This window comes from Pleurodeles waltl, chromosome 2_2, assembly GCF_031143425.1.
Source record: "Pleurodeles waltl isolate 20211129_DDA chromosome 2_2, aPleWal1.hap1.20221129, whole genome shotgun sequence".
Lineage (NCBI taxonomy): Eukaryota > Metazoa > Chordata > Amphibia > Caudata > Salamandridae > Pleurodeles > Pleurodeles waltl.
The window spans coordinates 100,304,610-100,375,497 of record NC_090439.1 but is presented as its reverse complement, the minus strand read 5'-3'; positions in this window follow the sequence as shown (position 1 = coordinate 100,375,497).

The window sequence follows — 70,888 nt, the reverse complement described above, 5'->3', positions numbered from 1 at the left end:
GGATTCTGGGTAACAGAACCTGGTCCTAGCCACACAAGTCACCCCATCTTGGATTCCCCTACGTCTCTAGTTGTCAGAAATGCACAGGTTTGGTAGGTTTCCCTAGGTGCAGGCTGAGCTACAGGCCAAAATCTACAGGTAGGCACTTTGCAAAAAACACCTCTGTTTTCTTTCAAAAATTTGGATGTGTCCACGTTGCGCTTTGGGGCGTTTCCTGTCGCGGGCGCTAGGCCTACCCACACAAGTGAGGTATCATTTTTATCGGGAGACTTGGGGGAACGCTGGCTGGAAGGAAATTTGTGGCTCCTCTCAGATTCCAGAACTTTCTGCCACAGAAATGTGAGGAACATGTGTTTTTTAGCCAAATTTTGAGGTTTGCAAAGGATTCTGGGTAACAGAACCTGGTCCGAGCCACACAAGTCACCCCATCTTGGATTCCCCTAGGTCTCTAGTTTTCAGAAATGCACAGGTTTGGTAGGTTTCCCTAGGTGCCAGCTGAGCTACAGGCCAAAATCTACAGGTAGGCACTTTGCAAAAAACACCTCTGTTTTCTTTCAAAAATTTGGATGTGTTCACGATGCGCTTTGGGGCGTTTCCTGTCGTGGGCGCTAGGCCTACCCACACAAGTGAGGTATAATTTTTATCGGAAAACATGGGGGAACGCTGGGTGGAAGGAAATTGGTGGCGCCTCTCAGATTCAAGAACTTTCTTCCACAGAAATGTGAGGAACATGTGTTTTTTTAGCCAAATTTTGAGGTTTGCAATGGATTCTGTGTAACAGAACCTGGTCCGAGCCACACAAGTCACCACATCTTGGATTTCCCTAGTTCTCTAGTTTTCAGAAATGCACAGGTTTGGTAGGTTTCCATAGGTGCCGGCTGAGCTAGAGGCCAAAATCTACAGGTAGGCACCTTGCAAAAAACACTTCTGTTTTCTTTCAAAAAATTGGATGTGTCCACGTTGCGCTTTGGGGCGTTTGCTGTCGCGGGCGCTAGGCTTACCCACACAAGTGAGGTATCATTTTTATCGGGAGACTTGGGGATACGCTGGGTGGAAGGAAATTTGTGGCTCCTCTCAGATTCCAGAACTTTCTTCCACAGAAATGTGAGGAACATGTGTTTTTTTAGCCAAATTTTGAGGTTTGCAAAGGATTCTGGGTAACAGAACCTGGTCCGAGCCACACAAGTCACCCCATCTTGGATTCCCCTAGGTCTCTAGTTTTCAGAAATGCACAGGTTTGGTAGGTTTCCCTAGGTGCCGGCTGAGCTAGAGGCCAAAATCTGCTGGTAGGCACTTTGCAAAAAACACCTCTGTTTTCTTTAAAATAATTGGATGTGTCCACGTTGCGCTTTGGGGCGTTTCCTGTCGCCGGCGCTAGGCCTACCCACACAAGTGAGGTATCATTTTTATCGGGAGACTTGGGGGAACGCTGGGTGGAAGGAAATTTGTGGATCCTCTCAGATTCCAGAACTTTCTGCCACAGAAATGTGAGGAACATGTGTTTTTTTAGCCAAATTTTGAGGTTTGCAAAGGATTCTGGGTAACAGAACCTGGTCCGAGCCACACAAGTCACCCCATCTTGGATTCCCCTAGGTCTCTAGTTGTCAGAAATGCACAGGTTTGGTAGGTTTCCCTAGGTGCAGGCTGAGCTACAGGCCAAAATCTACAGGTAGGCACTTTGCAAAAAACACCTCTGTTTTCTTTAAAAAATTTGGATGTGTCCACGTTGCGCTTTGGGGCGTTTCCTGTCGCGGGCGCTAGGCCTACCCACACAAGTGAGGTATCATTTTTATCGGGAGACTTGGGGGAACGCTGGCTGGAAGGAAATTTGTGGCTCCTCTCAGATTCCAGAACTTTCTGCCACAGAAATGTGAGGAACATGTGTTTATTTAGCCAAATTTTGAGGTTTGCAAAGGATTCTGGGTAACAGAACCTGGTCCGAGCCACACAAGTCACCCCATCTTGGATTCCCCTAGGTCTCTAGTTGTCAGAAATGCACAGGTTTGGTATGTTTCCCTAGGTGCAGGCTGAGCTACAGGCCAAAATCTACAGGTAGGCACTTTGCAAAAAACACCTCTGTTTTCTTTCAAAAATTTGGATGTGTCCACGTTGCGCTTTGGGGCGTTTCCTGTCGCGGGCGCTAGGCCTACCCACACAAGTGAGGTATCATTTTTATCGGGAGACTTGGGGGAACGCTGGCTGGAAGGAAATTTGTGGCTCCTCTCAGATTCCAGAACTTTCTGCCACAGAAATGTGAGGAACATGTGTTTTTTAGCCAAATTTTGAGGTTTGCAAAGGATTCTGGGTAACAGAACCTGGTCCGAGCCACACAAGTCACCCCATCTTGGATTCCCCTAGGTCTCTAGTTTTCAGAAATGCACAGGTTTGGTAGGTTTCCCTAGGTGCCAGCTGAGCTACAGGCCAAAATCTACAGGTAGGCACTTTGCAAAAAACACGTCTGTTTTCTTTAAAAAATGTGGATGTGTTCACGATGCGCTTTGGGGCGTTTCCTGTCGCGGGCGCTAGGCCTACCCACACAAGTGAGGTATAATTTTTATCGGAAAACATGGGGGAACGCTGGGTGGAAGGAAATTGGTGGCGCCTCTCAGATTCCAGAACTTTCTTCCACAGAAATGTGAGGAACATGTGTTTTTTTAGCCAAATTTTGAGGTTTGCAAAGGATTCTATGTAACAGAACCTGGTCCGAGCCACACAAGTCACCACATCTTGGATTCCCCTAGGTCTCTAGTTTTCAGAAATGCACAGGTTTGGTAGGTTTCCATAGGTGCCGGCTGAGCTAGAGGCCAAAATCTACAGGTAGGCACCTTGCAAAAAACACTTCTGTTTTCTTTCAAAAAATTGGATGTGTCCACGTTGCGCTTTGGGGCGTTTGCTGTCGCGGGCGCTAGGCCTACCCACACAAGTGAGGTATAATTTTTATCGGAAAAATTGGGGGAACGCTGGGTGGAAGGAAATTGGTGGCTCCTCTCAGATTCCAGAACTTTCTTCCACAGAAATGTGAGGAACATGTGTTTTTTTAGCCAAATTTTGAGGTTTGCAAAGGATTCTGGGTAACAGAACCTGGTCCGAGCCACACAAGTCACCCCATCTTGGATTCCCCTAGGTCTCTAGTTTTCAGAAATGCACAGGTTTGGTAGGTTTCCCTAGGTGCCGACTGAGCTAGAGGCCAAAATCTACAGGTAGGCACCTTGCAAAAAACACTTCTGCTTTCTTTAAAAAAATTGGATGTGTCCACGTTGCGCTTTGGGGCGTATGCTGTGGCGGGCGCTAGGCCTACCCACACAAGTGAGGTATCATTTTTATCGGGAGACTTGGGGGAACGCTGGGTGGAAGGAAATTTGTGGCTCCTCTCAAATTCCAGAACTTTCTGCCACAGAAATGTGAGGAACATGTGTTTTTTTAACCAAATTTTGAGGTTTGCAAAGGATTCTGGGTAACAGAACATGGTCCGAGCCACACAAGTCACCCCATCTTGGATTCCCCTAGGTCTCTAGTTTTCAGAAATGCACAGGTTTGGTAGGTTTCCCTAGGTGCTGGCTGAGCTAGAGGCCAAAATCTGTTGGTAGGCACTTTGCAAAAAACACCTCTGTTTTATTTAAAAAAATTGGGTATGTCCACGTTGCACTTTGGGGCGTTTCCTGTCGCCGGCGCTAGGTCTACCCACACAAGTGAGGTATCATTTTTATCGGGAGACTTGGGGAAACGCTGGGTGGAAGGAAATTTGTGGCTCCTCTCAGATTCCAGAACTTTCTGCCACAGAAATGTGAGGAACATGTGTTTTTTTAGCCAAATTTTGAGGTTTGCAAAGGATTCTGGGTAATAGAACCTGGTCCGAGCCACACAAGTCACCCCATCTTGGATTCCCCTAGGTCTCTAGGTTTCAGAAATGCACAGGTTTGGTAGGTTTCCCTAGGTGCCGGCTGAGCTAGAGGCCAAAATCTACAGGTAGGCACCTTGCAAAAAACACCTCTGTTTTCTTTCAAAAAATTGGATGTGTCCACGTTGCGCTTTAGGGCGTTTCCTGTCACGGGCGCTAGGCCTACCCACACAAGTGAGGTATCATTTTTATTGGGAGACTTGGGGGAACGCTGGGTAGAAGGAAATTTGTGGCTCCTCTCAGATTCCAGAACTTTCTGCCCCAGAAATATGAGGAGCATGTGTTTTTTTAGCCAAATTTTGAGGTTTGCAAAGGATTCTGGGTAACAGAACCTGGTCCGAGCCACACAAGTCACCCCATCTTGGATTCCCCTAGGTCTCTATTTTTCAGAAATGCACAGGTTTGGTAGGTTTCCCTAGGTGCCGGCTGAGCTAGAGGCCAAAATCTGCTGGTAGGCACTTTGCAAAAAACACCTGTTTTCTTTCAAAAATTTGGATGTGTCCACGTTGCGCTTTGGGGCGTTTCCTGTCGCGGGCGCTAGGCCTACCCACACAAGTGAGGTGTAATTTTTATCGGAAAAAATGGGGGAACGCTGGGTGGAAGGAAATTGGTGGCTCCTCTCAGATTCCAGAACTTTCTTCCACAGAAATGTGAGGAACATGTGTTTTTTTTAGCCGAATTTTGAGGTTTGCAAAGGATTCTGGGTAACAGAACCTGGTCCGAGCCACACAAGTCACCCCATCTTGGATTCCCCTAGGTCTCTAGTTTTCAGAAATGCACAGGTTTGGTAGGTTTCCCTAGGTGCCGGCTGAGCTAGAGGCCAAAATCTACAGGTAGGCACCTTGCAAAAAACACTTCTGTTTTCTTTCAAAAAATTGGATGTGTCCACGTTGCGCTTTGGGGCGTTTGCTGTCGCGGGCGCTAGGCCTACCCACACAAGTGAGGTATCATTTTTATCGGGAGACTTGGGGGAACGCTGGGTGGTAGGAAATTTGTGGCTCCTCTCAGATTCCAGAACTTTCTTCCACAGAAATTTGAGGAACATGTGTTTTTTTAGCCAAATTTTGAGGTTTGCAAAGGATTCTGGGTAACAGAACCTGGTCCGAGCCACACAAGTCACCCCATCTTAGATTCCCCTAGGTCTCTAGTTTTCAGAAATGCACAGGTTTGGTAGGTTTCCCTAGGTGCCGGCTGAGCTAGAAGCCAAAATCTACAGGTAGGCACCTTGCAAAAAACACTTCTGTTTTCTTTCAAAAAATTGGATGTGTCCACGTTGCGCTTTGGGGCGTTTGCTGTCGCGGGCGCTAGGCCTACCCACACAAGTGAGGTATCATTTTTATCGGGAGACTTGGGGGAACGCTGGGTGGAAGGAAATTTGTGGCTCCTCTCAGATTCCAGAACTTTCTTCCACAGAAATGTGAGGAACATGTGTTTTTTTAGCCAAATTTTGAGGTTTGCAAAGGATTCTGGGTAACAGAACCTGGTCCGAGCCACACAAGTCACCCCATCTTGGATTCCCCTAGGACTCTAGTTTTCAGAAATACACAGGTTTGGTAGGTTTCCCTAGGTGCCGGCTGAGCTAGAGGCCAAAATCTGCAGGTAGGCACTTTGCAAAAAACACCTCTGTTTTCTTTAAAAAAATTGGATGTGTCCACGTTGCGCTTTGGGGCGTTTCCTGTCGCCGGCGCTAGGCCTACCCACACAAGTGAGGTATAATTTTTATCGGGAGACTTGGGGGAACGCTGGGTGGAAGGAAATTTGAGCTCCTCTCAGATTCCAGAACCTTCTGCCACAGAAATGTGAGGAACATGTGTTTTTTTAGCCAAATTTTGAGGTTTGCAAAGGATTCTGGGTAACAGAAACTGGTCCGAGCCACACAAGTCACCCCATCTTGGATTCCCCTAGGTCTCTAGTTTTCAGAAATGCACAGGTTTGGTAGGTTTCCCTAGGTGCCGGCTGAGCTACAGGCCAAAATCTACAGGTAGGCACTTTGCAAAAAACACCTCTGTTTTCTTTCAAAAATTTGGATGTGTCCACGTTGCGCTTTGGGGCGTTTCCTGTCGCGGGCGCTAGGCCTACCCACACAAGTGATGTATAATTGTTATCGGGAGACGTGGGGGAACGCTGGGTGGAAGGAAATTTGTGGCTCCTCTCAGAGTCCAGAACTTTCTTCCACAGAAATGTGAGGAACATGTGTTTTTTTAGCCAAATTGTGAGGTTTGCAAAGGATTCTGGGTAACAGAACCTGGTCCGAGCCACACAAGTCACCCCATCTTGGATTCCCCTATGTCTCTAGTTGTCAGAAATGCACAGGTTTGGTAGGTTTCCCTAGGTGCAGGCTGAGCTACAGGCCAAAATCTACAGGTAGGCACTTTGCAAAAAACACCTCAGTTTTCTTTCAAAACTTTTGATGTGTCCACGTTGCGCTTTGGGGCGTTTCCTGTCGCGGGCGCTAGGGCTACCCACACAAGTGATGTATAATTTTTATCGGGAGACGTGGGGGAACGCTGGGTGGAAGGAAATTTGTGGCTCCTCTCAGATTCCAGAACTTTCTGCCACAGAAATGTGAGGAACATGTGTTTTTTTAGCCAAATTTTGAGGTTTGCAAAGGATTCTGGGTAACAGAACCTGGTCCGAGCCACACAAGTCACCCTATCTTGGATTCCCCTAGGTCTCTAGTTTTCAGAAATGCACAGGTTTGGTAGGTTTCCCTAGGTGCCGGCTGAGCTAGAGGCCAAAATCTGCTGGTAGGCACTTTGCAAAAAACACCTCTGTTTTCTTTAAAAAAATTGGATGTGTCCACGTTGCGCTTTGGGGCGTTTCCTGTCGCCGGCGCTAGGCCTACCCACACAAGTGAGGTATCATTTTTATCGGGAGACTTGGGAGAACGCTGGGTGGAAGGAAATTTGAGCTCCTCTCAGATTCCAGAACCTTCTGCCACAGAAATGTGAGGAACATGTGTTTTTTTAGCCAAATTTTGAGGTTTGCAAAGGATTCTGGGTAACAGAACCTGGTCCGAGCCACACAAGTCACCCCATCTTGGATTCCCCTAGGTCTCTAGTTTTCAGAAATGCACAGGTTTGGTAGGTTTCCCTAGGTGCCGGCTGAGCTAGAGGCCAAAATCTACAGGTAGGCACCTTGCAAAAAACACCTCTGTTTTCTTTAAAAAAATTGGATGTGTCCACGTTGCGCTTTGGGGCGTTTGCTGTCGCGGGAGCTAGGCCTACCCACACAAGTGAGGTATCATTTTTATCGGGAGACTTGGGGGAACGCTGGGCCGAAGGAAATTTGTGGCTCCTCTCAGATTCCAGAACTTTCTGCCACAGAAATGTGAGAAACATGTGTTTTTTTAGCCAAATTTTGAGGTTTGCAAAGGATTCTGGGTAACAGAACCTGGTCCGAGCCACACAAGTCACCCCATCTTGGATTCCCCTAGCTCTCTAGTTTTCAGAAATGCACAGGTTTGGTAGGTTTCCCTAGGTGCCGGCTGAGCTAGAGGCCAAAATCTGCTGGTAGGCACTTTGCAAAAAACACCTCTGTTTTCTTTCAAAAATTTGGATGTGTCCACGTTGCGCTTTGGGGCGTTTGCTGTCGCGGGAGCTAGGCCTACCCACACAAGTGAGGTATCATTTTTATCAGGAGACTTGGGGGAACGCTGGGCCGAAGGAAATTTGTGGCTCCTCTCAGATTCCAGAACTTTCTGCCACAGAAATGTGAGGAACATGTGTTTTTTTAGCCAAATTTTGAGGTTTGCAAAGGATTCTGGGTAACAGAACCTGGTCCGAGCCACACAAGTCACCCCATCTTAGATTCCCCTAGGTCTCTAGTTTTCAGAAATGCACAGGTTTGGTAGGTTTCCCTAGGTGCCGGCTGAGCTAGAGGCCAAAATCTACAGGTAGGCACCTTGCAAAAAACACTTCTGTTTTCTTTCAAAAAATTGGATGTGTCCACGTTGCGCTTTGGGGCGTTTGCTGTCGCGGGCGCTAGGCCTACCCACACAAGTGAGGTATCATTTTTATCGGGAGACTTCGGGGAACGCTGGGTGGAAGGAAATTTGTGGCTCCTCTCAGATTCCAGAACTTTCTTCCACAGAAATGTGAGGAACATGTGTTTTTTTAGCCAAATTTTGAGGTTTGCAAAGGATTCTGGGTAACAGAACCTGGTCCGAGCCACACAAGTCACCCCATCTTGGATTCCCCTAGGTCTCTAGTTTTCAGAAATGCACAGGTTTGGTAGGTTTCCCTAGGTGCCGGCTGAGCTAGAGGCCAAAATCTGCAGGTAGGCACTTTGCAAAAAACACCTCTGTTTTCTTTAAAAAAATTGGATGTGTCCACGTTGCGCTTTGGGGCGTTTCCTGTCGCCGGCGCTTGGCCTACCCACACAAGTGAGGTATCATTTTTATCGGGAGACTTGGGGGAACGCTGGGTGGAATGAAATTTGAGCTCCTCTCAGATTCCAGAACCTTCTGCCACAGAAATGTGAGGAACATGTGTTTTTTTAGCCAAATTTTGAGGTTTGCAAAGGATTCTGGGTAACAGAACCCGGTCCGAGCCACACAAGTCACCCCATCTTGGATTCCCCTAGGTCTCTAGTTTTCAGAAATGCACAGGTTTGGTAGGTTTCCCTAGGTGCCGGCTGAGCTACAGGCCAAAATCTACAGGTAGGCACTTTGCAAAAAACACCTCTGTTTTCTTTCAAAAATGTTGATGTGTCCACGTTGCGCTTTGGGACGTTTCCTGTCGCAGGCGCTAGGCCTACCCACACAAGTGATGTATAATTGTTATCGGAAGACGTGGGGGAACGCTGGGTGGAAGGAAATTTGTGGCTCCTCTCAGAGTCCAGAACTTTCTTCCACAGAAATGTGAGGAACATGTGTTTTTTTAGCCAAATTGTGAGGTTTGCAAAGGATTCTGGGTAACAGAACCTGGTCCGAGCCACACAAGTCACCCCATCTTGGATTCCCCTAGGTCTCTAGTTGTCAGAAATGCACAGGTTTGGTAGGTTTCCCTAGGTGCCGGCTGAGCTACAGGCCAAAATCTACAGGTAGGCACTTTGCAAAAAACACCTCTGTTTTCTTTCAAAAATTTTGATGTGTCCACGTTGCGCTTTGGGGCGTTTCCTGTCGCGGGCGCTAGGCCTTCCCACACAAGTGATGTATAATTTTTATCGGGAGACGTGGGGGAACGCTGGGTGGAAGGAAATTTGTGGCTCCTCTCAGAGTCCAGAACTTTCTTCCACAGAAATGTGAGGAACATGTGCTTTTTTAGCCAAATTGTGAGGTTTGCAAAGGATTCTGTGTAACAGAACATGGTCCGAGCCACACAAGTCACCCCATCTTGGATTCCCCTAGGTCTCTAGTTTTCAGAAATGCACAGGTTTGGTAGGTTTCCCTAGGTGCCGGCTGAGCTAGAGGCCAAAATCTACAGGTAGGCACCTTGCAAAAAACACCTCTGTTTTCTTTAAAAAAATTGGATGTGTCCACGTTGCGCTTTGGGGCGTTTCCTGTCACGGGCGCTAGGCCTACCCACACAAGTGAGGTATCATTTTTATTGGGAGACTTGGGGGAACGCTGGGTGGAAGGAAATTTGTGGCTCCGCCCAGATTCCAGAACTTTCTGCCACAGAAATATGAGGAGCATGTGTTTTTTTAGCAAAATTTTGAGGTTTGCAAAGGATTCTGGGTAACAGAACCTGGTCCGAGCCACACAAGTCACCCCATCTTGGATTCCCCTAGGTCTCTAGTTTTCAGAAATGCACAGGTTTCGTAGGTTTCCCTAGGTGCCGGCTGAGCTAGAGGCCAAAATCTGCTGGTAGGCACTTTGCAAAAAACACCTCTGTTTTCTTTAAAAAAATTGGATGTGTCCACGTTGCGCTTTGGGGCGTTTCCTGTCACGGGCGCTAGGCCTACCCACACAAGTGAGGTATCATTTTTATTGGGAGACTTGGGGGAACGCTGGGTGGAAGGAAATTTGTGGCTCCGCCCAGATTCCAGAACTTTCTGCCACAGAAATATGAGGAGCATGTGTTTTTTTAGCCAAATTTTGAGGTTTGCAAAGGATTCTGGGTAACAGAACCTGGTCCGAGCCACACAAGTCACCCCATCTTGGATTCCCCTAGGTCTCTAGTTTTCAGAAATGCACAGGTTTCGTAGGTTTCCCTAGGTGCCGGCTGAGCTAGAGGCCAAAATCTGCTGGTAGGCACTTTGCAAAAAACACCTCTGTTTTCTTTCAAAAATTTGGATGTGTCCACGTTGCGCTTTGGGGCGTTTGCTGTCGCGGGAGCTAGGCCTACCCACACAAGTGAGGTATCATTTTTATCAGGAGACTTGGGGGAACGCTGGGCCGAAGGAAATTTGTGGCTCCTCTCAGATTCCAGAACTTTCTGCCACAGAAATGTGAGGAACATGTGTTTTTTTAGCCAAATTTTGAGGTTTGCAAAGGATTCTGGGTAACAGAACCTGGTCCGAGCCACACAAGTCACCCCATCTTAGATTCCCCTAGGTCTCTAGTTTTCAGAAATGCACAGGTTTGGTAGGTTTCCCTAGGTGCCGGCTGAGCTAGAGGCCAAAATCTACAGGTAGGCACCTTGCAAAAAACACTTCTGTTTTCTTTCAAAAAATTGGATGTGTCCACGTTGCGCTTTGGGGCGTTTGCTGTCGCGGGCGCTAGGCCTACCCACACAAGTGAGGTATCATTTTTATCGGGAGACTTCGGGGAACGCTGGGTGGAAGGAAATTTGTGGCTCCTCTCAGATTCCAGAACTTTCTTCCACAGAAATGTGAGGAACATGTGTTTTTTTAGCCAAATTTTGAGGTTTGCAAAGGATTCTGGGTAACAGAACCTGGTCCGAGCCACACAAGTCACCCCATCTTGGATTCCCCTAGGTCTCTAGTTTTCAGAAATGCACAGGTTTGGTAGGTTTCCCTAGGTGCCGGCTGAGCTAGAGGCCAAAATCTGCAGGTAGGCACTTTGCAAAAAACACCTCTGTTTTCTTTAAAAAAATTGGATGTGTCCACGTTGCGCTTTGGGGCGTTTCCTGTCGCCGGCGCTTGGCCTACCCACACAAGTGAGGTATCATTTTTATCGGGAGACTTGGGGGAACGCTGGGTGGAAGGAAATTTGAGCTCCTCTCAGATTCCAGAACCTTCTGCCACAGAAATGTGAGGAACATGTGTTTTTTTAGCCAAATTTTGAGGTTTGCAAAGGATTCTGGGTAACAGAACCCGGTCCGAGCCACACAAGTCACCCCATCTTGGATTCCCCTAGGTCTCTAGTTTTCAGAAATGCACAGGTTTGGTAGGTTTCCCTAGGTGCCGGCTGAACTACAGGCCAAAATCTACAGGTAGGCACTTTGCAAAAAACACCTCTGTTTTCTTTCAAAAATGTTGATGTGTCCACGTTGCGCTTTGGGACGTTTCCTGTCGCGGGCGCTAGGCCTACCCACACAAGTGATGTATAATTGTTATCGGGAGACGTGGGGGAACGCTGGGTGGAAGGAAATTTGTGGCTCCTCTCAGAGTCCAGAACTTTCTTCCACAGAAATGTGAGGAACATGTGTTTTTTTAGCCAAATTGTGAGGTTTGCAAAGGATTCTGGGTAACAGAACCTGGTCCGAGCCACACAAGTCACCCCATCTTGGATTCCCCTAGGTCTCTAGTTGTCAGAAATGCACAGGTTTGGTAGGTTTCCCTAGGTGCCGGCTGAGCTACAGGCCAAAATCTACAGGTAGGCACTTTGCAAAAAACACCTCTGTTTTCTTTCAAAAATTTTGATGTGTCCACGTTGCGCTTTGGGGCGTTTCCTGTCGCGGGCGCTAGGCCTTCCCACACAAGTGATGTATAATTTTTATCGGGAGACGTGGGGGAACGCTGGGTGGAAGGAAATTTGTGGCTCCTCTCAGAGTCCAGAACTTTCTTCCACAGAAATGTGAGGAACATGTGCTTTTTTAGCCAAATTGTGAGGTTTGCAAAGGATTCTGTGTAACAGAACCTGGTCCGAGCCACACAAGTCACCCCATCTTGGATTCCCCTAGGTCTCTAGTTTTCAGAAATGCACAGGTTTGGTAGGTTTCCCTAGGTGCCGGCTGAGCTAGAGGCCAAAATCTACAGGTAGGCACCTTGCAAAAAACACCTCTGTTTTCTTTAAAAAAATTGGATGTGTCCACGTTGCGCTTTGGGGCGTTTCCTGTCACGGGCGCTAGGCCTACCCACACAAGTGAGGTATCATTTTTATTGGGAGACTTGGGGGAACGCTGGGTGGAAGGAAATTTGTGGCTCCGCCCAGATTCCAGAACTTTCTGCCACAGAAATATGAGGAGCATGTGTTTTTTTAGCCAAATTTTGAGGTTTGCAAAGGATTCTGGGTAACAGAACCTGGTCCGAGCCACACAAGTCACCCCATCTTGGATTCCCCTAGGTCTCTAGTTTTCAGAAATGCACAGGTTTCGTAGGTTTCCCTAGGTGCCGGCTGAGCTAGAGGCCAAAATCTGCTGGTAGGCACTTTGCAAAAAACACCTCTGTTTTCTTTAAAAAAATTGGATGTGTCCACGTTGCGCTTTGGGGCGTTTCCTGTCGCCGGCGCTAGGCCTACCCACACAAGTGAGGTATCATTTTTATCGGGAGACTTGGGGGAACGGTGGGTGGAAGGAAATTTGTGGCTCCTCTCAGATTCCAGAACTTTCTGCCACAGAAATGTGAGGAACATTTGTTTTTTTAGCCAAATTTTGAGGTTTGCAAAGGATTCTGGGTAACAGAACCTGGTCCGAGCCACACAAGTCACCCCATCTTGGATTCCCCTAGGTCTCTAGTTTTCAGAAATGCACAGGTTTGGTAGGTTTCCCTAGGTGCCGGCTGAGCTAGAGGCCAAAATCTGCTGGTAGGCACTTTGCAAAAAACACCTCTGTTTTCTTTAAAAAAATTGGATGTGTCCACTTTGCGCTTTGGGGCGTTTCCTGTCGCCGGCGCTAGGCCTACCCACACAAGTGAGGTATCATTTTTATCGGGAGACTTGGGGGAACGCTGGGTGGAAGGAAATTTGTGGCTCCTCTCAGATTCCAGAACTTTCTGCCACAGCAATGTGAGGAACATGTGTTTTTTTAGCCAAATTTTGAGGTTTGCAAAGGATTCTGGGTAACAGAACCTGGTCCGAGCCACACAAGTCACCCCATCTTGGATTCCCCTAGGTCTCTAGTTTTCAGAAATGCACAGGTTTGGTAGGTTTCCCTAGGTGCCGGGTGAGCTAGAGGCCAAAATCTGCTGGTAGGCACTTTGCAAAAAACACCTCTGTTTTCTTTAAAAAAATTGGATGTGTCCACGTTGCGCTTTGGGGTGTTTCCTGTCGCCGGCGCTAGGCCTACCCACACAAGTGAGGTATCATTTTTATCGGGAGACTTGGGGAACGCTGGGTGGAAGGAAATTTGTGGCTCCTCTCAGATTCCAGAACTTTCTTCCACAGAAATGTGAGGAACATGTGTTTTTTTAGCCAAATTTTGAGGTTTGCAAAGGATTCTGGGTAACAGAACCTGGTCCGAGCCACACAAGTCACCCCACCTTGGATTCCCCTAGGTCTCTAGTTTTCAGAAATGCACAGGTTTGGTAGGTTTCCCTAGGTGCCGGCTGAGCTAGAGGCCAAAATCTGCTGGTAGGCACTTTGCAAAAAACACCTCTGTTTTCTTTAAAAAAATTGGATGTGTCCACGTTGCGCTTTGGGGCGTTTCCTGTCGCCGGCGCTAGGCCTACCCACACAAGTGAGGTATCATTTTTATCGGGAGACTTGGGGGAACGCTGGGTGGAAGGAAATTTGTGGCTCCTCTCAGATTCCAGAACTTTCTGCCACAGCAATGTGAGGAACATGTGTTTTTTTAGCCAAATTTTGAGGTTTGCAAAGGATTCTGGGTAACAGAACCTGGTCCGAGCCACACAAGTCACCCCATCTTGGATTCCCCTAGGTCTCTAGTTTTCAGAAATGCACAGGTTTGGTAGGTTTCCCTAGGTACCGGCTGAGCTACAGGCCAAAATCTACAGGTAGGCACTTTGCAAAAAACACCTCTGTTTTCTTTCAAAAATTTGGATGTGTCCACGTTGCGCTTTGGGGCGTTTGCTGTCGCGGGAGCTAGGCCTACCCACACAAGTGAGGTATCATTTTTATCGGGAGACTTGGGGGAACGCTGGGCCGAAGGAAATTTGTGGCTCCTCTCAGATTCCAGAACTTTCTGCCACAGAAATGTGAGGAACATGTGTTTTTTTAGCCAAATTTTGAGGTTTGCAAAGGATTCTGGGTAACAGAACCTGGTCCGAGCCACACAAGTCACCCCATCTTAGATTCCCCTAGGTCTCTAGTTTTCAGAAATGCACAGGTTTGGTAGGTTTCCCTAGGTGCCGGCTGAGCTAGAGGCCAAAATCTACAGGTAGGCACCTTGCAAAAAACACTTCTGTTTTCTTTCAAAAAATTGGATGTGTCCACGTTGCGCTTTGGGGCGTTTCCTGTCGCCGGCGCTAGGCCTACCCACACAAGTGAGGTATCATTTTTATCGGAAGACTTGGGGGAACGCTGGGTGGAAGGAAATTTGTGGCTCCTCTCAGATTCCAGAACTTTCTGCCACAGAAATGTGAGGAACATATGTTTTTTTAGCCAAATTTTGAGGTTTGCAAAGGATTCTGGGTAACAGAACCTGGTCCGAGCCACACAAGTCACCCCATCTTGGATTCCCCTAGGTCTCTAGTTTCAGAAATGCACAGGTTTGGTAAGTTTCCCTAGGTGGCGGCTGAGCTAGAGGCCAAAATCAACAGGTAGGCACCTTGCAAAAAACACTTCTGTTTTCTTTCAAAAAATTGAATGTGTCCACGTTGCGCTTTGGGGCGTTTGCTGTCGCGGGCGCTAGGCCTACCCACACAAGTGAGGTATCATTTTTATCAGGAGACTTGGGGGAACGCTGGGTGGAAGGAAATTTGTGGCTCCTCTCAGATTCCAGAACTTTCTTCCACAGAAATGTGAGGAACATGTGTTTTTTAGCCAAATTTTGAGGTTTGCAAAGGATTCTGGGTAACAGAACCTGGTCCGAGCCACACAAGTCACCCCATCTTGGATTCCCCTAGGTCTCTAGTTTTCAGAAATGCACAGGTTTGGTAGGTTTCCCTAGGTGCCGGCTGAGCTACAGGCCAAAATCTACAGGTAGGCACTTTGCAAAAAACATCTCTGTTTTCTTTCAAAAATATGGATGTGTCCACGTTGCGCTTTGGGGCGTTTCCTGTCGCGGGCGCTAGGCCTACCCACACAAGTGAGGTATCATTTGTATCGGGAGACGTGAGGGAACGCTGGGTGGAAGGAAATTTGTGGCTCCTCTCAGATTCCAGAACTTTTTGCCACAGAAATGTGAGGAACATGTGTTTTTTTAGCCACATTTTGAGGTTTGCAAAGGATTCTGGGTAACAGAACCTGGTCCGAGCCACACAAGTCACCCCATCTTGGATTCCCCTAGGTCTCTAGTTTCAGAAATGCACAGGTTTGGTAGGTTTCCCTAGGTGGCAGCTGAGCTAGAGGCCAAAATCAACAGGTAGGCACCTTGCAAAAAACACTTCTGTTTTCTTTCAAAAAATTGGATGTGTCCACGTTGCGCTTTGGAGCGTTTGCTGTCGCAGGAGCTAGGTCTACCCACACAAGTGAGGTATAATTTTTATCGGGAGACTTGGGGGAACGCTGGGTGGAAGGAAATTTGTGGCTCCTCTCAGATTCCAGAACTTTCTGCCACAGAAATGTGAGGAACATGTGTTTTTTTGCCAAATTTAGAGGTTTGCAAAGGATTCTGGGTAACAGAACCTGGTCCGAGCCACACAAGTCACCCCATCTTAGATTCCCCTAGGTCTCTAGTTTTCAGAAATGCACAGGTTTGGTAGGTTTCCCTAGGTGCCGGCTGAGCTAGAGGCCAAAATCTGCAGGTAGGCAGTTTGCAAAAAACACCTCTGTTTTCTTTAAAAAAATTGGATGTGTCCACGTTGCGCTTTGGGGCGTTTCCTGTCGCCGGCGCTAGGCCTACCCACACAAGTGAGGTATCATTTTTATCGGGAGACTTGGGGGAACGCTGGGTGGAAGGAAATTTGTGGCTCCTCTCAGATTCCAGAACCTTCTGCCACAGAAATGCGAGGAACATGTGTTTTTTTAGCCAAATTTTGAGGTTTGCAAAGGATTCTGGGTAACAGAACCTGGTCCGAGCCACACAAGTCACCCCATCTTGGATTCCCCTAGGTCTCTAGTTTTCAGAAATGCACAGGTTTGGTAGGTTTCCCTAGGTGCCGGATGAGCTACAGGCCAAAATCTACAGGTAGGCCCTTTGCAAAAAACACCTCTGTTTTCTTTCAAAAATTTGGATGTGTCCACGTTGCTCTTTGGGGCGTTTCCTGTCGCGGGCGCTAGGCCTACCCACACAAGTGATGTATAATTGTTATCGGGAGACGTGGGGGAACGCTGGGTGGAAGGAAATTTGTGGCTCCTCTCAGATTCCAGATCTTTCTGCCACAGAAATGTGAGGAACATGTGTTTTTTTAGCCAAATTTTGAGGTTTGCAAAGGATTCTGGGTAACAGAACCTGGTCCGAGCCACACAAGTCACCCCATCTTGGATTCCCCTAGGTCTCTAGTTTTCAGAAATGCACAGGTTTGGTAGGTTTCCCTAGGTGCCGGCTGAGCTACAGGCCAAAATCTACAGGTAGGCACTTTGCAAAAAACACCTCTGTTTTCTTTCAAAAATTTGGATGTGTCCACGTTGCGCTTTGGGGCGTTTCCTGTCGCGGGCGCTAGGCCTACCCACACAAGTGAGGTATAATTTTTATCGGGAGACTTGGGGGAACGCTGGGTGGAAGGAAATTTGTGGCTCCTCTCAGATTCCAGAACTTTCTGCCACAGAAATGTGAGGAACATGTGTTTTTTTGCCAAATTTAGAGGTTTGCAAAGGATTCTGGGTAACAGAACCTGGTCCGAGCCACACAAGTCACCCCATCTTAGATTCCCCTAGGTCTCTAGTTTTCAGAAATGCACAGGTTTGGTAGGTTTCCCTAGGTGCCGGCTGAGCTAGAGGCCAAAATCTACAGGTAGGCACCTTGCAAAAAACACTTCTGTTTTCTTTCAAAAAATTGGATGTGTCCACGTTGCGCTTTGGGGCGTTTGCTGTCGCGGGCGCTAGGCCTACCCACACAAGTGAGGTATCATTTTTATCAGGAGACTTCGGGGAACGCTGGGTGGAAGGAAATTTGTGGCTCCTCTCAGATTCCAGAACTTTCTTCCACCGAAATGTGAGGAACATGTGTTTTTTTAGCCAAATTTTGAGGTTTGCAAAGGATTCTGGGTAACAGAACCTGGTCCGAGCCACACAAGTCACCCCATCTTGGATTCCCCTAGGTCTCTAGTTTCAGAAATGCACAGGTTTGGTAGGTTTCCCTAGGTGGCGGCTGAGCTAGAGGCCAAAATCAACAGGTAGGCACCTTGCAAAAAACACTTCTGTTTTCTTTCAAAAAATTGGATGTGTCCACGTTGCGCTTTGGGGCGTTTGCTGTCGCGGGAGCTAGGCCTACCCACACAAGTGAGGTATAATTTTTATCGGGAGACTTGGGGGAACGCTGGGTGGAAGGAAATTTGTGGCTCCTCTCAGATTCCAGAACTTTCTGCCACAGAAATGTGAGGAACATGTGTTTTTTTAGCCAAATTTTGAGGTTTGCAAAGGATTCTGGGTAACAGAACCTGGTCCGAGCCACACAAGTCACCCCATCTTAGATTCCCCTAGGTCTCTAGTTTTCAGAAATGCACAGGTTTGGTAGGTTTCCCTAGGTGCCGGCTGAGCTAGAGGCCAAAATCTACAGGTAGGCACCTTGCAAAAAACACTTCTGTTTTCTTTCAAAAAATTGGATGTGTCCACGTTGCGCTTTGGGGCGTTTGCTGTCGCGGGCGCTAGGCCTACCCACACATGTGAGGTATCATTTTTATCGGGAGACTTGGGGGAACGCTGGGTGGAAGGAAATTTGTGGCTCCTCTCAGATTCCAGAACTTTCTTCCACAGAAATGTGAGGAACATGTGTTTTTTTAGCCAAATTTTGAGGATTGCAAAGGATTCTGGGTAACAGAACCTGGTCCGAGCCACACAAGTCACCCCATCTTGGATTCCCCTAGGTCTCTAGTTTTCAGAAATGCACAGGTTTGGTAGGTTTCCCTAGGTGCCGGCTGAGCTAGAGGCCAAAATCTGCAGGTAGGCAGTTTGCAAAAAACACCTCTGTTTTCTTTAAAAAAATTGGATGTGTCCACGTTGCGCTTTGGGGCGTTTCCTGTCGCCGGCGCTAGGCCTACCCACACAAGTGAGGTATCATTTTTATCGGGAGACTTGGGGGAACGCTGGGTGGAAGGAAATTTGTGGCTCCTCTCAGATTCCAGAACTTTCTGCCACAGAAATGTGAGGAACATATGTTTTTTTAGCCAAATTTTGAGGTTTGCAAAGGATTCTGGGTAACAGAACCTGGTCCGAGCCAAACAAGTCACCCCATCTTGGATTCCCCTAGGTCTCTAGTTTCAGAAATGCACAGGTTTGGTAAGTTTCCCTAGGTGGCGGCTGAGCTAGAGGCCAAAATTAACAGGTAGGCACCTTGCAAAAAACACTTCTGTTTTCTTTCAAAAAATTGAATGTGTCCACGTTGCGCTTTGGGGCGTTTGCTGTCGCGGGCGCTAGGCCTACCCACACAAGTGAGGTATCATTTTTATCAGGAGACTTGGGGGAACGCTGGGTGGAAGGAAATTTGTGGCTCCTCTCAGATTCCAGAACTTTCTTCCACAGAAATGTGAGGAACATGTGTTTTTTAGCCAAATTCTGAGGTTTGCAAAGGATTCTGGGTAACAGAACCTGGTCCGAGCCACACAAGTCACCCCATCTTGGATTCCCCTAGGTCTCTAGTTTTCAGAAATGCTCAGGTTTGGTAGGTTTCCCTAGGTGCCGGCTGAGCTACAGGCCAAAATCTACAGGTAGGCACTTTGCAAAAAACATCTCTGTTTTCTTTCAAAAATATGGATGTGTCCACGTTGCGCTTTGGGGCGTTTCCTGTCGCGGGCGCTAGGCCTACCCACACAAGTGAGGTATCATTTGTATCGGGAGACGTGAGGGAACGCTGGGTGGAAGGAAATTTGTGGCTCCTCTCAGATTCCAGAACTTTTTGCCACAGAAATGTGAGGAACATGTGTTTTTTTAGCCACATTTTGAGGTTTGCAAAGGATTCTGGGTAACAGAACCTGGTCCGAGCCACACAAGTCACCCCATCTTGGATTCCCCTAGGTCTCTAGTTTCAGAAATGCACAGGTTTGGTAGGTTTCCCTAGGTGGCGGCTGAGCTAGAGGCCAAAATCAACAGGTAGGCACCTTGCAAAAAACACTTCTGTTTTCTTTAAAAAAATTGGATGTGTCCACGTTGCGCTTTGGGGCGTTTGCTGTCGCAGGAGCTAGGCCTACCCACACAAGTGAGGTATAATTTTTATCGGGAGACTTGGGGGAACGCTGGGTGGAAGGAAATTTGTGGCTCCTCTCAGATTCCAGAACTTTCTGCCACAGAAATGTGAGGAACATGTGTTTTTTTGCCAAATTTAGAGGTTTGCAAAGGATTCTGGGTAACAGAACCTGGTCCGAGCCACACAAGTCACCCCATCTTAGATTCCCCTAGGTCTCTAGTTTTCAGAAATGCACAGGTTTGGTAGGTTTCCCTAGGTGCCGGCTGAGCTAGAGGCCAAAATCTACAGGTAGGCACCTTGCAAAAAACACTTCTGTTTTCTTTCAAAAAATTGGATGTGTCCACGTTGCGCTTTGGGGCGTTTGCTGTCGCGGGCGCTAGGCCTACCCACACAAGTGAGGTATCATTTTTATCGGGAGACTTGGGGGAACGCTGGGTGGAAGGAAATTTGTGGCTCCTCTCAGATTCCAGAACTTTCTTCCACAGAAATGTGAGGAACATGTGTTTTTTTAGCCAAATTTTGAGGTTTGCAAAGGATTCTGGGTAACAGAACCTGGTCCGAGCCACACAAGTCACCCCATCTTGGATTCCCCTAGGTCTCTAGTTTTCAGAAATGCACAGGTTTGGTAGGTTTCCCTAGGTGCCGGCTGAGCTAGAGGCCAAAATCTGCAGGTAGGCAGTTTGCAAAAAACACCTCTGTTTTCTTTAAAAAAATTGGATGTGTCCACGTTGCGCTTTGGGGCGTTTCCTGTCGCCGGCGCTGGCCTACCCACACAAGTGAGGTATCATTTTTATCGGGAGACTTGGGGGAACGCTGGGTGGAAGGAAATTTGTGGCTCCTCTCAGATTCCAGAACCTTCTGCCACAGAAATGTGAGGAACATGTGTTTTTTTAGCCAAATTTTGAGGTTTGCAAAGGATTCTGGGTAACAGAACCTGGTCCGAGCCACACAAGTCACCCCATCTTGGATTCCCCTAGGTCTCTAGTTTTCAGAAATGCACAGGTTTGGTAGGTTTCCCTAGGTGCCGGATGAGCTACAGGCCAAAATCTACAGGTAGGCCCTTTGCAAAAAACACCTCTGTTTTCTTTCAAAAATTTGGATGTGTCCACGTTGCTCTTTGGGGCGTTTCCTGTCGCGGGCGCTAGGCCTACCCACACAAGTGATGTATAATTGTTATCGGGAGACGTGGGGGAACGCTGGGTGGAAGGAAATTTGTGGCTCCTCTCAGATTCCAGAACTTTCTGCCACAGAAATGTGAGGAACATGTGTTTTTTTAGCCAAATTTTGAGGTTTGCAAAGGATTCTGGGTAACAGAACCTGGTCAGAGCCACACAAGTCACCCCATCTTGGATTCCCCTAGGTCTCTAGTTTTCAGAAATGCACAGGTTTGGTAGGTTTCCCTAGGTGCCGGCTGAGCTACAGGCCAAAATCTACAGGTAGGCACTTTGCAAAAAACACCTCTGTTTTCTTTCAAAAATTTGGATGTGTCCACGTTGCGCTTTGGGGCGTTTCCTGTCGCCGGCGCTAGGCCTACCCACACAAGTGAGGTATCATTTTTATCGGGAGACTTGGGGGAACGTTGGGTGGAAGGAAATTTGTGGCTCCTCTCAGATTCCAGAACTTTCTGCCACAGAAATGTGAGGAACATGTGTTTTTTTAGCCAAATTTTGAGGTTTGCAAAGGATTCTGGGTAACAGAACCTGGTCCGAGCCACACAAGTCACCCCATCTTGGATTCCCCTAGGTCTCTAGTTTTCAGAAATGCACAGGTTTGGTAGGTTTCCCTAGGTGCCGGCTGAGCTAGAGGCCAAAATCTACAGGTAGGCACCTTGCAAAAAAACACCTCTGTTTTCTTTAAAAAAATTGGATGTGTCCATGTTGCGCTTTGGGGCGTTTCCTGTCACGGGCGCTAGGCCTACCCACACAAGTGAGGTATCATTTTTATTGGGAGACTTGGGGGAACGCTGGGTGGAAGGAAATTTGTGGCTCCTCTCAGATTCCAGAACTTTCTGCCACAGAAATATGAGGAGCATGTGTTTTTTTAGCCAAATTTTGAGGTTTGCAAAGGATTCTGGGTAACAGAACCTGGTCCGAGCCACACAAGTCACCCCATCTTGGATTCCCCTAGGTCTCTAGTTTTCAGAAATGCACAGGTTTGGTAGGTTTCCGTAGGTGCCGGCAGAGCTAGAGGCCAAAATCTGCTGGTAGGCACTTTGCAAAAAACACCTCTGTTTTCTTTAAAAAAATTGGATGTGTCCACGTTGCGCTTTGGGGCGTTTGCTGTCGCGGGCGCTAGGCCTACCCACACAAGTGAGGTATCATTTTTACCGGGAGACTTGGGGGAACGCTGGGTGGAAGGAAATTTGTGGCTCCTCTCAGATTCCAGAACTTTCTTCCACAGAAATGTGAGGAACAAGTGTTTTTTTAGCCAAATTGTGAGGTTTGCAAAGGATTCTGGGTAACAGAACCTGGTCCGAGCCACACAAGTCACCCCATCTTGGATTCCCCTAGGTCTCTAGTTTTCAGAAATGCACAGGTTTGGTAGGTTTCCCTAGGTGCCGGCTGAGCTACAGGCCAAAATCTACAGGTAGGCACTTTGCAAAAAACACCTCTGTTTTCTTTCAAAAATTTGGATGTGTCCACGTTGCGCTTTGGGGCGTTTCCTGTCGCGGGTGCTAGGCCTACCCACACAAGTGAGGTATCATTTTTATCGGGAGACGTGAGGGAACGCTGGGTGGAAGGAAATTTGTGGCTCCTCTCAGATTCCAGAACTTTTTGCCACAGAAATGTGAGGAACATGTGTTTTTTTAGCCACATTTTGATGTTTGTAAAGGATTCTGGGTAACAGAACCTGGTCCGAGCCACACAAGTCACCCCATCTTGGATTCCCCTAGGTCTCTAGTTTCAGAAATGCACAGGTTTGGTAAGTTTCCCTAGGTGGCGGCTGAGCTAGAGGCCAATATCAACAGGTAGGCACCTTGCAAAAAACACTTCTGTTTTCTTTCAAAAAATTGGATGTGTCCACGTTGCGCTTTGGGGCGTTTGCTGTCGCGGGCGCTAGGCCTACCCACACAAGTGAGGTATCATTTTTATCAGGAGACTTGGGGGAACGCTGGGTGGAAGGAAATTTGTGGCTCCTCTCAGATTCCAGAACTTTCTTCCACCGAAATGTGAGGAACATGTGTTTTTTTAGCCAAATTTTGAGGTTTGCAAAGGATTCTGGGTAACAGAACCTGGTCCGAGCCACACAAGTCACCCCATCTTGGATTCCCCTAGGTCTCTAGTTTTCAGAAATGCACAGGTTTGGTAGGTTTCCCTAGGTGCCGGCTGAGCTACAGGCCAAAATCTACAGGTAGGCACTTTGCAAAAAACATCTCTGTTTTCTTTCAAAAATTTGGATCTGTCCACGTTGCGCTTTGGGGCGTTTCCTGTCGCGGGCGCTGGGCCTACCCACACAAGTGAGGTATCATTTTTATCGGGAGACGTGAGGGAACGCTGGGTGGAAGGAAATTTGTGGCTCCTCTCAGATTCCAGAACTTTTTGCCACAGAAATGTCAGGAACATGTGTTTTTTTAGCCACATTTTGAGGTTTGCAAAGGATTCTGGGTAACAGAACCTGGTCCGAGCCACACAAGTCACCCCATCTTGGATTCCCCTAGGTCTCTAGTTTTCAGAAATGCACAGGTTTGGTAGGTTTCCCTAGGTGCCGGCTGAGCTAGAGGCCAAAATCTGCTGGTAGGCACTTTGCAAAAAACACCTCTGTTTTCTTTAAAAAAAATTGGATGTGTCCACGTTGCGCTTTGGGGCGTTTGCTGTTGCGGGCGCTAGGCCTACCCACACAAGTGAGGTATCATTTTTATCGGGAGACTTGGGGGAACGCTGGGTGGAAGGAAATTTGTGGCTCCTCTCAGATTCCAGAACTTTCTTCCACAGAAATGTGAGGAACATGTGTTTTTTTAGCCAAATTGGGAGGTTTGCAAAGGATTCTGGGTAACAGAACCTGGTCCGAGCCACACAAGTCACCCCATCTTGGATTCCCCTAGGTCTCTAGTTTTCAGAAATGCACAGGTTTGGTAGGTTTCCCTAGGTGCCGGCTGAGCTACAGGCCAAAATCTACAGGTAGGCACTTTGCAAAAAACACCTCTGTTTTCTTTCAAAAATTTGGATGTGTCCACGTTGCGCTTTGGGGCGTTTCCTGTCGCGGGCGCTAGGCCTACCCACACAAGTGAGGTATCATTTTTATCGGGAGACGTGAGGGAACGCTGGGTGGAAGGAAATTTGTGGCTCCTCTCAGATTCCAGAACTTTTTGCCACAGAAATGTGAGGAACATGTGTTTTTTTAGCCACATTTTGAGGTTTGTAAAGGATTCTGGGTAACAGAACCTGGTCCGAGCCACACAAGTCACCCCATCTTGGATTCCCCTAGGTCTCTAGTTTCAGAAATGCACAGGTTTGGTAAGTTTCCCTAGGTGGCGGCTGAGCTAGAGGCCAAAATCAACAGGTAGACACCTTGCAAAAAACACTTCTGTTTTCTTTAAAAAAATTGGATGTGTCCACGTTGCGCTTTGGGGCGTTTGCTGTCGCGGGAGCTAGGCCTACCCACACAAGTGAGGTATCATTTTTATCGGGAGACTTGGGGGAACGCTGGGTGGAAGGAAATTTGTGGCTCCTCTCAGATTCCAGAACTTTCTGCCACAGAAATGTGAGGAACATGTGTTTTTTTAGCCAAATTTTGAGGTTTGCAAAGGATTCTGGGTAACAGAACCTGGTCCGAGCCACACAAGTCACCCCATCTTAGATTCCCCTAGGTCTCTAGTTTTCAGAAATGCACAGGTTTGGTAGGTTTCCCTGGGTTCCGGCTGAGCTACAGGCCAAAATCTACAGGTAGGCACTTTGCAAAAAACACCTCTGTTTTCTTTCAAAAATTTGGCTGTGTCCACGTTGCTCTTTGGGGCGTTTCCTGTCGCGGGCGCTAGGCCTACGAACACAAGTGATGTATAATTGTTATCGGGAGACGTGGGGGAACGCTGGGTGGAAGGAAATTTGTGGCTCCTCTCAGATTCCAGAACTTTCTGCAACAGAAATGTGAGGAACATGTGTTTTTTTAGCCAAATTGTGAGGTTTGCAAAGGATTCTGGGTAACAGAACCTGGTCCGAGCCACACAAGTCACCCCATCTTGGATTCCCCTAGGTCTCTAGTTTTCAGAAATGCACAGGTTTGGTAGGTTTCCCTAGGTGCCGGCTGAGCTACAGGCCAAAATCTACAGGTAGGCACTTTGCAAAAAACACCTCTGTTTTCTTTCACAAATTTGGATGTGTCCACGTTGCGCTTTGGGGCGTTTCCTGTCGCGGGCGCTAGGCCTACCCACACAAGTGAGGTATCATTTTTATCGGGAGACGTGAGGGAACGCTGGGTGGAAGGAAATTTGTGGCTCCTCTCAGATTCCAGAACTTTTTGCCACAGAAATGTGAGGAACATGTGTTTTTTTAGCCACATTTTGAGGTTTGTAAAGGGTTCTGATTAACAGTGCCTGGTCCGAGCCACACAAGTCACCCCATCTTGGATTCCCCTAGGTCTCTAGTTTCAGAAATGCACAGGTTTGGTAAGTTTCCCTAGGTGGCGGCTGAGCTAGAGGCCAAAATCAACAGGTAGGCACCTTGCAAAAAACACTTCTGTTTTCTTTAAAAAAATTGGATGTGTCCACGTTGCGCTTTGGGGCGTTTGCTGTCGCGGGCGCTAGGCCTACCCACACAAGTGAGGTATCATTTTTATCAGGAGACTTGGGGGAACGCTGGGTGGAAGGAAATTTGTGGCTCCTCTCAGATTCCAGAACTTTCTTCCACAGAAATGTGAGGAACATGTGTTTTTTTAGCCAAATTTTGAGGTTTGCAAAGGATTCTGGGTAACAGAACCTGGTCCGAGCCACACAAGTCACCCCATCTTGGATTCCCCTAGGTCTCTAGTTTTCAGAAATGCACAGGTTTGGTAGGTTTCCCTAGGTGCCGGCTGAGCTACAGGCCAAAATCTACAGGTAGGCACTTTGCAAAAAACATCTCTGTTTTCTTTCAAAAATTTGGATGTGTCCACGTTGCGCTTTGGGGCGTTTCCTGTCGCGGGCGCTAGGCCTACCCACACAAGTGAGGTATCATTTTTATCGGGAGACTTGAGGGAACGCTGGGTGGAAAGAAATTTGTGGCTCCTCTCAGATTCCAGAACTTTTTGCCACAGAAATGTGAGGAACATGTGTTTTTTTAGCCACATTTTGAGGTTTGCAAAGGATTCTGGGTAACAGAACCTGGTCCGAGCCACACAAGTCACCCCATCTTGGATTCCCCTAGGTCTTTAGTTTCAGAAATGCACAGGTTTGGTAGGTTTCCCTAGGTGGCGGCTGAGCTAGAGGCCAAAATCAACAGGTAGGCACCTTGCAAAAAACACTTCTGTTTTCTTTCAAAAAATTGGATGTGTCCACGTTGCGCTTTGGGGCGTTTGCTGTTGCGGGAGCTAGGCCTACCCACACAAGTGAGGTATCATTTTTATCGGGAGACTTGGGGGAACGCTGGGTGGAAGGAAATTTGTGGCTCCTCTCAGATTCCAGAACTTTCTTCCACAGAAATGTGAGGAACATGTGTTTTTTTAGCCAAATTTTGAGGTTTGCAAAGGATTCTGGGTAACAGAACCTGGTCCGAGCCACACAAGTCACCCCATCTTGGATTCCCCTAGGTCTCTAGTTTTCAGAAATGCACAGGTTTGGTAGGTTTCCCTAGGTGCCGGCTGAGCTAGAGGCCAAAATCTGCAGGTAGGCACTTTGCAAAAAACACCTCTGTTTTCTTTAAAAAAATTGGATGTGTCCACGTTGCGCTTTGGGGCGTTTCCTGTCGCCGGCGCTAGGCCTACCCACACAAGTGAGGTATCATTTTTATCGGGAGACTTGGGGGAACGCTGGGTGGAAGGAAATTTGTGGCTCCTCTCAGATTCCAGAACCTTCTGCCACAGAAATGTGAGGAACATGTGTTTTTTTAGCCAAATTTTGAGGTTTGCAAAGGATTCTGGGTAACAGAACCTGGTCCGAGCCACACAAGTCACCCCATCTTGGATTCCCCTAGGTCTCTAGTTTTCAGAAATGCACAGGTTTGGTAGGTTTCCCTAGGTGCCGGATGAGCTACAGGCCAAAATCTACAGGTAGGCACTTTGCAAAAAACACCTCTGTTTTCTTTCAAAAATGTGGATGTGTCCACGTTGCTCTTTGGGGCGTTTCCTGTCGCGGGCGCTAGGCCTACCCACACAAGTGATGTATAATTGTTAGCGGGAGACGTGGGGGAACGCTGGGTGGAAGGAAATTTGTGGCTCCTCTCAGAGTCCAGAACTTTCTTCCACAGAAATGTGAGGAACATGTGTTTTTTTAGCCCAATTGTGAGGTTTGCAAAGGATTCTGGGTAACAGAACCTGGTCCGAGCCACACAAGTCACCCCATCTTGGATTCCCCTAGGTCTCTAGTTGTCAGAAATGCACAGGTTTGGTAGGTTTCCCTAGGTGCCGGCTGAGCTACAGGCCAAAATCTACAGGTAGGCACTTTGCAAAAAACACCTCTGTTTTCTTTCAAAAATTTGGATGTGTCCACGTTGCGCTTTGGGGCGTTTCCTGTCGCGGGCGCTAGGCCTACCCACACAAGTGATGTATAATTTTTATCGGGAGACGTGGGGGAACGCTGGGTGGAAGGAAATTTGTGGCTCCTCTCAGATTCCAGAACTTTCTTCCACAGAAATGTGAGGAACATGTGCTTTTTTAGCCAAATTTTGAGGTTTGCAAAGGATTCTGGGTAACAGAACCTGGTCCGAGCCACACAAGTCACCCCATTTTGGATTCCCCTAGGTCTCTAGTTGTCAGAAATGCACAGGTTTGGTAGGTTTCCCTAGGTGCCGGCTGAGCTAGAGGCCAAAATCTACAGGTAGGCACCTTGCAAAAAACACTTCTGTTTTCTTTCAAAAAATTGGATGTGTCCACGTTGCGCTTTGGGGCGTTTCCTGTCGCGAGCGCTAGGTCTACCCACACAAGTGAGGTATCATTTTTATCGGGAGACTTGGGGGAACGCTGGCTGGAAGGAAATTTGTGGCTCCTCTCAGATTCCAGAACTTTCTGCCACAGAAATGTGAGGAACATGTGTTTTTTAGCCAAATTTTGAGGTTTGCAAAGGATTCTGGGTAACAGAACCTGGTCCGAGCCACACAAGTCACCCCATCTTGGATTCCCGTAGGTCTCTAGTTTTCAGAAATGCACAGGTTTGGTAGGTTTCCCTAGGTGCCGGCTGAGCTACAGGCCAAAATCTACAGGTAGGCACTTTGCAAAAAACACCTCTGTTTTCTTTCAAAAATTTGGATGTGTCCACGTTGCGCTTTGGGGCGTTTCCTGTCACGGGCGCTAGGCCTACCCACACAAGTGATGTATAATTTTTATCGGGAGACGTGGGGGAACGCTGGGTGGAAGGAAATTTGTGGCTCCTCTCAGATTCCAGAACTTTCTTCCACAGAAATGTGAGGAACATGTGTTTTTTTAGCCAAATTTTGAGGTTTGCAAAGGATTCTGGGTAACAGAACCTGGTCCGAGCCACACAAGTCCCCCCATCTTGGATTCCCCTAGGTCTCTAGTTTTCAGAAATGCACAGGTTTGGTAGGTTTCCCTATGTGCCGACTGAGCTAGAGGCCAAAATCTGCTGGTAGGCACTTTGCAAAAAACTCTTCTGTTTTCTTTAAAAAAATTGGATGTGTCCACGTTGCGCTTTGGGGCGTTTCCTGTCGCCGGCGCTAGGCCTACCCACACAAGTGAGGTATCATTTTTATCGGGAGACTTGGGGGAACGCTGGGTGGAAGGAAATTTGTGGCTCCTCTCAGATTCCAGAACTTTCTGCCACAGAAATGTGAGGAACATATGTTTTTTTAGCCAAATTTTGAGGTTTGCAAAGGATTCTGGGTAACAGAACCTGGTCCGAGCCAAACAAGTCACCCCATCTTGGATTCCCCTAGGTCTCTAGTTTCAGAAATGCACAGGTTTGGTAAGTTTCCCTAGGTGGCGGCTGAGCTAGAGGCCAAAATTAACAGGTAGGCACCTTGCAAAAAACACTTCTGTTTTCTTTCAAAAAATTGAATGTGTCCACGTTGCGCTTTGGGGCGTTTGCTGTCGCGGGCGCTAGGCCTACCCACACAAGTGAGGTATCATTTTTATCAGGAGACTTGGGGGAACGCTGGGTGGAAGGAAATTTGTGGCTCCTCTCAGATTCCAGAACTTTCTTCCACAGAAATGTGAGGAACATGTGTTTTTTAGCCAAATTCTGAGGTTTGCAAAGGATTCTGGGTAACAGAACCTGGTCCGAGCCACACAAGTCACCCCATCTTGGATTCCCCTAGGTCTCTAGTTTTCAGAAATGCTCAGGTTTGGTAGGTTTCCCTAGGTGCCGGCTGAGCTACAGGCCAAAATCTACAGGTAGGCACTTTGCAAAAAACATCTCTGTTTTCTTTCAAAAATATGGATGTGTCCACGTTGCGCTTTGGGGCGTTTCCTGTCGCGGGCGCTAGGCCTACCCACACAAGTGAGGTATCATTTGTATCGGGAGACGTGAGGGAACGCTGGGTGGAAGGAAATTTGTGGCTCCTCTCAGATTCCAGAACTTTTTGCCACAGAAATGTGAGGAACATGTGTTTTTTTAGCCACATTTTGAGGTTTGCAAAGGATTCTGGGTAACAGAACCTGGTCCGAGCCACACAAGTCACCCCATCTTGGATTCCCCTAGGTCTCTAGTTTCAGAAATGCACAGGTTTGGTAGGTTTCCCTAGGTGGCGGCTGAGCTAGAGGCCAAAATCAACAGGTAGGCACCTTGCAAAAAACACTTCTGTTTTCTTTAAAAAAATTGGATGTGTCCACGTTGCGCTTTGGGGCGTTTGCTGTCGCAGGAGCTAGGCCTACCCACACAAGTGAGGTATAATTTTTATCGGGAGACTTGGGGGAACGCTGGGTGGAAGGAAATTTGTGGCTCCTCTCAGATTCCAGAACTTTCTGCCACAGAAATGTGAGGAACATGTGTTTTTTTGCCAAATTTAGAGGTTTGCAAAGGATTCTGGGTAACAGAACCTGGTCCGAGCCACACAAGTCACCCCATCTTAGATTCCCCTAGGTCTCTAGTTTTCAGAAATGCACAGGTTTGGTAGGTTTCCCTAGGTGCCGGCTGAGCTAGAGGCCAAAATCTACAGGTAGGCACCTTGCAAAAAACACTTCTGTTTTCTTTCAAAAAATTGGATGTGTCCACGTTGCGCTTTGGGGCGTTTGCTGTCGCGGGCGCTAGGCCTACCCACACAAGTGAGGTATCATTTTTATCGGGAGACTTGGGGGAACGCTGGGTGGAAGGAAATTTGTGGCTCCTCTCAGATTCCAGAACTTTCTTCCACAGAAATGTGAGGAACATGTGTTTTTTTAGCCAAATTTTGAGGTTTGCAAAGGATTCTGGGTAACAGAACCTGGTCCGAGCCACACAAGTCACCCCATCTTGGATTCCCCTAGGTCTCTAGTTTTCAGAAATGCACAGGTTTGGTAGGTTTCCCTAGGTGCCGGCTGAGCTAGAGGCCAAAATCTGCAGGTAGGCAGTTTGCAAAAAACACCTCTGTTTTCTTTAAAAAAATTGGATGTGTCCACGTTGCGCTTTGGGGCGTTTCCTGTCGCCGGCGCTAGGCCTACCCACACAAGTGAGGTATCATTTTTATCGGGAGACTTGGGGGAACGCTGGGTGGAAGGAAATTTGTGGCTCCTCTCAGATTCCAGAACCTTCTGCCACAGAAATGTGAGGAACATGTGTTTTTTTAGCCAAATTTTGAGGTTTGCAAAGGATTCTGGGTAACAGAACCTGGTCCGAGCCACACAAGTCACCCCATCTTGGATTCCCCTAGGTCTCTAGTTTTCAGAAATGCACAGGTTTGGTAGGTTTCCCTAGGTGCCGGATGAGCTACAGGCCAAAATCTACAGGTAGGCCCTTTGCAAAAAACACCTCTGTTTTCTTTCAAAAATTTGGATGTGTCCACGTTGCTCTTTGGGGCGTTTCCTGTCGCGGGCGCTAGGCCTACCCACACAAGTGATGTATAATTGTTATCGGGAGACGTGGGGGAACGCTGGGTGGAAGGAAATTTGTGGCTCCTCTCAGATTCCAGAACTTTCTGCCACAGAAATGTGAGGAACATGTGTTTTTTTAGCCAAATTTTGAGGTTTGCAAAGGATTCTGGGTAACAGAACCTGGTCCGAGCCACACAAGTCACCCCATCTTGGATTCCCCTAGGTCTCTAGTTTTCAGAAATGCACAGGTTTGGTAGGTTTCCCTAGGTGCCGGCTGAGCTACAGGCCAAAATCTACAGGTAGGCACTTTGCAAAAAAAACCTCTGTTTTCTTTCAAAAATTTGGATGTGTCCACGTTGCGCTTTGGGGCGTTTCCTGTCGCCGGCGCTAGGCCTACCCACACAAGTGAGGTATCATTTTTATCGGGAGACTTGGGGGAACGTTGGGTGGAAGGAAATTTGTGGCTCCTCTCAGATTCCAGAACTTTCTGCCACAGAAATGTGAGGAACATGTGTTTTTTTAGCCAAATTTTGAGGTTTGCAAAGGATTCTGGGTAACAGAACCTGGTCCGAGCCACACAAGTCACCCCATCTTGGATTCCCCTAGGTCTCTAGTTTTCAGAAATGCACAGGGTTGGTAGGTTTCCCTAGGTGCCGGCTGAGCTAGAGGCCAAAATCTACAGGTAGGCACCTTGCAAAAAAACACCTCTGTTTTCTTTCAAAAAATTGGATGTGTCCATGTTGCGCTTTGGGGCGTTTCCTGTCACGGGCGCTAGGCCTACCCACACAAGTGAGGTATAATTTTTATTGGGAGACTTGGGGGAACGCTGGGTGGAAGGAAATTTGTGGCTCCTCTCAGATTCCAGAACTTTCTGCCACAGAAATATGAGGAGCATGTGTTTTTTTAGCCAAATTTTGAGGTTTGCAAAGGATTCTGGGTAACAGAACCTGGTCCGAGCCACACAAGTCACCCCATCTTGGATTCCCCTAGGTCTCTAGTTTTCAGAAATGCACAGGTTTGGTAGGTTTCCGTAGGTGCCGGCAGAGCTAGAGGCCAAAATCTGCTGGTAGGCACTTTGCAAAAAACACCTGTTTTCTTTAAAAAAATTGGATGTGTCCACGTTGCGCTTTGGGGCGTTTGCTGTCGCGGGCGCTAGGCCTACCCACACAAGTGAGGTATCATTTTTATCGGGAGACTTGGGGGAACGCTGGGTGGAAGGAAATTTGTGGCTCCTCTCAGATTCCAGAACTTTCTTCCACAGAAATGTGAGGAACATGTGTTTTTTTAGCCAAATTGTGAGGTTTGCAAAGGATTCTGGGTAACAGAACCTGGTCCGAGCCACACAAGTCACCCCATCTTGGATTCCCCTAGGTCTCTAGTTTTCAGAAATGCACAGGTTTGGTAGGTTTCCCTAGGTGCCGGCTGAGCTACAGGCCAAAATCTACAGGTAGGCACTTTGCAAAAAACACCTCTGTTTTCTTTCAAAAATTTGGATGTGTCCACGTTGCGCTTTGGGGCGTTTCCTGTCGCGGGCGCTAGGCCTACCCACACAAGTGAGGTATCATTTTTATCGGGAGACGTGAGGGAACGCTGGGTGGAAGGAAATTTGTGGCTCCTCTCAGATTCCAGAACTTTTTGCCACAGAAATGTGAGGAACATGTGTTTTTTTAGCCACATTTTGATGTTTGTAAAGGATTCTGGGTAACAGAACCTGGTCCGAGCCACACAAGTCACCCCATCTTGGATTCCCCTAGGTCTCTAGTTTCACAAATGCACAGGTTTGGTAAGTTTCCCTAGGTGGCGGCTGAGCTAGAGGCCAAAATCAACAGGTAGGCACCTTGCAAAAAACACTTCTGTTTTCTTTCAAAAAATTGGATGTGTCCACGTTGCGCTTTGGGGCGTTTGCTGTCGCGGGCGCTAGGCCTACCCACACAAGTGAGGTATCATTTTTATCAGGAGACTTCGGGGAACGCTGGGTGGAAGGAAATTTGTGGCTCCTCTCAGATTCCAGAACTTTCTTCCACCGAAATGTGAGGAACATGTGTTTTTTTAGCCAAATTTTGAGGTTTGCAAAGGATTCTGGGTAACAGAACCTGGTCCGAGCCACACAAGTCACCCCATCTTGGATTCCCCTAGGTCTCTAGTTTTCAGAAATGCACAGGTTTGGTAGGTTTCCCTAGGTGCCGGCTGAGCTACAGGCCAAAATCTACAGGTAGGCACTTTGCAAAAAACATCTCTGTTTTCTTTCAAAAATTTGGATCTGTCCACGTTGCGCTTTGGGGCGTTTCCTGTCGCGGGCGCTGGGCCTACCCACACAAGTGAGGTATCATTTTTATCGGGAGACGTGAGGGAACGCTGGGTGGAAGGAAATTTGTGGCTCCTCTCAGATTCCAGAACTTTTTGCCACAGAAATGTCAGGAACATGTGTTTTTTAAGCCACATTTTGAGGTTTGCAAAGGATTCTGGGTAACAGAACCTGGTCCGAGCCACACAAGTCACCCCATCTTGGATTCCCCTAGGTCTCTAGTTTTCAGAAATGCACAGGTTTGGTAGGTTTCCCTAGGTGCCGGCTGAGCTAGAGGCCAAAATCTGCTGGTAGGCACTTTGCAAAAAACACCTCTGTTTTCTTTAAAAAAAATTGGATGTGTCCACGTTGCGCTTTGGGGCGTTTGCTGTTGCGGGCGCTAGGCCTACCCACACAAGTGAGGTATCATTTTTATCGGGAGACTTGGGGGAACGCTGGGTGGAAGGAAATTTGTGGCTCCTCTCAGATTCCAGAACTTTCTTCCACAGAAATGTGAGGAACATGTGTTTTTTTAGCCAAATTGGGAGGTTTGCAAAGGATTCTGGGTAACAGAACCTGGTCCGAGCCACACAAGTCACCCCATCTTGGATTCCCCTAGGTCTCTAGTTTTCAGAAATGCACAGGTTTGGTAGGTTTCCCTAGGTGCCGGCTGAGCTACAGGCCAAAATCTACAGGTAGGCACTTTGCAAAAAACACCTCTGTTTTCTTTCAAAAATTTGGATGTGTCCACGTTGCGCTTTGGGGCGTTTCCTGTCGCGGGCGCTAGGCCTACCCACACAAGTGAGGTATCATTTTTATCGGGAGACGTGAGGGAACGCTGGGTGGAAGGAAATTTGTGGCTCCTCTCAGATTCCAGAACTTTTTGCCACAGAAATGTGAGGAACATGTGTTTTTTTAGCCACATTTTGAGGTTTGTAAAGGATTCTGGGTAACAGAACCTGGTCCGAGCCACACAAGTCACCCCATCTTGGATTCCCCTAGGTCTCTAGTTTCAGAAATGCACAGGTTTGGTAAGTTTCCCTAGGTGGCGGCTGAGCTAGAGGCCAAAATCAACAGGTAGACACCTTGCAAAAAACACTTCTGTTTTCTTTAAAAAAATTGGATGTGTCCACGTTGCGCTTTGGGGCGTTTGCTGTCGCGGGAGCTATGCCTACCCACACAAGTGAGGTATCATTTTTATCGGGAGACTTGGGGGAACGCTGGGTGGAAGGAAATTTGTGGCTCCTCTCAGATTCCAGAACTTTCTGCCACAGAAATGTGAGGAACATGTGTTTTTTTAGCCAAATTTTGAGGTTTGCAAAGGATTCTGGGTAACAGAACCTGGTCCGAGCCACACAAGTCACCCCATCTTAGATTCCCCTAGGTCTCTAGTTTTCAGAAATGCACAGGTTTGGTAGGTTTCCCTAGGTTCCGGCTGAGCTAGAGGCCAAATTCTACAGGTAGGCACCTTGCAAAAAACACTTCTGTTTTCTTTCAAAAAATTTGATGTGTCCACATTGCGCTTTGGGGCGTTTGCTGTCGCGGGCGCTAGGCCTACCCACACAAGTGAGGTATCATTTTTATCGGGAGACTTGGGGGAATGCTGGGTGGAAGGAAATTTGTGGCTCCTCTCAGATTCCAGAACTTTCTTCCACAGAAATGTGAGGAACATGTGTTTTTTTAGCCAAATTTTGAGGTTTGCAAAGGATTCTGGGTAACAGAACCTGGTCCGAGCCACACAAGTCACCCCGTCTTGGATTCCCCTAGGTCTCTAGTTTTCAGAAATGCACAGGTTTGGTAGGTTTCCCTAGGTGCCGGCTGAGCTAGAGGCCAAAATCTGCAGGTAGGCACTTTGCAAAAAACACCTCTGTTTTCTTTAAAAAAATTGGATGTGTCCACGTTGCGCTTTGGGGCGTTTCCTGTCGCCGGCGCTAGGCCTACCCACACAAGTGAGGTATCATTTTTATCGGGAGACTTGGGGGAACGCTGGGTGGAAGGAAATTTGTGGCTCCTCTCAGATTCCAGAACCTTCTGCCACAGAAATGTGAGGAACATGTGTTTTTTTAGCCAAATTTTGAGGTTTGCAAAGGATTCTGGGTAACAGAACCTGGTCCGAGCCACACAAGTCACCCCATCTTGGATTCCCCTAGGTCTCTTTTTTCAGAAATGCACAGGTTTGGTAGGTTTCCCTAGGTGCCGGATGAGCTACAGGCCAAAATCTACAGGTAGGCACTTTGCAAAAAACACCTCTGTTTTCTTTCAAAAATTTGGCTGTGTCCACGTTGCTCTTTGGGGCGTTTCCTGTCGCGGGCGCTAGGCCTACGAACACAAGTGATGTATAATTGTTATCGGGAGACGTGGGGGAACGCTGGGTGGAAGGAAATTTGTGGCTCCTCTCAGATTCCAGAACTTTCTGCCACAGAAATGTGAGGAACATGTGTTTTTTTAGCCAAATTGTGAGGTTTGCAAAGGATTCTGGGTAACAGAACCTGGTCCGAGCCACACAAGTCACCCCATCTTGGATTCCCCTAGGTCTCTAGTTTTCAGAAATGCACAGGTTTGGTAGGTTTCCCTAGGTGCCGGCTGAGCTACAGGCCAAAATCTACAGGTAGGCACTTTGCAAAAAACACCTCTGTTTTCTTTCACAAATTTGGATGTGTCCACGTTGCGCTTTGGGGCGTTTCCTGTCGCGGGCGCTAGGCCTACCCACACAAGTGAGGTATCATTTTTATCGGGAGACGTGAGGGAACGCTTGGTGGAAGGAAATTTGTGGCTCCTCTCAGATTCCAGAACTTTTTGCCACAGAAATGTGAGGAACATGTGTTTTTTTAGCCACATTTTGAGGTTTGTAAAGGGTTCTGATTAACAGTGCCTGGTCCGAGCCACACAAGTCACCCCATCTTGGATTCCCCTAGGTCTCTAGTTTCAGAAATGCACAGGTTTGGTAAGTTTCCCTAGGTGGCGGCTGAGCTAGAGGCCAAAATCAACAGGTAGGCACCTTGCAAAAAACACTTCTGTTTTCTTTAAAAAAATTGGATGTGTCCACGTTGCGCTTTGGGGCGTTTGCTGTCGCGGGCGCTAGGCCTACCCACACAAGTGAGGTATCATTTTTATCAGGAGACTTGGGGGAACGCTGGGTGGAAGGAAATTTGTGGCTCCTCTCAGATTCCAGAACTTTCTTCCACAGAAATGTGAGGAACATGTGTTTTTTTAGCCAAATTTTGAGGTTTGCAAAGGATTCTGGGTAACAGAACCTGGTCCGAGCCACACAAGTCACCCCATCTTGGATTCCCCTAGGTCTCTAGTTTTCAGAAATGCACAGGTTTGGTAGGTTTCCCTAGGTGCCGGCTGAGCTACAGGCCAAAATCTACAGGTAGGCACTTTGCAAAAAACATCTCTGTTTTCTTTCAAAAATTTGGATGTGTCCACGTTGCGCTTTGGGGCGTTTCCTGTCGCGGGCGCTAGGCCTACCCACACAAGTGAGGTATCATTTTTATCGGGAGACTTGAGGGAACGCTGGGTGGAAAGAAATTTGTGGCTCCTCTCAGATTCCAGAACTTTTTGCCACAGAAATGTGAGGAACATGTGTTTTTTTAGCCACATTTTGAGGTTTGCAAAGGATTCTGGGTAACAGAACCTGGTCCGAGCCACACAAGTCACCCCATCTTGGATTCCCCTAGGTCTTTAGTTTCAGAAATGCACAGGTTTGGTAGGTTTCCCTAGGTGGCGGCTGAGCTAGAGGCCAAAATCAACAGGTAGGCACCTTGCAAAAAACACTTCTGTTTTCTTTCAAAAAATTGGATGTGTCCACGTTGCGCTTTGGGGCGTTTGCTGTTGCGGGAGCTAGGCCTACCCACACAAGTGAGGTATCATTTTTATCGGGAGACTTGGGGGAACGCTGGGTGGAAGGAAATTTGTGGCTCCTCTAAGATTCCAGAACTTTCTTCCACAGAAATGTGAGGAACATGTGTTTTTTTAGCCAACTTTTGAGGTTTGCAAAGGATTCTGGGTAACAGAACCTGGTCCGAGCCACACAAGTCACCCCATCTTGGATTCCCCTAGGTCTCTAGTTTTCAGAAATGCACAGGTTTGGTAGGTTTCCCTAGGTGCCGGCTGAGCTAGAGGCCAAAATCTGCAGGTAGGCACTTTGCAAAAAACACCTCTGTTTTCTTTAAAAAAATTGGATGTGTCCACGTTGCGCTTTGGGGCGTTTCCTGTCGCCGGCGCTAGGCCTACCCACACAAGTGAGGTATCATTTTTATCGGGAGACTTGGGGGAACGCTGGGTGGAAGGAAATTTGTGGCTCCTCTCAGATTCCAGAACCTTCTGCCACAGAAATGTGAGGAACATGTGTTTTTTTAGCCAAATTTTGAGGTTTGCAAAGGATTCTGGGTAACAGAACCTGGTCCGAGCCACACAAGTCACCCCATCTTGGATTCCCCTAGGTCTCTAGTTTTCAGAAATGCACAGGTTTGGTAGGTTTCCCTAGGTGCCGGATGAGCTACAGGCCAAAATCTACAGGTAGGCACTTTGCAAAAAACACCTCTGTTTTCTTTCAAAAATGTGGATGTGTCCACGTTGCTCTTTGGGGCGTTTCCTGTCGCGGGCGCTAGGCCTACCCACACAAGTGATGTATAATTGTTAGCGGGAGACGTGGGGGAACGCTGGGTGGAAGGAAATTTGTGGCTCCTCTCAGAGTCCAGAACTTTCTTCCACAGAAATGTGAGGAACATGTGTTTTTTTAGCCCAATTGTGAGGTTTGCAAAGGATTCTGGGTAACAGAACCTGGTCCGAGCCACACAAGTCACCCCATCTTGGATTCCCCTAGGTCTCTAGTTGTCAGAAATGCACAGGTTTGGTAGGTTTCCCTAGGTGCCGGCTGAGCTACAGGCCAAAATCTACAGGTAGGCACTTTGCAAAAAACACCTCTGTTTTCTTTCAAAAATTTGGATGTGTCCACGTTGCGCTTTGGGGCGTTTCCTGTCGCGGGCGCTAGGCCTACCCACACAAGTGATGTTTAATTTTTATCGGGAGACGTGGGGGAACGCTGGGTGGAAGGAAATTTGTGGCTCCTCTCAGATTCCAGAACTTTCTTCCACAGAAATGTGAGGAACATGTGCTTTTTTAGCCAAATTTTGAGGTTTGCAAAGGATTCTGGGTAACAGAACCTGGTCCGAGCCACACAAGTCACCCCATTTTGGATTCCCCTAGGTCTCTAGTTGTCAGAAATGCACAGGTTTGGTAGGTTTCCCTAGGTGCCGGCTGAGCTAGAGGCCAAAATCTACAGGTAGGCACCTTGCAAAAAACACTTCTGTTTTCTTTCAAAAAATTGGATGTGTCCACGTTGCGCTTTGGGGCGTTTCCTGTCGCGAGCGCTAGGTCTACCCACACAAGTGAGGTATCATTTTTATCGGGAGACTTGGGGGAACGCTGGCTGGAAGGAAATTTGTGGCTCCTCTCAGATTCCAGAACTTTCTGCCACAGAAATGTGAGGAACATGTGTTTTTTAGCCAAATTTTGAGGTTTGCAAAGGATTCTGGGTAACAGAACCTGGTCCGAGCCACACAAGTCACCCCATCTTGGATTCCCGTAGGTCTCTAGTTTTCAGAAATGCACAGGTTTGGTAGGTTTCCCTAGGTGCCGGCTGAGCTACAGGCCAAAATCTACAGGTAGGCACTTTGCAAAAAACACCTCTGTTTTCTTTCAAAAATTTGGATGTGTCCACGTTGCGCTTTGGGGCGTTTCCTGTCGCGGGCGCTAGGCCTACCCACACAAGTGAGGTATAATTTTTATCGGAAAAAATGGGGGAAGGCTGGGTGGAAGGAAATTGGTGGCTCCTCTCAGATTCCAGAACTTTCTTCCACAGAAATGTGAGGAACATGTGTTTTTTTAGCCAAATTTTGAGGTTTGCAAAGGATTCTGGGTAACAGAACCTGGTCCGAGCCACACAAGTCACCCCATCTTGGATTCCCCTAGGTCTCTAGTTTTCAGAAATGCACAGGTTTGGTAGGTTTCCCTAGGTGCCGGCTGAGCTAGAGGCCAAAATCTACAGGTAGGCACCTTGCAAAAAACACTTCTGTTTTCTTTCAAACAATTTGATGTGTCCACGTTGCGCTTTGGGGCGTTTCCTGTCGCGGGCGCTAGGACTACCCACACAAGTGAGGTATCATTTTTATCGGGAGACTTGGGGGAACGCTGGGTGGAAGGAAATTTGTGGCTCCTCTCAGATTCCAGAACTTTCTGCCACAGAAATATGAGGAACATGTGTTTTTTTAGCCAAATTTTGAGGTTTGCAAAGGATTCTGGCTAACAGAACCTGGTCCGAGCCACACAAGTCACCCCATCTTGGATTCCCCTACGTCTCTAGTTTTCAGAAATGCACAGGTTTGGTAGGTTTCCCTAGGTGCCGGCTGAGCTAGAGGCCAAAATCTGCTGGTAGGCACTTTGCAAAAAACACCTCTGTTTTCTTTAAAAAAATTGGATGTGTCCACGTTGCGCTTTGGGGCGTTTCCTGTCGCCGGCGCTAGGCCTACCCACACAAGTGAGGTATCATTTTTATCGGGAGACTTGGGGGAACGCTGGGTGGAAGGAAATTTGTGGCTCCTCTCAGATTCCAGAACTTTCTGCCACAGAAATGTGAGGAACATGTGTTTTTTTAGCCAAATTTTGAGGTTTGCAAAGGATTCTGGGTAACAGAACCTGGTCCGAGCCACACAAGTCACCCCATCTTGGATTCCCCTAGGTCTCTAGTTTTCAGAAATGCACAGGTTTGGTAGGTTTCCCTAGGTGCCGGCTGAGCTACAGGCCAAAATCAACAGGTAGGCACTTTGCAAAAAACACCTCTGTTTTCTTTCAAAAATTTGGATGTGTCCACGTTGCGCTTTGGGGCGTTTCCTGTCGCGGGCGCTAGGCCTACCCACACAAGTGATGTATAATTTTTATCGGGAGACGTGGGGGAACGCTGGGTGGAAGGAAATTTGTGGCTCCTCTCAGATTCCAGAACTTTCTTCCACAGAAATGTGAGGAACATGTGCTTTTTTAGCCAAATTTTGAGGTTTGCAAAGGATTCTGGGTAACAGAACCTGGTCCGAGCCACACAAGTCACCCCATTTTGGATTCCCCTAGGTCTCTAGTTGTCAGAAATGCACAGGTTTGGTAGGTTTCCCTAGGTGCCGGCTGAGCTAGAGGCCAAAATCTACAGGTAGGCACCTTGCAAAAAACACTTCTGTTTTCTTTCAAAAAATTGGATGTGTCCACGTTGCGCTTTGGGGCGTTTCCTGTCGCGAGCGCTAGGTCTACCCACACAAGTGAGGTATCATTTTTATCGGGAGACTTGGGGGAACGCTGGCTGGAAGGAAATTTGTGGCTCCTCTCAGATTCCAGAACTTTCTGCCACAGAAATGTGAGGAACATGTGTTTTTTAGCCAAATTTTGAGGTTTGCAAAGGATTCTGGGTAACAGAACCTGGTCCGAGCCACACAAGTCACCCCATCTTGGATTCCCGTAGGTCTCTAGTTTTCAGAAATGCACAGGTTTGGTAGGTTTCCCTAGGTGCCGGCTGAGCTACAGGCCAAAATCTACAGGTAGGCACTTTGCAAAAAACACCTCTGTTTTCTTTCAAAAATTTGGATGTGTCCACGTTGCGCTTTGGGGCGATTCCTGTCGCGGGCGCTAGGCCTACCCACACAAGTGAGGTATAATTTTTATCGGAAAAAATGGGGGAAGGCTGGGTGGAAGGAAATTGGTGGCTCCTCTCAGATTCCAGAACTTTCTTCCACAGAAATGTGAGGAACATGTGTTTTTTTAGCCAAATTTTGAGGTTTGCAAAGGATTCTGGGTAACAGAACCTGGTCCGAGCCACACAAGTCACCCCATCTTGGATTCCCCTAGGTCTCTAGTTTTCAGAAATGCACAGGTTTGGTAGGTTTCCCTAGATGCCGGCTGAGCTAGAGGCCAAAATCTACAGGTAGGCACCTTGCAAAAAACACTTCTGTTTTCTTTCAAACAATTTGATGTGTCCACGTTGCGCTTTGGGGCGTTTCCTGTCGCGGGCGCTAGGACTACCCACACAAGTGAGGTATCATTTTTATCGGGAGACTTGGGGGAACGCTGGGTGGAAGGAAATTTGTGGCTCCTCTCAGATTCCAGAACTTTCTGCCACAGAAATATGAGGAACATGTGTTTTTTTAGCCAAATTTTGAGGTTTGCAAAGGATTCTGGCTAACAGAACCTGGTCCGAGCCACACAAGTCACCCCATCTTGGATTCCCCTACGTCTCTAGTTTTCAGAAATGCACAGGTTTGGTAGGTTTCCCTAGGTGCCGGCTGAGCTAGAGGCCAAAATCTGCTGGTAGGCACTTTGCAAAAAACACCTCTGTTTTCTTTAAAAAAATTGGATGTGTCCACGTTGCGCTTTGGGGCGTTTCCTGTCGCCGGCGCTAGGCCTACCCACACAAGTGAGGTATCATTTTTATCGGGAGACTTGGGGAAACGCTGGGTGGAAGGAAATTTGTGGCTCCTCTCAGATTCCAGAACTTTCTGCCACAGAAATGTGAGGAACATGTGTTTTTTTAGCCAAATTTTGAGGTTTGCAAAGGATTCTGGGTAACAGAACCTGGTCCGAGCCACACAAGTCACCCCATCTTGGATTCCCCTAGGTCTCTAGTTTTCAGAAATGCACAGGTTTGGTAGGTTTCCCTAGGTGCCGGCTGAGCTAGAGGCCAAAATCTACAGGTAGGCACCTTGCAAAAAACACTTCTGTTTTCTTTCAAAAAATTGGATGTGTCCACGTTGCGCTTTGGGGCGTTTCCTGTCGCGAGCGCTAGGTCTACCCACACAAGTGAGGTATCATTTTTATCGGGAGACTTGGGGGAACGCTGGCTGGAAGGAAATTTGTGGCTCCTCTCAGATTCCAGAACTTTCTGCCACAGAAATGTGAGGAACATGTGTTTTTTAGCCAAATTTTGAGGTTTGCAAAGGATTCTGGGTAACAGAACCTGGTCCGAGCCACACAAGTCACCCCATCTTGGATTCCCGTAGGTCTCTAGTTTTCAGAAATGCACAGGTTTGGTAGGTTTCCCTAGGTGCCGGCTGAGCTACAGGCCAAAATCTACAGGTAGGCACTTTGCAAAAAACATCTCTGTTTTCTTTCAAAAATTTGGATGTGTCCACGTTGCGCTTTGGGGCGTTTCCTGTCGCGGGCGCTAGGCCTACCCACACAAGTGAGGTATAATTTTTATCGGAAAAAATGGGGGAAGGCTGGGTGGAAGGAAATTGGTGGCTCCTCTCAGATTCCAGAACTTTCTTCCACAGAAATGTGAGGAACATGTGTTTTTTTAGCCAAATTTTGAGGTTTGCAAAGGATTCTGGGTAACAGAACCTGGTCCGAGCCACACAAGTCACCCCATCTTGGATTCCCCTAGGTCTCTAGTTTTCAGAAATGCACAGGTTTGGTAGGTTTCCCTAGGTGCCGGCTGAGCTAGAGGCCAAAATCTACAGGTAGGCACCTTGCAAAAAACACTTCTGTTTTCTTTCAAACAATTTGATGTGTCCACGTTGCGCTTTGGGGCGTTTCCTGTCGCGGGCGCTAGGACTACCCACACAAGTGAGGTATCATTTTTATCGGGAGACTTGGGGGAACGCTGGGTGGAAGGAAATTTGTGGCTCCTCTCAGATTCCAGAACTTTCTGCCACAGAAATATGAGGAACATGTGTTTTTTTAGCCAAATTTTGAGGTTTGCAAAGGATTCTGGCTAACAGAACCTGGTCCGAGCCACACAAGTCACCCCATCTTGGATTCCCCTACGTCTCTAGTTTTCAGAAATGCACAGGTTTGGTAGGTTTCCCTAGGTGCCGGCTGAGCTAGAGGCCAAAATCTGCTGGTAGGCACTTTGCAAAAAACACCTCTGTTTTCTTTAAAAAAATTGGATGTGTCCACGTTGCGCTTTGGGGCGTTTCCTGTCGCCGGCGCTAGGCCTACCCACACAAGTGAGGTATCATTTTTATCGGGAGACTTGGGGGAACGCTGGGTGGAAGGAAATTTGTGGCTCCTCTCAGATTCCAGAACTTTCTGCCACAGAAATGTGAGGAACATGTGTTTTTTTAGCCAAATTTTGAGGTTTGCAAAGGATTCTGGGTAACAGAACCTGGTCCGAGCCACACAAGTCACCCCATCTTGGATTCCCCTAGGTCTCTAGTTTTCAGAAATGCACAGGTTTGGTAGGTTTCCCTAGGTGCCGGCTGAGCTACAGGCCAAAATCTACAGGTAGGCACTTTGCAAAAAACACCTCTGTTTTCTTTCAAAAATTTGGATGTGTCCACGTTGCGCTTTGGGGCGTTTCCTGTCGCGGGCGCTAGGCCTACCCACACAAGTGATGTATAATTTTTATCGGGAGACGTGGGGGAACGCTGGGTGGAAGGAAATTTGTGGCTCCTCTCAGATTCCAGAACTTTCTTCCACAGAAATGTGAGGAACATGTGCTTTTTTAGCCAAATTTTGAGGTTTGCAAAGGATTCTGGGTAACAGAACCTGGTCCGAGCCACACAAGTCACCCCATTTTGGATTCCCCTAGGTCTCTAGTTGTCAGAAATGCACAGGTTTGGTAGGTTTCCCTAGGTGCCGGCTGAGCTAGAGGCCAAAATCTACAGGTAGGCACCTTGCAAAAAACACTTCTGTTTTCTTTCAAAAAATTGGATGTGTCCACGTTGCGCTTTGGGGCGTTTCCTGTCGCGAGCGCTAGGTCTACCCACACAAGTGAGGTATCATTTTTATCGGGAGACTTGGGGGAACGCTGGCTGGAAGGAAATTTGTGGCTCCTCTCAGATTCCAGAACTTTCTGCCACAGAAATGTGAGGAACATGTGTTTTTTAGCCAAATTTTGAGGTTTGCAAAGGATTCTGGGTAACAGAACCTGGTCCGAGCCACACAAGTCACCCCATCTTGGATTCCCGTAGGTCTCTAGTTTTCAGAAATGCACAGGTTTGGTAGGTTTCCCTAGGTGCCGGCTGAGCTACAGGCCAAAATCTACAGGTAGGCACTTTGCAAAAAACACCTCTGTTTTCTTTCAAAAATTTGGATGTGTCCACGTTGCGCTTTGGGGCGATTCCTGTCGCGGGCGCTAGGCCTACCCACACAAGTGAGGTATAATTTTTATCGGAAAAAATGGGGGAAGGCTGGGTGGAAGGAAATTGGTGGCTCCTCTCAGATTCCAGAACTTTCTTCCACAGAAATGTGAGGAACATGTGTTTTTTTAGCCAAATTTTGAGGTTTGCAAAGGATTCTGGGTAACAGAACCTGGTCCGAGCCACACAAGTCACCCCATCTTGGATTCCCCTAGGTCTCTAGTTTTCAGAAATGCACAGGTTTGGTAGGTTTCCCTAGATGCCGGCTGAGCTAGAGGCCAAAATCTACAGGTAGGCACCTTGCAAAAAACACTTCTGTTTTCTTTCAAACAATTTGATGTGTCCACGTTGCGCTTTGGGGCGTTTCCTGTCGCGGGCGCTAGGACTACCCACACAAGTGAGGTATCATTTTTATCGGGAGACTTGGGGGAACGCTGGGTGGAAGGAAATTTGTGGCTCCTCTCAGATTCCAGAACTTTCTGCCACAGAAATATGAGGAACATGTGTTTTTTTAGCCAAATTTTGAGGTTTGCAAAGGATTCTGGCTAACAGAACCTGGTCCGAGCCACACAAGTCACCCCATCTTGGATTCCCCTACGTCTCTAGTTTTCAGAAATGCACAGGTTTGGTAGGTTTCCCTAGGTGCCGGCTGAGCTAGAGGCCAAAATCTGCTGGTAGGCACTTTGCAAAAAACACCTCTGTTTTCTTTAAAAAAATTGGATGTGTCCACGTTGCGCTTTGGGGCGTTTCCTGTCGCCGGCGCTAGGCCTACCCACACAAGTGAGGTATCATTTTTATCGGGAGACTTGGGGGAACGCTGGGTGGAAGGAAATTTGTGGCTCCTCTCAGATTCCAGAACTTTCTGCCACAGAAATGTGAGGAACATGTGTTTTTTTAGCCAAATTTTGAGGTTTGCAAAGGATTCTGGGTAACAGAACCTGGTCCGAGCCACACAAGTCACCCCATCTTGGATTCCCCTAGGTCTCTAGTTTTCAGAAATGCACAGGTTTGGTAGGTTTCCCTACGTGCCGGCTGAGCTAGAGGCCAAAATCTACAGGTAGGCACCTTGCAAAAAACACTTCTGTTTTCTTTAAAAAAATTGGATGTGTCCACGTTGCGCTTTGGGGCGTTTGCTGTCGCGGGCACTAGGCCTACCCACACAAGTGAGGTATCATTTTTATCGGGAGACTTGGGGGAACGCTGGGTGGAAGGAAATTTGTGGCTCCTCTCAGATTCCAGAACTTTCTTCCACAGAAATGTGAGGAACATGTGCTTTTTTAGCCAAATTTTGAGGTTTGCAAAGGATTCTGGGTAACAGAACCTGGTCCGAGCCACACAAGTCACCCCATTTTGGATTCCCCTAGGTCTCTAGTTGTCAGAAATGCACAGGTTTGGTAGGTTTCCCTAGGTGCCGGCTGAGCTAGAGGCCAAAATCTACAGGTAGGCACCTTGCAAAAAACACTTCTGTTTTCTTTCAAAAAATTGGATGTGTCCACGTTGCGCTTTGGGGCGTTTCCTGTCGCGAGCGCTAGGTCTACCCACACAAGTGAGGTATCATTTTTATCGGGAGACTTGGGGGAACGCTGGCTGGAAGGAAATTTGTGGCTCCTCTCAGATTCCAGAACTTTCTGCCACAGAAATGTGAGGAACATGTGTTTTTTAGCCAAATTTTGAGGTTTGCAAAGGATTCTGGGTAACAGAACCTGGTCCGAGCCACACAAGTCACCCCATCTTGGATTCCCGTAGGTCTCTAGTTTTCAGAAATGCACAGGTTTGGTAGGTTTCCCTAGGTGCCGGCTGAGCTACAGGCCAAAATCTACAGGTAGGCACTTTGCAAAAAACACCTCTGTTTTCTTTCAAAAATTTGGATGTGTCCACGTTGCGCTTTGGGGCGATTCCTGTCGCGGGCGCTAGGCCTACCCACACAAGTGAGGTATAATTTTTATCGGAAAAAATGGGGGAAGGCTGGGTGGAAGGAAATTGGTGGCTCCTCTCAGATTCCAGAACTTTCTTCCACAGAAATGTGAGGAACATGTGTTTTTTTAGCCAAATTTTGAGGTTTGCAAAGGATTCTGGGTAACAGAACCTGGTCCGAGCCACACAAGTCACCCCATCTTGGATTCCCCTAGGTCTCTAGTTTTCAGAAATGCACAGGTTTGGTAGGTTTCCCTAGATGCCGGCTGAGCTAGAGGCCAAAATCTACAGGTAGGCACCTTGCAAAAAACACTTCTGTTTTCTTTCAAACAATTTGATGTGTCCACGTTGCGCTTTGGGGCGTTTCCTGTCGCGGGCGCTAGGACTACCCACACAAGTGAGGTATCATTTTTATCGGGAGACTTGGGGGAACGCTGGGTGGAAGGAAATTTGTGGCTCCTCTCAGATTCCAGAACTTTCTGCCACAGAAATATGAGGAACATGTGTTTTTTTAGCCAAATTTTGAGGTTTGCAAAGGATTCTGGCTAACAGAACCTGGTCCGAGCCACACAAGTCACCCCATCTTGGATTCCCCTACGTCTCTAGTTTTCAGAAATGCACAGGTTTGGTAGGTTTCCCTAGGTGCCGGCTGAGCTAGAGGCCAAAATCTGCTGGTAGGCACTTTGCAAAAAACACCTCTGTTTTCTTTAAAAAAATTGGATGTGTCCACGTTGCGCTTTGGGGCGTTTCCTGTCGCCGGCGCTAGGCCTACCCACACAAGTGAGGTATCATTTTTATCGGGAGACTTGGGGGAACGCTGGGTGGAAGGAAATTTGTGGCTCCTCTCAGATTCCAGAACTTTCTGCCACAGAAATGTGAGGAACATGTGTTTTTTTAGCCAAATTTTGAGGTTTGCAAAGGATTCTGGGTAACAGAACCTGGTCCGAGCCACACAAGTCACCCCATCTTGGATTCCCCTAGGTCTCTAGTTTTCAGAAATGCACAGGTTTGGTAGGTTTCCCTACGTGCCGGCTGAGCTAGAGGCCAAAATCTACAGGTAGGCACCTTGCAAAAAACACTTCTGTTTTCTTTAAAAAAATTGGATGTGTCCACGTTGCGCTTTGGGGCGTTTGCTGTCGCGGGCACTAGGCCTACCCACACAAGTGAGGTATCATTTTTATCGGGAGACTTGGGGGAACGCTGGGTGGAAGGAAATTTGTGGCTCCTCTCAGATTCCAGAACTTTCTTCCACAGAAATGTGAGGAACATGTGTTTTTTTAGCCAAATTGTGAGGTTTGCAAAGGATTCTGGGTAACAGAACCTGGTCCGAGCCACACAAGTCACCCCATCTTGGATTCCCCTAGGTCTCTAGTTGTCAGAAATGCACAGGTTTGGTAGGTTTCCCTAGGTGCCGGCTGAACTACAGGCCAAAATCTACAGGTAGGCACTTTGCAAAAAACACCTCTGTTTTCTTTCAAAAATTTGGATGTGTCCACGTTGCGCTTTGGGGCGTTTCCTGTCGCGGGCGCTAGGCCTACCCACACAAGTGAGGTATCATTTTTATCGGGAGACGTGAGGGAACGCTGGGTGGAAGGAAATTTGTGGCTCCTCTCAGATTCCAGAACTTTTTGCCACAGAAATGTGAGGAACATGTGTTTTTTTAGCCACATTTTGAGGTTTGTAAAGGATTCTGGGTAACAGAACCTGGTCCGAGCCACACAAGTCACCCCATCTTGGATTCCCCTAGGTCTCTAGTTTCAGAAATGCACAGGTTTGGTAAGTTTCCCTAGGTGGCGGCTGAGCTAGAGGCCAAAATCAACAGGTAGACACCTTGCAAAAAACACTTCTGTTTTCTTTAAAAAAATTGGATGTGTCCACGTTGCGCTTTGGGGCGTTTGCTGTCGCGGGAGCTAGGCCTACCCACACAAGTGAGGTATCATTTTTATCGGGAGACTTGGGGGAACGCTGGGTGGAAGGAAATTTGTGGCTCCTCTCAGATTCCAGAACTTTCTGCCACAGAAATGTGAGGAACATGTGTTTTTTTAGCCAAATTTTGAGGTTTGCAAAGGATTCTGGGTAACAGAACCTGGTCCGAGCCACACAAGTCACCCCATCTTAGATTCCCCTAGGTCTCTAGTTTTCAGAAATGCACAGGTTTGGTAGGTTTCCCTAGGTGCCGGCTGAGCTAGAGGCCAAATTCTACAGGTAGGCACCTTGCAAAAAACACTTCTGTTTTCTTTCAAAAAATTTGATGTGTCCACATTGCGCTTTGGGGCGTTTGCTGTCGCGGGCGCTAGGCCTACCCACACAAGTGAGGTATCATTTTTATCGGGAGACTTGGGGGAACGCTGGGTGGAAGGAAATTTGTGGCTCCTCTCAGATTCCAGAACTTTCTTCCACAGAAATGTGAGGAACATGTGTTTTTTTAGCCAAATTTTGAGGTTTGCAAAGGATTCTGGGTAACAGAACCTGGTCCGAGCCACACAAGTCACCCCGTCTTGGATTCCCCTAGGTCTCTAGTTTTCAGAAATGCACAGGTTTGGTAGGTTTCCCTAGGTGCCGGCTGAGCTAGAGGCCAAAATCTGCAGGTAGGCACTTTGCAAAAAACACCTCTGTTTTCTTTAAAAAAATTGGATGTGTCCACGTTGCGCTTTGGGGCGTTTCCTGTCGCCGGCGCTAGGCCTACCCACACAAGTGAGGTATCATTTTTATCGGGAGACTTGGGGGAACGCTGGGTGGAAGGAAATTTGTGGCTCCTCTCAGATTCCAGAACCTTCTGCCACAGAAATGTGAGGAACATGTGTTTTTTTAGCCAAATTTTGAGGTTTGCAAAGGATTCTGGGTAACAGAACCTGGTCCGAGCCACACAAGTCACCCCATCTTGGATTCCCCTAGGTCTCTTTTTTCAGAAATGCACAGGTTTGGTAGGTTTCCCTAGGTGCCGGATGAGCTACAGGCCAAAATCTACAGGTAGGCACTTTGCAAAAAACACCTCTGTTTTCTTTCAAAAATTTGGCTGTGTCCACGTTGCTCTTTGGGGCGTTTCCTGTCGCGGGCGCTAGGCCTACGAACACAAGTGATGTATAATTGTTATCGGGAGACGTGGGGGAACGCTGGGTGGAAGGAAATTTGTGGCTCCTCTCAGATTCCAGAACTTTCTGCCACAGAAATGTGAGGAACATGTGTTTTTTTAGCCAAATTGTGAGGTTTGCAAAGGATTCTGGGTAACAGAACCTGGTCCGAGCCACACAAGTCACCCCATCTTGGATTCCCCTAGGTCTCTAGTTTTCAGAAATGCACAGGTTTGGTAGGTTTCCCTAGGTGCCGGCTGAGCTACAGGCCAAAATCTACAGGTAGGCACTTTGCAAAAAACACCTCTGTTTTCTTTCAAAAATTTGGATGTGTCCACGTTGCGCTTTGGGGCGTTTCCTGTCGCCGGCGCTAGGCCTACCCACACAAGTGAGGTATCATTTTTATCGGGAGACGTGAGGGAACGCTGGGTGGAAGGAAATTTGTGGCTCCTCTCAGATTCCAGAACTTTTTGCCACAGAAATGTGAGGAACATGTGTTTTTTTAGCCACATTTTGAGGTTTGTAAAGGGTTCTGAGTAACAGTGCCTGGTCCGAGCCACACAAGTCACCACATCTTGGATTCCCCTAGGTCTCTAGTTTCAGAAATGCACAGGTTTGGTAAGTTTCCCTAGGTGGCGGCTGAGCTAGAGGCCAAAATCAACAGGTAGGCACCTTGCAAAAAACACTTCTGTTTTCTTTAAAAAAATTGGATGTGTCCACGTTGCGCTTTGGGGCGTTTGCTGTCGCGGGCGCTAGGCCTACCCACACAAGTGAGGTATCATTTTTATCAGGAGACTTGGGGGAACGCTGGGTGGAAGGAAATTTGTGGCTCCTCTCAGATTCCAGAACTTTCTTCCACAGAAATGTGAGGAACATGTGTTTTTTTAGCCAAATTTTGAGGTTTGCAAAGGATTCTGGGTAACAGAACCTGGTCCGAGCCACACAAGTCACCCCATCTTGGATTCCCCTAGGTCTCTAGTTTTCAGAAATGCACAGGTTTGGTAGGTTTCCCTAGGTGCCGGCTGAGCTACAGGCCAAAATCTACAGGTAGGCACTTTGCAAAAAACACTTCTGTTTTCTTTCAAAAAATTGGATGTGTCCACGTTGCGCTTTGGGGCGTTTCCTGTCGCGGGCGCTAGGCCTACCCACACAAGTGAGGTATCATTTTTATCGGGAGACTTGAGGGAACGCTGGGTGGAAAGAAATTTGTGGCTCCTCTCAGATTCCAGAACTTTTTGCCACAGAAATGTGAGGAACATGTGTTTTTTTAGCCACATTTTGAGGTTTGCAAAGGATTCTGGGTAACAGAACCTGGTCCGAGCCACACAAGTCACCCCATCTTGGATTCCCCTAGGTCTTTAGTTTCAGAAATGCACAGGTTTGGTAGGTTTCCCTAGGTGGCGGCTGAGCTAGAGGCCAAAATCAACAGGTAGGCACCTTGCAAAAAACACTTCTGTTTTCTTTCAAAAAATTGGATGTGTCCACGTTGCGCTTTGGTGCGTTTGCTGTTGCGGGAGCTAGGCCTACCCACACAAGTGAGGTATCATTTTTATCGGGAGACTTGGGGGAACGCTGGGTGGAAGGAAATTTGTGGCTCCTCTCAGATTCCAGAACTTTCTTCCACAGAAATGTGAGGAACATGTGTTTTTTTAGCCAAATTTTGAGGTTTGCAAAGGATTCTGGGTAACAGAACCTGGTCCGAGCCACACAAGTCACCCCATCTTGGATTCCCCTAGGTCTCTAGTTGTCAGAAATGCACAGGTTTGGTAGGTTTCCCTAGGTGGCGGCTGAGCTAGAGGCCAAAATCAACAGGTAGACACCTTGCAAAAAACACTTCTGTTTTCTTTAAAAAAATTGGATGTGTCCACGTTGCGCTTTGGGGCGTTTGCTGTCGCGGGAGCTAGGCCTACCCACACAAGTGAGGTATCATTTTTATCGGGAGACTTGGGGGAACGCTGGGTGGAAGGAAATTTGTGGCTCCTCTCAGATTCCAGAACTTTCTTCCACAGAAATGTGAGGAACATGTGTTTTTTTAGCCAAATTTTGAGGTTTGCAAAGGATTCTGGGTAACAGAACCTGGTCCGAGCCACACAAGTCACCCCATCTTGGATTCCCCTAGGTCTCTAGTTTTCAGAAATGCACAGGTTTGGTAGGTTTCCCTAGGTGCCGGCTGAGCTACAGGCCAAAATCTACAGGTAGGCACTTTGCAAAAAACATCTCTGTTTTCTTTCAAAAATTTGGATGTGTCCACGTTGCGCTTTGGGGCGTTTCCTGTCGCGGGCGCTAGGCCTACCCACACAAGTGAGGTATCATTTTTATCGGGAGACTTGAGGGAACGCTGGGTGGAAAGAAATTTGTGGCTCCTCTCAGATTCCAGAACTTTTTGCCACAGAAATGTGAGGAACATGTGTTTTTTTAGCCACATTTTGAGGTTTGCAAAGGATTCTGGGTAACAGAACCTGGTCCGAGCCACACAAGTCACCCCATCTTGGATTCCCCTAGGTCTTTAGTTTCAGAAATGCACAGGTTTGGTAGGTTTCCCTAGGTGGCGGCTGAGCTAGAGGCCAAAATCAACAGGTAGGCACCTTGCAAAAAACACTTCTGTTTTCTTTCAAAAATTTGGATGTGTCCACGTTGCGCTTTGGGGCGTTTCCTGTCGCGGGCGCTAGGCCTACCCACACAAGTGAGGTATCATTTTTATCGGGAGACGTGAGGGAACGCTGGGTGGAAGGAAATTTGTGGCTCCTCTCAGATTCCAGAACTTTTTGCCACAGAAATGTGAGGAACATGTGTTTTTTTAGCCACATTTTGAGGTTTGTAAAGGATTCTGGGTAACAGAACCTGGTCCGAGCCACACAAGTCACCCCATCTTGGATTCCCCTAGGTCTCTAGTTTCAGAAATGCACAGGTTTGGTAAGTTTCCCTAGGTGGCGGCTGAGCTAGAGGCCAAAATCAACAGGTAGACACCTTGCAAAAAACACTTCTGTTTTCTTTAAAAAAATTGGATGTGTCCACGTTGCGCTTTGGGGCGTTTGCTGTCGCGGGAGCTAGGCCTACCCACACAAGTGAGGTATCATTTTTATCGGGAGACTTGGGGGAACGCTGGGTGGAAGGAAATTTGTGGCTCCTCTCAGATTCCAGAACTTTCTGCCACAGAAATGTGAGGAACATGTGTTTTTTTAGCCAAATTTTGAGGTTTGCAAAGGATTCTGGGTAACAGAACCTGGTCCGAGCCACACAAGTCACCCCATCTTAGATTCCCCTAGGTCTCTAGTTTTCAGAAATGCACAGGTTTGGTAGGTTTCCCTAGGTGCCGGCTGAGCTAGAGGCCAAATTCTACAGGTAGGCACCTTGCAAAAAACACTTCTGTTTTCTTTCAAAAAATTTGATGTGTCCACATTGCGCTTTGGGGCGTTTGCTGTCGCGGGCGCTAGGCCTACCCACACAAGTGAGGTATCATTTTTATCGGGAGACTTGGGGGAACGCTGGGTGGAAGGAAATTTGTGGCTCCTCTCAGATTCCAGAACTTTCTTCCACAGAAATGTGAGGAACATGTGTTTTTTTAGCCAAATTTTGAGGTTTGCAAAGGATTCTGGGTAACAGAACCTGGTCCGAGCCACACAAGTCACCCCGTCTTGGATTCCCCTAGGTCTCTAGTTTTCAGAAATGCACAGGTTTGGTAGGTTTCCCTAGGTGCCGGCTGAGCTAGAGGCCAAAATCTGCAGGTAGGCACTTTGCAAAAAACACCTCTGTTTTCTTTAAAAAAATTGGATGTGTCCACGTTGCGCTTTGGGGCGTTTCCTGTCGCCGGCGCTAGGCCTACCCACACAAGTGAGGTATCATTTTTATCGGGAGACTTGGGGGAACGCTGGGTGGAAGGAAATTTGTGGCTCCTCTCAGATTCCAGAACCTTCTGCCACAGAAATGTGAGGAACATGTGTTTTTTTAGCCAAATTTTGAGGTTTGCAAAGGATTCTGGGTAACAGAACCTGGTCCGAGCCACACAAGTCACCCCATCTTGAATTCCCCTAGGTCTCTTTTTTCAGAAATGCACAGGTTTGGTAGGTTTCCCTAGGTGCCGGATGAGCTACAGGCCAAAATCTACAGGTAGGCACTTTGCAAAAAACACCTCTGTTTTCTTTCAAAAATTTGGCTGTGTCCACGTTGCTCTTTGGGGCGTTTCCTGTCGCGGGCGCTAGGCCTACGAACACAAGTGATGTATAATTGTTATCGGGAGACGTGGGGGAACGCTGGGTGGAAGGAAATTTGTGGCTCCTCTCAGATTCCAGAACTTTCTGCCACAGAAATGTGAGGAACATGTGTTTTTTTAGCCAAATTGTGAGGTTTGCAAAGGATTCTGGGTAACAGAACCTGGTCCGAGCCACACAAGTCACCCCATCTTGGATTCCCCTAGGTCTCTAGTTTTCAGAAATGCACAGGTTTGGTAGGTTTCCCTAGGTGCCGGCTGAGCTACAGGCCAAAATCTACAGGTAGGCACTTTGCAAAAAACACCTCTGTTTTCTTTCAAAAATTTGGATGTGTCCACGTTGCGCTTTGGGGCGTTTCCTGTCGCCGGCGCTAGGCCTACCCACACAAGTGAGGTATCATTTTTATCGGGAGACGTGAGGGAACGCTGGGTGGAAGGAAATTTGTGGCTCCTCTCAGATTCCAGAACTTTTTGCCACAGAAATGTGAGGAACATGTGTTTTTTTAGCCACATTTTGAGGTTTGTAAAGGGTTCTGAGTAACAGTGCCTGGTCCGAGCCACACAAGTCACCACATCTTGGATTCCCCTAGGTCTCTAGTTTCAGAAATGCACAGGTTTGGTAAGTTTCCCTAGGTGGCGGCTGAGCTAGAGGCCAAAATCAACAGGTAGGCACCTTGCAAAAAACACTTCTGTTTTCTTTAAAAAAATTGGATGTGTCCACGTTGCGCTTTGGGGCGTTTGCTGTCGCGGGCGCTAGGCCTACCCACACAAGTGAGGTATCATTTTTATCAGGAGACTTGGGGGAACGCTGGGTGGAAGGAAATTTGTGGCTCCTCTCAGATTCCAGAACTTTCTTCCACAGAAATGTGAGGAACATGTGTTTTTTTAGCCAAATTTTGAGGTTTGCAAAGGATTCTGGGTAACAGAACCTGGTCCGAGCCACACAAGTCACCCCATCTTGGATTCCCCTAGGTCTCTAGTTTTCAGAAATGCACAGGTTTGGTAGGTTTCCCTAGGTGCCGGCTGAGCTACAGGCCAAAATCTACAGGTAGGCACTTTGCAAAAAACATCTCTGTTTTCTTTCAAAAATTTGGATGTGTCCACGTTGCGCTTTGGGGCGTTTCCTGTCGCGGGCGCTAGGCCTACCCACACAAGTGAGGTATCATTTTTATCGGGAGACTTGAGGGAACGCTGGGTGGAAAGAAATTTGTGGCTCCTCTCAGATTCCAGAACTTTTTGCCACAGAAATGTGAGGAACATGTGTTTTTTTAGCCACATTTTGAGGTTTGCAAAGGATTCTGGGTAACAGAACCTGGTCCGAGCCACACAAGTCACCCCATCTTGGATTCCCCTAGGTCTTTAGTTTCAGAAATGCACAGGTTTGGTAGGTTTCCCTAGGTGGCGGCTGAGCTAGAGGCCAAAATCAACAGGTAGGCACCTTGCAAAAAACACTTCTGTTTTCTTTCAAAAAATTGGATGTGTCCACGTTGCGCTTTGGGGCGTTTGCTGTTGCGGGAGCTAGGCCTACCCACACAAGTGAGGTATCATTTTTATCGGGAGACTTGGGGGAACGCTGGGTGGAAGGAAATTTGTGGCTCCTCTCAGATTCCAGAACTTTCTTCCACAGAAATGTGAGGAACATGTGTTTTTTTAGCCAAATTTTGAGGTTTGCAAAGGATTCTGGGTAACAGAACCTGGTCCGAGCCACACAAGTCACCACATCTTGGATTCCCCTAGGTCTCTAGTTGTCAGAAATGCACAGGTTTGGTAGGTTTCCCTAGGTGGCGGCTGAGCTAGAGGCCAAAATCAACAGGTAGACACCTTGCAAAAAACACTTCTGTTTTCTTTAAAAAAATTGGATGTGTCCACGTTGCGCTTTGGGGCGTTTGCTGTCGCGGGAGCTAGGCCTACCCACACAAGTGAGGTATCATTTTTATCGGGAGACTTGGGGGAACGCTGGGTGGAAGGAAATTTGTGGCTCCTCTCAGATTCCAGAACTTTCTTCCACAGAAATGTGAGGAACATGTGTTTTTTTAGCCAAATTTTGAGGTTTGCAAAGGATTCTGGGTAACAGAACCTGGTCCGAGCCACACAAGTCACCCCATCTTGGATTCCCCTAGGTCTCTAGTTTTCAGAAATGCACAGGTTTGGTAGGTTTCCCTAGGTGCCGGCTGAGCTACAGGCCAAAATCTACAGGTAGGCACTTTGCAAAAAACATCTCTGTTTTCTTTCAAAAATTTGGATGTGTCCACGTTGCGCTTTGGGGCGTTTCCTGTCGCGGGCGCTAGGCCTACCCACACAAGTGAGGTATCATTTTTATCGGGAGACTTGAGGGAACGCTGGGTGGAAAGAAATTTGTGGCTCCTCTCAGATTCCAGAACTTTTTGCCACAGAAATGTGAGGAACATGTGTTTTTTTAGCCACATTTTGAGGTTTGCAAAGGATTCTGGGTAACAGAACCTGGTCCGAGCCACACAAGTCACCCCATCTTGGATTCCCCTAGGTCTTTAGTTTCAGAAATGCACAGGTTTGGTAGGTTTCCCTAGGTGGCGGCTGAGCTAGAGGCCAAAATCAACAGGTAGGCACCTTGCAAAAAACACTTCTGTTTTCTTTAAAAAATTTGGATGTGTCCACGTTGCGCTTTGGGGCGTTTCCTGTCGCGGGCGCTAGGCCTACCCACACAAGTGAGGTATCATTTTTATCGGGAGACGTGAGGGAACGCTGGGTGGAAGGAAATTTGTGGCTCCTCTCAGATTCCAGAACTTTTTGCCACAGAAATGTGAGGAACATGTGTTTTTTTAGCCACATTTTGAGGTTTGTAAAGGATTCTGGGTAACAGAACCTGGTCCGAGCCACACAAGTCACCCCATCTTGGATTCCCCTAGGTCTCTAGTTTCAGAAATGCACAGGTTTGGTAAGTTTCCCTAGGTGGCGGCTGAGCTAGAGGCCAAAATCAACAGGTAGACACCTTGCAAAAAACACTTCTGTTTTCTTTAAAAAAATTGGATGTGTCCACGTTGCGCTTTGGGGCGTTTGCTGTCGCGGGAGCTAGGCCTACCCACACAAGTGAGGTATCATTTTTATCGGGAGACTTGGGGGAACGCTGGGTGGAAGGAAATTTGTGGCTCCTCTCAGATTCCAGAACTTTCTGCCACAGAAATGTGAGGAACATGTGTTTTTTTAGCCAAATTTTGAGGTTTGCAAAGGATTCTGGGTAACAGAACCTGGTCCGAGCCACACAAGTCACCCCATCTTAGATTCCCCTAGGTCTCTAGTTTTCAGAAATGCACAGGTTTGGTAGGTTTCCCTAGGTGCCGGCTGAGCTAGAGGCCAAATTCTACAGGTAGGCACCTTGCAAAAAACACTTCTGTTTTCTTTCAAAAAATTTGATGTGTCCACATTGCGCTTTGGGGCGTTTGCTGTCGCGGGCGCTAGGCCTACCCACACAAGTGAGGTATCATTTTTATCGGGAGACTTGGGGGAACGCTGGGTGGAAGGAAATTTGTGGCTCCTCTCAGATTCCAGAACTTTCTTCCACAGAAATGTGAGGAACATGTGTTTTTTTAGCCAAATTTTGAGGTTTGCAAAGGATTCTGGGTAACAGAACCTGGTCCGAGCCACACAAGTCACCCCGTCTTGGATTCCCCTAGGTCTCTAGTTTTCAGAAATGCACAGGTTTGGTAGGTTTCCCTAGGTGCCGGCTGAGCTAGAGGCCAAAATCTGCAGGTAGGCACTTTGCAAAAAACACCTCTGTTTTCTTTAAAAAAATTGGATGTGTCCACGTTGCGCTTTGGGGCGTTTCCTGTCGCCGGCGCTAGGCCTACCCACACAAGTGAGGTATCATTTTTATCGGGAGACTTGGGGGAACGCTGGGTGGAAGGAAATTTGTGGCTCCTCTCAGATTCCAGAACCTTCTGCCACAGAAATGTGAGGAACATGTGTTTTTTTAGCCAAATTTTGAGGTTTGCAAAGGATTCTGGGTAACAGAACCTGGTCCGAGCCACACAAGTCACCCCATCTTGAATTCCCCTAGGTCTCTTTTTTCAGAAATGCACAGGTTTGGTAGGTTTCCCTAGGTGCCGGATGAGCTACAGGCCAAAATCTACAGGTAGGCACTTTGCAAAAAACACCTCTGTTTTCTTTCAAAAATTTGGCTGTGTCCACGTTGCTCTTTGGGGCGTTTCCTGTCGCGGGCGCTAGGCCTACGAACACAAGTGATGTATAATTGTTATCGGGAGACGTGGGGGAACGCTGGGTGGAAGGAAATTTGTGGCTCCTCTCAGATTCCAGAACTTTCTGCCACAGAAATGTGAGGAACATGTGTTTTTTTAGCCAAATTGTGAGGTTTGCAAAGGATTCTGGGTAACAGAACCTGGTCCGAGCCACACAAGTCACCCCATCTTGGATTCCCCTAGGTCTCTAGTTTTCAGAAATGCACAGGTTTGGTAGGTTTCCCTAGGTGCCGGCTGAGCTACAGGCCAAAATCTACAGGTAGGCACTTTGCAAAAAACACCTCTGTTTTCTTTCAAAAATTTGGATGTGTCCACGTTGCGCTTTGGGGCGTTTCCTGTCGCCGGCGCTAGGCCTACCCACACAAGTGAGGTATCATTTTTATCGGGAGACGTGAGGGAACGCTGGGTGGAAGGAAATTTGTGGCTCCTCTCAGATTCCAGAACTTTTTGCCACAGAAATGTGAGGAACATGTGTTTTTTTAGCCACATTTTGAGGTTTGTAAAGGGTTCTGAGTAACAGTGCCTGGTCCGAGCCACACAAGTCACCACATCTTGGATTCCCCTAGGTCTCTAGTTTCAGAAATGCACAGGTTTGGTAAGTTTCCCTAGGTGGCGGCTGGGCTAGAGGCCAAAATCAACAGGTAGGCACCTTGCAAAAAACACTTCTGTTTTCTTTAAAAAAATTGAATGTGTCCACGTTGCGCTTTGGGGCGTTTGCTGTCGCGGGCGCTAGGCCTACCCACACAAGTGAGGTATCATTTTTATCAGGAGACTTGGGGGAACGCTGGGTGGAAGGAAATTTGTGGCTCCTCTCAGATTCCAGAACTTTCTTCCACAGAAATGTGAGGAACATGTGTTTTTTTAGCCAAATTTTGAGGTTTGCAAAGGATTCTGGGTAACAGAACCTGGTCCGAGCCACACAAGTCACCCCATCTTGGATTCCCCTAGGTCTCTAGTTTTCAGAAATGCACAGGTTTGGTAGGTTTCCCTAGGTGCCGGCTGAGCTACAGGCCAAAATCTACAGGTAGGCACTTTGCAAAAAACATCTCTGTTTTCTTTCAAAAATTTGGATGTGTCCACGTTGCGCTTTGGGGCGTTTCCTGTCGCGGGCGCTAGGCCTACCCACACAAGTGAGGTATCATTTTTATCGGGAGACTTGAGGGAACGCTGGGTGGAAAGAAATTTGTGGCTCCTCTCAGATTCCAGAACTTTTTGCCACAGAAATGTGAGGAACATGTGTTTTTTTAGCCACATTTTGAGGTTTGCAAAGGATTCTGGGTAACAGAACCTGGTCCGAGCCACACAAGTCACCCCATCTTGGATTCCCCTAGGTCTTTAGTTTCAGAAATGCACAGGTTTGGTAGGTTTCCCTAGGTGGCGGCTGAGCTAGAGGCCAAAATCAACAGGTAGGCACCTTGCAAAAAACACTTCTGTTTTCTTTCAAAAAATTGGATGTGTCCACGTTGCGCTTTGGGGCGTTTGCTGTTGCGGGAGCTAGGCCTACCCACACAAGTGAGGTATCATTTTTATCGGGAGACTTGGGGGAACGCTGGGTGGAAGGAAATTTGTGGCTCCTCTCAGATTCCAGAACTTTCTTCCACAGAAATGTGAGGAACATGTGTTTTTTTAGCCAAATTTTGAGGTTTGCAAAGGATTCTGGGTAACAGAACCTGGTCCGAGCCACACAAGTCACCCCATCTTGGATTCCCCTAGGTCTCTAGTTGTCAGAAATGCACAGGTTTGGTAGGTTTCCCTAGGTGCCGGCTGAACTACAGGCCAAAATCTGCAGGTAGGCACTTTGCAAAAAACACCTCTGTTTTCTTTCAAAAATTTGGATGTGTCCACGTTGCGCTTTGGGGCGTTTCCTGTCGCGGGCGCTAGGCCTACCCACACAAGTGATGTATAATTTTTATCGGGAGACGTGGGGGAACGCTGGGTGGAAGGAAATTTGTGGCTCCTCTCAGATTCCAGAACTTTCTTCCACAGAAATGTGAGGAACATGTGTTTTTTTAGCCAAATTTTGAGGTTTGCAAAGGATTCTGGGTAACAGAACCTGGTCCGAGCCACACAAGTCACCCCATCTTAGATTCCCCTAGGTCTCTAGTTGTCAGAAATGCACAGGTTTGGTAGGTTTCCCTAGGTGCCGGCTGAGCTAGAGGCCAAAATCTACAGGTAGGCACCTTGCAAAAAACACTTCTGTTTTCTTTCAAACAATTTGATGTGTCCACGTTGCGCTTTGGGGCGTTTCCTGTCGCGGGCGCTAGGACTACCCACACAAGTGAGGTATCATTTTTATCGGGAGACTTGGGGGAACGCTGGGTGGAAGGAAATTTGTGGCTCCTCTCAGATTCCAGAACTTTCTGCCACAGAAATATGAGGAACATGTGTTTTTTTAGCCAAATTTTGAGGTTTGCAAAGGATTCTGGCTAACAGAACCTGGTCCGAGCCACACAAGTCACCCCATCTTGGATTCCCCTACGTCTCTAGTTTTCAGAAATGCACAGGTTTGGTAGGTTTCCCTAGGTGCCGGCTGAGCTAGAGGCCAAAATCTGCTGGTAGGCACTTTGCAAAAAACACCTCTGTTTTCTTTAAAAAAATTGGATGTGTCCACGTTGCGCTTTGGGGCGTTTCCTGTCGCCGGCGCTAGGCCTACCCACACAAGTGAGGTATCATTTTTATCGGGAGACTTGGGGGAACGCTGGGTGGAAGGAAATTTGTGGCTCCTCTCAGATTCCAGAACTTTCTGCCACAGAAATGTGAGGAACATGTGTTTTTTTAGCCAAATTTTGAGGTTTGCAAAGGATTCTGGGTAACAGAACCTGGTCCGAGCCACACAAGTCACCCCATCTTGGATTCCCCTAGGTCTCTAGTTTTCAGAAATGCACAGGTTTGGTAGGTTTCCCTAGGTGCCGGCTGAGCTAGAGGCCAAAATCTACAGGTAGGCACCTTGCAAAAAACACTTCTGTTTTCTTTCAAAAAATTGGATGTGTCCACGTTGCGCTTTGGGGCGTTTCCTGTCGCGAGCGCTAGGTCTACCCACACAAGTGAGGTATCATTTTTATCGGGAGACTTGGGGGAACGCTGGCTGGAAGGAAATTTGTGGCTCCTCTCAGATTCCAGAACTTTCTGCCACAGAAATGTGAGGAACATGTGTTTTTTAGCCAAATTTTGAGGTTTGCAAAGGATTCTGGGTAACAGAACCTGGTCCGAGCCACACAAGTCACCCCATCTTGGATTCCCGTAGGTCTCTAGTTTTCAGAAATGCACAGGTTTGGTAGGTTTCCCTAGGTGCCGGCTGAGCTACAGGCCAAAATCTACAGGTAGGCACTTTGCAAAAAACACCTCTGTTTTCTTTCAAAAATTTGGATGTGTCCACGTTGCGCTTTGGGGCGTTTCCTGTCGCGGGCGCTAGGCCTACCCACACAAGTGAGGTATAATTTTTATCGGAAAAAATGGGGGAAGGCTGGGTGGAAGGAAATTGGTGGCTCCTCTCAGATTCCAGAACTTTCTTCCACAGAAATGTGAGGAACATGTGTTTTTTTAGCCAAATTTTGAGGTTTGCAAAGGATTCTGGGTAACAGAACCTGGTCCGAGCCACACAAGTCACCCCATCTTGGATTCCCCTAGGTCTCTAGTTTTCAGAAATGCACAGGTTTGGTAGGTTTCCCTAGGTGCCGGCTGAGCTAGAGGCCAAAATCTACAGGTAGGCACCTTGCAAAAAACACTTCTGTTTTCTTTCAAACAATTTGATGTGTCCACGTTGCGCTTTGGGGCGTTTCCTGTCGCGGGCGCTAGGACTACCCACACAAGTGAGGTATCATTTTTATCGGGAGACTTGGGGGAACGCTGGGTGGAAGGAAATTTGTGGCTCCTCTCAGATTCCAGAACTTTCTGCCACAGAAATATGAGGAACATGTGTTTTTTTAGCCAAATTTTGAGGTTTGCAAAGGATTCTGGCTAACAGAACCTGGTCCGAGCCACACAAGTCACCCCATCTTGGATTCCCCTACGTCTCTAGTTTTCAGAAATGCACAGGTTTGGTAGGTTTCCCTAGGTGCCGGCTGAGCTAGAGGCCAAAATCTGCTGGTAGGCACTTTGCAAAAAACACCTCTGTTTTCTTTAAAAAAATTGGATGTGTCCACGTTGCGCTTTGGGGCGTTTCCTGTCGCCGGCGCTAGGCCTACCCACACAAGTGAGGTATCATTTTTATCGGGAGACTTGGGGGAACGCTGGGTGGAAGGAAATTTGTGGCTCCTCTCAGATTCCAGAACTTTCTGCCACAGAAATGTGAGGAACATGTGTTTTTTTAGCCAAATTTTGAGGTTTGCAAAGGATTCTGGGTAACAGAACCTGGTCCGAGCCACACAAGTCACCCCATCTTGGATTCCCCTAGGTCTCTAGTTTTCAGAAATGCACAGGTTTGGTAGGTTTCCCTAGGTGCCGGCTGAGCTACAGGCCAAAATCTACAGGTAGGCACTTTGCAAAAAACACCTCTGTTTTCTTTCAAAAATTTGGATGTGTCCACGTTGCGCTTTGGGGCGTTTCCTGTCGCGGGCGCTAGGCCTACCCACACAAGTGATGTATAATTTTTATCGGGAGACGTGGGGGAACGCTGGGTGGAAGGAAATTTGTGGCTCCTCTCAGATTCCAGAACTTTCTTCCACAGAAATGTGAGGAACATGTGCTTTTTTAGCCAAATTTTGAGGTTTGCAAAGGATTCTGGGTAACAGAACCTGGTCCGAGCCACACAAGTCACCCCATTTTGGATTCCCCTAGGTCTCTAGTTGTCAGAAATGCACAGGTTTGGTAGGTTTCCCTAGGTGCCGGCTGAGCTAGAGGCCAAAATCTACAGGTAGGCACCGTGCAAAAAACACTTCTGTTTTCTTTCAAAAAATTGGATGTGTCCACGTTGCGCTTTGGGGCGTTTCCTGTCGCGAGCGCTAGGTCTACCCACACAAGTGAGGTATCATTTTTATCGGGAGACTTGGGGGAACGCTGGCTGGAAGGAAATTTGTGGCTCCTCTCAGATTCCAGAACTTTCTGCCACAGAAATGTGAGGAACATGTGTTTTTTAGCCAAATTTTGAGGTTTGCAAAGGATTCTGGGTAACAGAACCTGGTCCGAGCCACACAAGTCACCCCATCTTGGATTCCCGTAGGTCTCTAGTTTTCAGAAATGCACAGGTTTGGTAGGTTTCCCTAGGTGCCGGCTGAGCTACAGGCCAAAATCTACAGGTAGGCACTTTGCAAAAAACACCTCTGTTTTCTTTCAAAAATTTGGATGTGTCCACGTTGCGCTTTGGGGCGATTCCTGTCGCGGGCGCTAGGCCTACCCACACAAGTGAGGTATAATTTTTATCGGAAAAAATGGGGGAAGGCTGGGTGGAAGGAAATTGGTGGCTCCTCTCAGATTCCAGAACTTTCTTCCACAGAAATGTGAGGAACATGTGTTTTTTTAGCCAAATTTTGAGGTTTGCAAAGGATTCTGGGTAACAGAACCTGGTCCGAGCCACACAAGTCACCCCATCTTGGATTCCCCTAGGTCTCTAGTTTTCAGAAATGCACAGGTTTGGTAGGTTTCCCTAGATGCCGGCTGAGCTAGAGGCCAAAATCTACAGGTAGGCACCTTGCAAAAAACACTTCTGTTTTCTTTCAAACAATTTGATGTGTCCACGTTGCGCTTTGGGGCGTTTCCTGTCGCGGGCGCTAGGACTACCCACACAAGTGAGGTATCATTTTTATCGGGAGACTTGGGGGAACGCTGGGTGGAAGGAAATTTGTGGCTCCTCTCAGATTCCAGAACTTTCTGCCACAGAAATATGAGGAACATGTGTTTTTTTAGCCAAATTTTGAGGTTTGCAAAGGATTCTGGCTAACAGAACCTGGTCCGAGCCACACAAGTCACCCCATCTTGGATTCCCCTACGTCTCTAGTTTTCAGAAATGCACAGGTTTGGTAGGTTTCCCTAGGTGCCGGCTGAGCTAGAGGCCAAAATCTGCTGGTAGGCACTTTGCAAAAAACACCTCTGTTTTCTTTAAAAAAATTGGATGTGTCCACGTTGCGCTTTGGGGCGTTTCCTGTCGCCGGCGCTAGGCCTACCCACACAAGTGAGGTATCATTTTTATCGGGAGACTTGGGGGAACGCTGGGTGGAAGGAAATTTGTGGCTCCTCTCAGATTCCAGAACTTTCTGCCACAGAAATGTGAGGAACATGTGTTTTTTTAGCCAAATTTTGAGGTTTGCAAAGGATTCTGGGTAACAGAACCTGGTCCGAGCCACACAAGTCACCCCATCTTGGATTCCCCTAGGTCTCTAGTTTTCAGAAATGCACAGGTTTGGTAGGTTTCCCTACGTGCCGGCTGAGCTAGAGGCCAAAATCTACAGGTAGGCACCTTGCAAAAAACACTTCTGTTTTCTTTAAAAAAATTGGATGTGTCCACGTTGCGCTTTGGGGCGTTTGCTGTCGCGGGCACTAGGCCTACCCACACAAGTGAGGTATCATTTTTATCGGGAGACTTGGGGGAACGCTGGGTGGAAGGAAATTTGTGGCTCCTCTCAGATTCCAGAACTTTCTTCCACAGAAATGTGAGGAACATGTGTTTTTTTAGCCAAATTGTGAGGTTTGCAAAGGATTCTGGGTAACAGAACCTGGTCCGAGCCACACAAGTCACCCCATCTTGGATTCCCCTAGGTCTCTAGTTGTCAGAAATGCACAGGTTTGGTAGGTTTCCCTAGGTGCCGGCTGAACTACAGGCCAAAATCTACAGGTAGGCACTTTGCAAAAAACACCTCTGTTTTCTTTCAAAAATTTGGATGTGTCCACGTTGCGCTTTGGGGCGTTTCCTGTCGCGGGCGCTAGGCCTACCCACACAAGTGAGGTATCATTTTTATCGGGAGACGTGAGGGAACGCTGGGTGGAAGGAAATTTGTGGCTCCTCTCAGATTCCAGAACTTTTTGCCACAGAAATGTGAGGAACATGTGTTTTTTTAGCCACATTTTGAGGTTTGTAAAGGATTCTGGGTAACAGAACCTGGTCCGAGCCACACAAGTCACCCCATCTTGGATTCCCCTAGGTCTCTAGTTTCAGAAATGCACAGGTTTGGTAAGTTTCCCTAGGTGGCGGCTGAGCTAGAGGCCAAAATCAACAGGTAGACACCTTGCAAAAAACACTTCTGTTTTCTTAAAAAAAATTGGATGTGTCCACGTTGCGCTTTGGGGCGTTTGCTGTCGCGGGAGCTAGGCCTACCCACACAAGTGAGGTTTCATTTTTATCGGGAGACTTGGGGGAACGCTGGGTGGAAGGAAATTTGTGGCTCCTCTCAGATTCCAGAACTTTCTGCCACAGAAATGTGAGGAACATGTGTTTTTTTAGCCAAATTTTGAGGTTTGCAAAGGATTCTGGGTAACAGAACCTGGTCCGAGCCACACAAGTCACCCCATCTTAGATTCCCCTAGGTCTCTAGTTTTCAGAAATGCACAGGTTTGGTAGGTTTCCCTAGGTGCCGGCTGAGCTAGAGGCCAAATTCTACAGGTAGGCACCTTGCAAAAAACACTTCTGTTTTCTTTCAAAAAATTTGATGTGTCCACATTGCGCTTTGGGGCGTTTGCTGTCGCGGGCGCTAGGCCTACCCACACAAGTGAGGTATCATTTTTATCGGGAGACTTGGGGGAACGCTGGGTGGAAGGAAATTTGTGGCTCCTCTCAGATTCCAGAACTTTCTTCCACAGAAATGTGAGGAACATGTGTTTTTTTAGCCAAATTTTGAGGTTTGCAAAGGATTCTGGGTAACAGAACCTGGTCCGAGCCACACAAGTCACCCCGTCTTGGATTCCCCTAGGTCTCTAGTTTTCAGAAATGCACAGGTTTGGTAGGTTTCCCTAGGTGCCGGCTGAGCTAGAGGCCAAAATCTGCAGGTAGGCACTTTGCAAAAAACACCTCTGTTTTCTTTAAAAAAATTGGATGTGTCCACGTTGCGCTTTGGGGCGTTTCCTGTCGCCGGCGCTAGGCCTACCCACACAAGTGAGGTATCATTTTTATCGGGAGACTTGGGGGAACGCTGGGTGGAAGGAAATTTGTGGCTCCTCTCAGATTCCAGAACCTTCTGCCACAGAAATGTGAGGAACATGTGTTTTTTTAGCCAAATTTTGAGGTTTGCAAAGGATTCTGGGTAACAGAACCTGGTCCGAGCCACACAAGTCACCCCATCTTGGATTCCCCTAGGTCTCTTTTTTCAGAAATGCACAGGTTTGGTAGGTTTCCCTAGGTGCCGGATGAGCTACAGGCCAAAATCTACAGGTAGGCACTTTGCAAAAAACACCTCTGTTTTCTTTCAAAAATTTGGCTGTGTCCACGTTGCTCTTTGGGGCGTTTCCTGTCGCGGGCGCTAGGCCTACGAACACAAGTGATGTATAATTGTTATCGGGAGACGTGGGGGAACGCTGGGTGGAAGGAAATTTGTGGCTCCTCTCAGATTCCAGAACTTTCTGCCACAGAAATGTGAGGAACATGTGTTTTTTTAGCCAAATTGTGAGGTTTGCAAAGGATTCTGGGTAACAGAACCTGGTCCGAGCCACACAAGTCACCCCATCTTGGATTCCCCTAGGTCTCTAGTTTTCAGAAATGCACAGGTTTGGTAGGTTTCCCTAGGTGCCGGCTGAGCTACAGGCCAAAATCTACAGGTAGGCACTTTGCAAAAAACACCTCTGTTTTCTTTCAAAAATTTGGATGTGTCCACGTTGCGCTTTGGGGCGTTTCCTGTCGCCGGCGCTAGGCCTACCCACACAAGTGAGGTATCATTTTTATCGGGAGACGTGAGGGAACGCTGGGTGGAAGGAAATTTGTGGCTCCTCTCAGATTCCAGAACTTTTTGCCACAGAAATGTGAGGAACATGTGTTTTTTTAGCCACATTTTGAGGTTTGTAAAGGGTTCTGAGTAACAGTGCCTGGTCCGAGCCACACAAGTCACCACATCTTGGATTCCCCTAGGTCTCTAGTTTCAGAAATGCACAGGTTTGGTAAGTTTCCCTAGGTGGCGGCTGAGCTAGAGGCCAAAATCAACAGGTAGGCACCTTGCAAAAAACACTTCTGTTTTCTTTAAAAAAATTGGATGTGTCCACGTTGCGCTTTGGGGCGTTTGCTGTCGCGGGCGCTAGGCCTACCCACACAAGTGAGGTATCATTTTTATCAGGAGACTTGGGGGAACGCTGGGTGGAAGGAAATTTGTGGCTCCTCTCAGATTCCAGAACTTTCTTCCACAGAAATGTGAGGAACATGTGTTTTTTTAGCCAAATTTTGAGGTTTGCAAAGGATTCTGGGTAACAGAACCTGGTCCGAGCCACACAAGTCACCCCATCTTGGATTCCCCTAGGTCTCTAGTTTTCAGAAATGCACAGGTTTGGTAGGTTTCCCTAGGTGCCGGCTGAGCTACAGGCCAAAATCTACAGGTAGGCACTTTGCAAAAAACATCTCTGTTTTCTTTCAAAAATTTGGATGTGTCCACGTTGCGCTTTGGGGCGTTTCCTGTCGCGGGCGCTAGGCCTACCCACACAAGTGAGGTATCATTTTTATCGGGAGACTTGAGGGAACGCTGGGTGGAAAGAAATTTGTGGCTCCTCTCAGATTCCAGAACTTTTTGCCACAGAAATGTGAGGAACATGTGTTTTTTTAGCCACATTTTGAGGTTTGCAAAGGATTCTGGGTAACAGAACCTGGTCCGAGCCACACAAGTCACCCCATCTTGGATTCCCCTAGGTCTTTAGTTTCAGAAATGCACAGGTTTGGTAGGTTTCCCTAGGTGGCGGCTGAGCTAGAGGCCAAAATCAACAGGTAGGCACCTTGCAAAAAACACTTCTGTTTTCTTTCAAAAAATTGGATGTGTCCACGTTGCGCTTTGGGGCGTTTGCTGTTGCGGGAGCTAGGCCTACCCACACAAGTGAGGTATCATTTTTATCGGGAGACTTGGGGGAACGCTGGGTGGAAGGAAATTTGTGGCTCCTCTCAGATTCCAGAACTTTCTTCCACAGAAATGTGAGGAACATGTGTTTTTTTAGCCAAATTTTGAGGTTTGCAAAGGATTCTGGGTAACAGAACCTGGTCCGAGCCACACAAGTCACCCCATCTTGGATTCCCCTAGGTCTCTAGTTTTCAGAAATGCACAGGTTTGGTAGGTTTCCCTAGGTGCCGGCTGAGCTAGAGGCCAAAATCTGCAGGTAGGCACTTTGCAAAAAACACCTCTGTTTTCTTTAAAAAAATTGGATGTGTCCACGTTGCGCTTTGGGGCGTTTCCTGTCGCCGGCGCTAGGCCTACCCACACAAGTGAGGTATCATTTTTATCGGGAGACTTGGGGGAACGCTGGGTGGAAGGAAATTTGTGGCTCCTCTCAGATTCCAGAACCTTCTGCCACAGAAATGTGAGGAACATGTGTTTTTTTAGCCAAATTTTGAGGTTTGCAAAGGATTCTGGGTAACAGAACCTGGTCCGAGCCACACAAGTCACCCCATCTTGGATTCCCCTAGGTCTCTAGTTTTCAGAAATGCACAGGTTTGGTAGGTTTCCCTAGGTGCCGGATGAGCTACAGGCCAAAATCTACAGGTAGGCACTTTGCAAAAAACACCTCTGTTTTCTTTCAAAAATGTGGATGTGTCCACGTTGCTCTTTGGGGCGTTTCCTGTCGCGGGCGCTAGGCCTACCCACACAAGTGATGTATAATTGTTATCGGGAGACGTGGGGGAACGCTGGGTGGATGGAAATTTGTGGCTCCTCTCAGAGTCCAGAACTTTCTTCCACAGAAATGTGAGGAACATGTGTTTTTTTAGCCAAATTTTGAGGTTTGCAAAGGATTCTGGGTAACAGAACCTGGTCCGAGCCACACAAGTCACCCCATCTTGGATTCCCCTAGGTCTCTAGTTTTCAGAAATGCACAGGTTTGGTAGGTTTCCCTAGGTGCCGGATGAGCTACAGGCCAAAATCTACAGGTAGGCACTTTGCAAAAAACACCTCTGTTTTCTTTCAAAAATGTGGATGTGTCCACGTTGCTCTTTGGGGCGTTTCCTGTCGCGAGCGCTAGGTCTACCCACACAAGTGAGGTATCATTTTTATCGGGAGACTTGGGGGAACGCTGGCTGGAGGAAATTTGTGGCTCCTCTCAGATTCCAGAACTTTCTGCCACAGAAATGTGAGGAACATGTGTTTTTTAGCCAAATTTTGAGGTTTGCAAAGGATTCTGGGTAACAGAACCTGGTCCGAGCCACACAAGTCACCCCATCTTGGATTCCCGTAGGTCTCTAGTTTTCAGAAATGCACAGGTTTGGTAGGTTTCCCTAGGTGCCGGCTGAGCTACAGGCCAAAATCTACAGGTAGGCACTTTGCAAAAAACACCTCTGTTTTCTTTCAAAAATTTGGATGTGTCCACGTTGCGCTTTGGGGCGTTTCCTGTCGCGGGCGCTAGGCCTACCCACACAAGTGAGGTATAATTTTTATCGGAAAAAATGGGGGAAGGCTGGGTGGAAGGAAATTGGTGGCTCCTCTCAGATTCCAGAACTTTCTTCCACAGAAATGTGAGGAACATGTGTTTTTTTAGCCAAATTTTGAGGTTTGCAAAGGATTCTGGGTAACAGAACCTGGTCCGAGCCACACAAGTCACCCCATCTTGGATTCCCCTAGGTCTCTAGTTTTCAGAAATGCACAGGTTTGGTAGGTTTCCCTAGGTGCCGGCTGAGCTAGAGGCCAAAATCTACAGGTAGGCACCTTGCAAAAAACACTTCTGTTTTCTTTCAAACAATTTGATGTGTCCACGTTGCGCTTTGGGGCGTTTCCTGTCGCGGGCGCTAGGACTACCCACACAAGTGAGGTATCATTTTTATCGGGAGACTTGGGGGAACGCTGGGTGGAAGGAAATTTGTGGCTCCTCTCAGATTCCAGAACTTTCTGCCACAGAAATATGAGGAACATGTGTTTTTTTAGCCAAATTTTGAGGTTTGCAAAGGATTCTGGCTAACAGAACCTGGTCCGAGCCACACAAGTCACCCCATCTTGGATTCCCCTACGTCTCTAGTTTTCAGAAATGCACAGGTTTGGTAGGTTTCCCTAGGTGCCGGCTGAGCTAGAGGCCAAAATCTGCTGGTAGGCACTTTGCAAAAAACACCTCTGTTTCCTTTAAAAAAATTGGATGTGTCCACGTTGCGCTTTGGGGCGTTTCCTGTCGCCGGCGCTAGGCCTACCCACACAAGTGAGGTATCATTTTTATCGGGAGACTTGGGGGAACGCTGGGTGGAAGGAAATTTGTGGCTCCTCTCAGATTCCAGAACTTTCTGCCACAGAAATGTGAGGAACATGTGTTTTTTTAGCCAAATTTTGAGGTTTGCAAAGGATTCTGGGTAACAGAACCTGGTCCGAGCCACACAAGTCACCCCATCTTGGATTCCCCTAGGTCTCTAGTTTTCAGAAATGCACAGGTTTGGTAGGTTTCCCTAGGTGCCGGCTGAGCTACAGGCCAAAATCTACAGGTAGGCACTTTGCAAAAAACACCTCTGTTTTCTTTCAAAAATTTGGATGTGTCCACGTTGCGCTTTGGGGCGTTTCCTGTCGCGGGCGCTAGGCCTACCCACACAAGTGATGTATAATTTTTATCGGGAGACGTGGGGGAACGCTGGGTGGAAGGAAATTTGTGGCTCCTCTCAGATTCCAGAACTTTCTGCCACAGAAATGTGAGGAACATGTGTTTTTTAGCCAAATTTTGAGGTTTGCAAAGGATTCTGGGTAACAGAACCTGGTCCGAGCCACACAAGTCACCCCATCTTGGATTCCCGTAGGTCTCTAGTTTTCAGAAATGCACAGGTTTGGTAGGTTTCCCTAGGTGCCGGCTGAGCTACAGGCCAAAATCTACAGGTAGGCACTTTGCAAAAAACACCTCTGTTTTCTTTCAAAAATTTGGATGTGTCCACGTTGCGCTTTGGGGCGTTTCCTGTCGCGGGCGCTAGGCCTACCCACACAAGTGAGGTATAATTTTTATCGGAAAAAATGGGGGAAGGCGGGGTGGAAGGAAATTGGTGGCTCCTCTCAGATTCCAGAACTTTCTTCCACAGAAATGTGAGGAACATGTGTTTTTTTAGCCAAATTTTGAGGTTTGCAAAGGATTCTGGGTAACAGAACCTGGTCCGAGCCACACAAGTCACCCCATCTTGGATTCCCCTAGGTCTCTAGTTTTCAGAAATGCACAGGTTTGGTAGGTTTCCCTAGGTGCCGGCTGAGCTAGAGGCCAAAATCTACAGGTAGGCACCTTGCAAAAAACACTTCTGTTTTCTTTCAAACAATTTGATGTGTCCACGTTGCGCTTTGGGGCGTTTCCTGTCGCGGGCGCTAGGACTACCCACACAAGTGAGGTATCATTTTTATCGGGAGACTTGGGGGAACGCTGGGTGGAAGGAAATTTGTGGCTCCTCTCAGATTCCAGAACTTTCTGCCACAGAAATATGAGGAACATGTGTTTTTTTAGCCAAATTTTGAGGTTTGCAAAGGATTCTGGCTAACAGAACCTGGTCCGAGCCACACAAGTCACCCCATCTTGGATTCCCCTACGTCTCTAGTTTTCAGAAATGCACAGGTTTG